General features: G+C 33.3%; 3 protein-coding genes across 3 annotated transcripts; all 3 read right to left on the bottom strand.

Annotated features, from left to right (window-relative positions):
• Positions 1-2,250: 2,250 nt before the first annotated feature.
• LOC123663464 (alpha-tocopherol transfer protein-like) lies at positions 2,251-6,170 on the bottom strand. The gene is made up of 4 exons (XM_045598143.1): positions 6,062-6,170; positions 5,346-5,477; positions 4,873-5,086; positions 2,251-2,535 (listed from the first exon to the last, which is right to left on the bottom strand). Exons 1-4 carry the CDS (start codon positions 6,116-6,118, stop codon positions 2,381-2,383), a joined length of 558 nt encoding a protein of 185 aa, XP_045454099.1. The 5' UTR covers positions 6,119-6,170; the 3' UTR covers positions 2,251-2,380.
• Positions 6,171-13,593: 7,423 nt separating this feature from the next.
• On the bottom strand, positions 13,594-20,705 carry LOC123663471. The gene is made up of 5 exons (XM_045598149.1): positions 20,479-20,705; positions 20,008-20,110; positions 19,799-19,930; positions 17,955-19,708; positions 13,594-14,042 (listed from the first exon to the last, which is right to left on the bottom strand). The coding sequence occupies exons 2-5, from the start codon at positions 20,102-20,104 to the stop codon at positions 13,770-13,772; spliced, it is 2,256 nt and encodes a 751-aa protein (XP_045454105.1). The 5' UTR covers positions 20,105-20,110; positions 20,479-20,705; the 3' UTR covers positions 13,594-13,769.
• Positions 20,706-42,565: 21,860 nt separating this feature from the next.
• On the bottom strand, positions 42,566-44,523 carry LOC123663167 (TWiK family of potassium channels protein 12-like). The gene is made up of 2 exons (XM_045597865.1): positions 43,803-44,523; positions 42,566-43,371 (listed from the first exon to the last, which is right to left on the bottom strand). The coding sequence occupies exons 1-2, from the start codon at positions 44,521-44,523 to the stop codon at positions 42,566-42,568; spliced, it is 1,527 nt and encodes a 508-aa protein (XP_045453821.1).
• Positions 44,524-60,948: the final 16,425 nt, after the last annotated feature.

Here is a 60,948-nt window from a genome sequence, read left to right as displayed (position 1 = left end):
TCGCATTCTGTTTAATTCATTTAGTGCTTCATTATTGCAAGGCCCATCTTAAATATTGAGGTTGTATAGTGCACTGTATTTTTCTTGTCAAGCCCTTTTATTTGATACCCATATTGGTGGGATTGATAAAAAATTGTCATCAGACATTTGGTAGCGGCGGCCAGCTTAGATTTCAATTTTGCATAGTAAATTGTATTCTACTTGTTGAGACCTTTCATTTGATACCCATGTTGATGGGATTGATAAAACCTAAGTTATCCGCCATTTTATAGAGGCCGCCATCTTGGATTTTAATTTTATATAGTACATTGATTATACTGGTTGAGCACTTTCATTTGATACCCATATTGATGGGATCGATAAAACCTACGTTATCCGCCATTTTGTAGCGGCCGCCATCTTGGATTTCAATTTTTTATAGTATATTGTATTCTGCTTGTTGAGCCCTTTCATTTGATACCCATATTGATGGGATTAATAAAACATAAATTATCCGCCATTTTGTAGCGGCAGCCATCTTGAATTTATAATGATAATGAATAAACATAATTGTATTGTCACCAAAATCCAAAGTGTATACAAAATTTCAGATTAATCGGTTGACAGGAAGAGGGTGAAATTTGAATTACTAAATTTGACCCAAGAATAAAAAATAAAACAAACGGGGTGAGCTAAATAAAACCGTTTAAAAAAAGTATCTGTACCTTTTTTTCTAGAAATTACGATATTACTCTGTACATAAAGAGCGGAACGTAAAAATTGTTATTCTTAATATCTTCTAATTCTCTATTAATATATTCTATCTCTTATTATTATTTATTTTTATTATTCTCCTAGATTTAGACATAACTGGAATAGTTTCCGTCGAAACTACTGTTTTGCTTACCTGATTATTGAAATTGAATATAATAAAATGTAATAAGATATTTGTAAAATAATTTATTGACCAGGGTTTTAACTAAATAAAATATAATAATAATAAAAACACTAATTTTGTTATAAATAAGGTAGGTTTAAATTCAGCCTATTTTTATTATGAATTTGTATATAGTCTAGCTAATGGATATTTATATTTATACTAATATCTGTTTCTGGTCTAGCGTTTTTTCTTGCATCGCTCTTTCCTCAAATAAAGCTACTAATTTTGGAAGCGTGTATAAGCATTCTTAATTCTGACGTCTTTACATTCTTGTTAGAGAAACTTAACCATGGTAGGGTAAAAACTTTGAGTTCAAAATTGTTGTAGACTGAACATTGCTATTTTATGAAATAGGGGCTCTATTCTCTACCCAGCAATGGGGTAGCGGTATATTTTCATTTTGAATGTTAAGTTAAAGTAATTTTTTTGGTTTCGGACACAATATTTAAAAAAGGACTATATACCAGGGCAATAAAACGCTAAACTCACAAAAAACATAACGACTATATATATAATGTTTATCTTTATTTGTGTATAACAAATAAATAACATAAATTATAATTACGTTAAGTATTTAATTAAAAAGGTATAATTTACATATATACAATCAACACTAAATGGTACATTGAATTATATCTACCTAGTAATAAATTATTTATTTGGACCAAATACTTTTACAAACTCTTAGCCCGAACAACTGCGTCACAGTCTGCACACACGCAATGTATGGAATAAAAAAAATGTGAATTAAATTCCATTGATATACCATTAAAAAAAATAAGTCTGAATTGTAAATGTGCTCTAGAATAAGTATATATTAGTTAGTAGGTTACTAATCATGTATTACTGCAGATTACTCCTCAATAAACTATTAAAGGCTCGTAGGAAAAAATGTGGGCATTTGAAAAAATCGTGAGAAACAACTGACGCTAACGCTCAGTGACGCTAAGAGTGACGTTTTGAGCTGTTTAAGTGAGATGAGAGCGGGTTTACTCCCCGCATATGACAAACATTTGTATTGGCCATAAAGCTGTTTGCCATGGTCTGGGTGTTTGGGCAGTCCTTGTGGGGAGACCCACAAAGAGTGCCCATCGTGCCCCGGAGGGCACATTAAGCCGTCGGTCCCGGTTGTTATCGTGTACACCTGATAGCGATCGTTACTCACAGTAACGACATATATATGCCAACCCGCATTGGAGCAGCGTGGTGGATTAAGCTCTGATCCTTTTGCTATATGGGGAAAGAGGCATATGCCCAGTAGTGGGATATTACAGGCTGAAGCGTAAGTGAGATGTAGGTGTGAAAGTACTGATACGAATAGAAAACGTTAATTTGTGTTTTGATTTTACAGATTTATTACTTAATTCATCATAATTCGGTTTATTTAATTGAAAACTTTACTTTTCAATACCATGGCAATCGATCTTAAGAGGGTTCATCATTCCACCGTTCCATTTTTCATTAGTCGAAATTTAATTGTTTAAAAGAACCGGGCATACCCATATACTCTTCATTAAACTTAAGGCTACTTCGTTTAGTTTCGTTAGCCACCATCTTACTTGACTGTTCTATTACGCGTCTTCCTGTCTCACTTTTAATGAACTCTTTCAAATGTTCTGTAAATATAATAAATTTATAGATAAATGAGTCGTATTTTAAACATTATTTTTTTATAGTATAAGGAGTTGTGATTTTAATAGTGAGTTTTATTAAAAATAGATATGCTATTGTCACCAAAATAAGAGTTTGTTTACAATATTTAAATAAATTTTCCATTGTTTTTTATTTTTTTTTATTCAACAAGGTCGGCAAACAAGCGTATGGCTCATCTGATGATAAGGGATTACCGCAACTAGATGTCTGCAACTCCAGAAGCATCGCAAACGCGTTGCGGAGGGTCCGCAACGCGTTTGCGATGCCGATTTCCTCTAGGAGCTCTGCTCACCATAGGAACACAACACTACTTAAAAGCGGAAGACCGCTTAAACTGCTACACTTAAATAACAATTTAGCTATGATCTTCTGTAAAGTTAAGGTACTTCCCCAGTCGGGCTACTTCCGATTTTGTGCATTATATTCCCTGCTATGCCCTACATTACCATAGATTTACCATTATTGTACTTTTCTCTATTTCATATTTCTCACTTTGTATAATTATCCGCTCCATTTAATTATTGGTTTTATAGTTAACGTCAATTAATCGAAAACATTTTTTTTGGTTCAATCATTTGTTTTTTCTCTACATCATATTTTAATTTAGATACACATTTTGTATGTTTTTTATTTTATTTTTTTATTTATTAATTCTTAATATACACCAAAATACAGACACATATAAAGGAAGATACAATACAAGATTTACAAAGGCGATCTTATCGCTAAATAACGATTTCTTCCAGATAACCTTTGGGTACTGGACACGATACAGTAGCAGCGGTTAGAAGTGTGCACAGTCATATTAAAGAGGAAAAATCAATGATAAATAACGTATAGTATAACTTAGAAAACTAACTGTTTGTATATATTTCTAATGACGCCGCGTTGGCGCAACGGTCACAGCCATGGATTGTACCTGTTGCGCTGGCGGTTGCGGGTTCGACCCCCACACATGACAAACATTTGTATTGGCAATACATGGTGTTTGCCGTGGTCTGGGTGTTTGTGCAGTCCTTGTGGGTCTCCCCACCGTGCCTCGGAGAGCACGTTAAGCCGTCGGTCCCGGTTGTTATCATATACACCTGATAGCGATCGTTACTCATAGTAGGGAATATATCCGCCAACCCGCATTGGAGCAGCGTGGTGGATTAAGCTCTGATCCTTCTCGTACATGGGGAAAGAGGCCTATGCCCAGTAGTGGGATATTACAGGCTGAAACTTATATATTTCTAATACGATTCTGACAATATTTTGTTGTGTAACTAATAAATAAAAAAAAGTTTAGACAAAAAAATCATAGCATTAAAATGTAGAAATAATAACCTTTTTTTTTAATAATTTTAATAGCATATTTTTCTAATGTTTCTCCAGTCTTCTTATCAACTATAACAACTTCCTTTATTTATACGTTCATAAAAAAATCTTGTCTGTAATTAAAAATATAGGTATTTGGGAGAGTGTTGAGGGTTTGAGGAACAGGGTGCAAAGGTCCTTCATCCCCCATTGAAAAGGGAGGCTCCGACCAGATGGGTGTTGTGTCTGGTGGGCTACTGCCCCCTACGGTTGTTGTCGGGTTCTTGTATATATTTTCAGATTAGGATTACTTTTTAATATCAAGATGTAGGACACGTCAGTTTTTAAATCATATGTGCGAGATAGATGTCGCTACAGGTAATTTTTCAAATTGCATATAGAAATTCCGTAAAAGTTGATTATTTATTTGATCATATATTTTGTATTTATTTGTTCTTATCGTGAAATTATAGATATATTTTTAGCCTACGAAAGTCTATTGAGTTCTTTTTAGTATGTCTCATTCGTGAAAATGAACTGTTTAATTTTATTTATATCTATACTAATAATATGAAACGAAATATTTATAAGATTTTTATTTGTTTGTAAAAGTTAAACTCAAAATTACTGGACCCATTTAAAAATATTCTGCAGGAGAATGGTACATTATTACTCTATATTGTAATAAAAGATAAAACCAACCGAAATCTATTTTTTTTTTTATATTAATTTTGATGATATCGAGATTAAAATTAGTCGAAGGAACATATCTCAAAACATATTTTTTCCGTCATTACACAACAAATAGTAAACCCCTTCAACGTGTCTATCTGGTAGTCCGTCCTCGATAAGCTAAACCACTCTTGAAATAAATTTACCAGAAAGGGTACGACTTATTAAGATTTTGTTGATTTTCTTAAAAATTATAATAACTACTAAAATTACATCTACCGTACTTATAGTACTATAGAAAATACTAAATTAAACGTATGAAGTATACTAACTTGAAATGTCTTGACAACTCATTTCCTCACCACCATAATCTTCAGGGAGGACTTCTTTAGAAATATGTTTATAGAGATCTTCGTAGGTACTATGGACGTGAATCCTTTTTGCAATTTTTTCTTTCAAAACTAAGTTAAATATGGCAATAATCTTATTAATGAATGGTGGAGCATTTATAAAATGTAATCCTTTTACTCTTGCTTTGTAAGAGTCCTGAAAATAAACGACAGTTTTAATTTTTAAAATATATATGTATGTATATTACATTTCATACAATAAAACAAACGGCAAAAGCAGTGTGGGATGTCCTCCGGCCCGCTGGACCAACGATCTACGTAAGATTGCCTGGATGAAAATTGCGGACAACCAGTATGTCTGGCGCGAACTTGGGGAGGCATATGTCCAGCAATCGATTGCAATAGGCTGACTGATTGAAACAATAAAAAGACAAAAATAACATTAAAGTCGTTACCGTGAATACAACTTCAATTTTCCTTAAAACTATAGGGTTGAGTTTTGTTACTGCACTCGCTTTTAGGTGTTTCATATCCCATACGAGATGATGAGCAAACGTGTATTCGTAAAGCATCCTCATTTGAATTAACTAGAAATAATAATAAAACATTAAAATAGAACCGCCGACTATTATCATTTACTATAATTATTGTTATTTCATTTTAATATACGAAGTATAATATAGAAATATATGTAAAAAAAATGTTTTGTATCAATAAATCATAACAAAGTTACAGTATCCTTAACTTACACTATTTTTATGTAATTCATAAACATTCCAATCAACCTAGATAAATTAATACACAAGATAACCTTACGATAATCGCTTACGATAACGCTTAAAAAAATTTAAGTAAATATTTTTTTTACTTATTTATTATGACATACAACAAAGTAAAGTTATCAGCATAATGACTATAAATATATACAAACTATTAATTACAGTTCTAAACTATACTGTACAAAAATATCTCCAAATTTAAATAAAATTCTGGATAGTAAATTAGTTTAATTATTTTTTAGGTTAGTTCACTTAAATAATAGTACATAAAAACTAACAAATGAAAAGGAATTAATAAGTGTAAAAAGGGAAAAGATATATAAAGATTTAGGTGATGAATAATAATAAGAAGTGCCTTCTACCTTCCCTTGATAAATAGAAATATAACTTACAAAACAACAAAACCTGGCGACCTCTACCACATTAATATCCTCAAAGTTTTTATTCATTAATCGTAATACAAAAATCCTGGTACAATCTTTAGGATTGATTTTCGGCAAAGGTGCTAGAATCCTAAAAAGATTTTCTTAAAATTAAACATCAATTTCAATATAAAAAAGATAATAAAATTATCGAGTTATTTCTTTATAATTTTTTTACCAATTTACAACGTGTACCTACATATTATCCAAAAAAGTGTCAAGCTCATTAAAAATTGTATTTGTATCAAATGAAAAAAATTCCGGTAGCATTCCTCTGACAGTTAGTACTTTGTCAATTACGGCTTTTGTCTTTTCAATTGACCCTCTTCCTAAAATATGAAAACGCTCCAACATATCACGTGCTGAAAAAATACTCTATTGTACACACATTTTGAATAGATTTTATTTAAGTTGTAATCTATATATTATGTTAGTCAAAATCAAAATCAAAAACAGCTTTATTCAAATGGGCTCCAAGAGAACTTTCGAATCGTCATTTTACAAATTAAAACTTTAAAAATCAATTATGGTATTTGTAGAAGTAAAGCTACCACCGATTCAGAATGTAGATTCTGCAGAGAAGAATCGGCAAGAAACTCTGCAGTTACTCTTTTGAAAAATAATATATAAACTGTGTTTTAGTACAAAATTAGAAACATGTTGCATAAAATACAGCGTCAATAAGTGTACACATCTTTATCAATTTCGATATATGTAATCTTGCACCGAGTAATAAGCTTTATCTATTAATATATTTTTTTAATAGCACCCTTAAATTTATGTTGAGACAATTCCAAAATCGTTTGTGGTATTTTATTATACATGCGAATACCATGACTTAGAAAGGAAAAGTTTACTTTGCGCAGTCGAAAACTTGGAGTTAAATTTTGTTATTCCTTCTCGTGTATACAAAGCGATTATTACTATTTATTTCAAAACAATGAATATTTTGGTAAATATACATAATATTGTTATAAATATACTGCGACGCGATCGTTAATATGTCTACCTTTTGGAAAACATTCCGTAGGGAGACTCGAGCTTCAAGATCGTAAATGCCGCGAATAGCCCTTTTTTGCAAAATAAATAGAGTCTTAATATCTACAGCATTACCCCACAGTAACAGGCCGTAAGACATAACACTATGGAAATAGTTAAAATATGCTAAGCGTGCAGTTGCAACGTCGGTCAAGTGTCGTACTTTTCTATCTGCGAATGCTGCGAAGCTGAGTCTACCATTCAAGGATGACAAATGGGAATTCTATTTTTTATGCTTATCAAATGAAAGGATTTGCTAAAAATATCAGACTGGGAAACCTCTCTAGTGATGATTAAAAATAAAACATAAACTAAAAGTAAAAACGCTTTTAAAACAATTTTTTATTTTAAATACGTTAAAAAGAACCCAATACACATTTATATGATATTTAAATTAACAAATAACTTATAACACTCAACGAACAAATATTTTTCACTTCAAAACTATAGTTATTCATTCAAAATACGTGTGTATTTATAATATATTTTTACTACATTTAATACGTTATCACACTAATCACTTATACGTCACTTTTCGAGCAGCAAAAGCCGCACAATAATTAAACAATAACTGTTTCTTCACTTTTACAAATTATCGTATTTATAGGACAACAATCCCGCCAATACATGACGACGATGGCGTCTGACCAATCAGAAAATTAACATTAACTATTCGGAATATGGTGTCTCCATCTTTATGCTCTTCCGGTACTTCAACAAAAAATAATCAGAATAAGAAAATTTAAATGATAGCAGTATTTATTGTTTAACTACCCTGCAAAACAGATAACAAAGATAGTGACTGACTAATCGTAAATTAACAGATCTAAACCATTCTGGTCCAACCATTGGCGTCACCACCTTTGTACTATTTCGGTAATAAGCGAATAAACAACAAGAGTAATATCGACATCAAATCCAATATATTAATAATTGTCAGAATTATAAACTTAAATGCTACCAATTAGGAAAGCAACCTAATACATGCGTTTATAGGTAACAGCCGATTCCTATAGCTAAATATCTTTTTGATAAACAGACATGGAAATAATACATATATAAATATACAAATATAAAATCCAGACTCAGGCGGGAAGCAAACCACAACCCGCGGAGCAGAAAGCAGGGCAACTACAAAGTGCACTAACGGGCTAGTCAAAAGCTTGTCACGATATTTACATCACCTTTGCACATAAACAAGGAAATTAATAATAAAAAATAATAAACACCTCACACTCAACGGTCGCCAATAAGATTTCCTACTGTATCGGCGGTCCGGAAACACACACAATTCACAAGCACAAACAACCAGACAACGACAAACATCTATATGGCCAAGACACATGTTTGTCGTGTGCGGGGATCAAACCCACGACCGCCAGCGCAACAGTTAGTGCTGTGACCGCTGCGCCAACAGGTCGTATTTTATTAATTAAGTAACTTGATCTGATTGATTTTAATTTTAATTTTTTTTAAAAGTAAACAATAAATAAATAAATATCTACTTACACACACGGTCGTCTGTTCCTAAAGGAAGCGAGTTAATGCTTGTGTTATAGGTAACAGCCGACTGGTATAGCTACATTTTTTTTTCGATAAACATACTTATAAATAATACACATATAAATATATAAATAAATATTTATATTATACCCAGATTCGGGTTGGAAATCGAACCCACAACCCTCGGAGCAGAAAGCAGGGTCACTATAAACTGCGCCATCGGGCTAGTCAAATAAATATGAAAACTTAAATCTCGCGAAATGTGCGTAAATCTACTCGAGGTAACCATCAAAAAATCTTTTAAAAAAAGAGTAATGTTTTACGACATACTTATATAGGGTAATGCTTCAACCAAATGTTCTTGTTTCTTGAACCACTCTTCAATTATATCCAAATTTTCGTTTATTATCTTAACATCTAGATTATATGATTGTCGAACTGTCTTCATTTCATCTTGAGTCACTTGAAACAAGGGATGATATGATGTGGATTCCATTTTCTGCAATCATGTAAACAATTCGTAATAGTTAGTATCTCACTTTGTAATATCTTCGAATGGGAACACGTTTTATTATAAATTGCTTAAGTTATTGGGTTAACAGCGTTGTAAATATGTTCAAGGTCGGTAAGGCACTTATAATTATAATCAATATATATAAAAATGAATATTGCTAAGCTCATCGACTCGAGAATCTCTCAACCAATTCGGCTAATTTATTTTTTGTATGTTCCTCAAGGCCCACGGAAGTTTTTAGTATTAAAAAAAAATTAAAAAAAAGTAATTTAGTATTTAATATTAACTTATGACAGAACGAAGTCTGTCTGGGCAGCTAGTAAGATATAAAGCAAGATTAAGCGCAAACAACGGACCTGGTTATTATAAATATGTTCGAAATTAATTTAAATATTTAAGTCATTTGAGTATTATAATTTCCATACAAAAGATTTAAACAAACAATGTACAAGAAGATCGTTTTATTAACTACACAATTCGTTAATAATACTACGTAAATTTAAAAGTAACCTGCGACCACTACTCACTTATAAAATTGACCCAGATACATAAACCAGATAGATCTGGTTACCTTGATATGGACACCTTGAACCTTGTCCGTTGTACCTTGGTCATAACGGGTAAAAATCGAAAAAAAAACACTCATAATATTAGTTATAATTACTTAATTATATTAGGATTTGCAAACAATAATAATAAAAGAACGACCGCTCTGACGTAGTGGTGCGAGTAATAGCCTAAAACACCGACGGCTTACGGGTTCATTCTCGCTCGGGATGGATATTTATATTTGTCCTAATATTATTTTCCGATTTGGATTTCTGTGCTTATGGGTCACCCCACTGTACTTTAGAGAGCACGTTAGGCCAACGGACCCAGTTGTTATCATAAATACCTGATAGCAATCGTTACTCATAGTAGGGAATATATCCGCCAACCCATAGTGGAGCAGCATGGTGGCTTGACCTCCAATCGTTTTGAAGTAATATACATGAAAAAAAAAATTGTCGAATTGAGAACCTCCTCCTTTTTTGGAATGTTTCTTAAAGATACTGAATTTAAAAAAATGATTGTTCTAGCTACTGCCCAAGGTACAACAAGTTCCTCTACATACATAAAAGCGGCCGGCCGGCAATTATGTGCTGCAGAAGCGTGTTTTCAATGCACGTTGTTTTCTTCCAAGCGACCAGCTGATATGACCTGTTAATATTGTATAATATATATTAATATTGTTGTATCTGTTGTCGCGACTCCATCTACGTGGTAACCACTCTAACTTGAATTGTACTAGAAAATTCGAATTATATTTGTTTTATTTACCGATGCATAAATAACATCCTGCCGTTTTTTTATTAACAAAAGCTATTGGTTATTTTCCACAACACTTTATGACACAAAATAACATTGTGGATGTTGATAATCAATTTAATTTAAAATCTGGTCGTACTTAAGTCAATATATTATAGACTAGCTGTATCCGCGACTTCGTCCGCGTGGAATTTAACAAACGTTATTGTTCAGTTCACAGAGTAATAAAATAAATAAATTTCTAACATAAAATTATATTAGCTATCTGCCAGTGAAATTCCCGGCAAAATCGGTGCAGCTGTTTGAGATATTAGCTGAAACAAACAGCCAGACAGACAAACAAAAATTGTAAAAAAAAAGGTTTTGGTATACGTATGGTGTATGTATGTGTATATGTTATTTTAATATTATACAAACAGACACTCCAATTTTATTAGTTTGTACAAATAATAGGTAGAGGTATAAGTAATTAGGGCGAGGAAAGCGAGCAGTAACAATATTCTACTTATCATACATCTTTGTAGTACACTTTACGAAAAAACTGTTAAATATTCAGGTTTAAACTTTAACATCTTAATTTCTCCCTCTCTTAAAAAAATTGTGGAAAAAAGTACACATAGCAATGCAGCAAGCAGTACAAATAGCAATGTTATTATACTACAAAACGCCATCTGCTGTTAAGGAAACCCCAACTAGACCTAACTGTACTGTTAATACTACGCAATATGCTACTAAAGTTAAAATTGAATATCGATCGAAATCAAAAGGGTATTTAGATCGACTGTCTAAATAGGCACAAAAAACTTTACTAGTCTAAGAAAAATATTAATACCATATCAAATGGCAAATAAACGAATCAAATAGCGGCATCCATCGGCGAGATGGCGTCGTCTATCAGAACCTTATTGGGTTCCCATAGATGGCGTTATGAGAAAAGTAACGAGGTCATTCGTTCAGTAGATTTTACTTCTCATATTTTTTTCATACCAGGGGCCTTATATGTAAATCCGTACTTAACAAATAAACTCCAAAAATAAATATAAATAAATAATTATTAATCATTAAATTTATTTTAAGGAAAACACATCTACGTTTCCGTATTTTTTTTCTTTCAAGGCAAGGTCGCTTGCTGGCAGATTTGTGTATTGTTTTGGAGAAATTAATCAGTTGCCATCTAGAAATGATGATAAATGATGTGAAAATGGCCTAACAATGACAAAAGTAAAATAAAATTGTTTGTTATGAATGTTATCAAAAAATGTTTTCTTTCTTTTGCCATAATTAAAATAAAACAAACCTCAGCGAGTTTTTTTTTAAATATACTTTAATTATACTGTTTCCAAACAGTGTCGTGTTCCTGGTGGTGAGTAAGTTGACTAAAGCTCTGAGGAAATTGGCGACAGGGTCGCCAAAACACTTGTGATACTTCTGGTGTTACAGACATCTATAAGCTATAGTAATCGCTTACCATCCGGTAAGCCGTACGCTTGTTTCCCGATATAGTTATATATTAAAAAACGTTACAACGAGATAATGCTTCAATATGTTCAAACTAAAATATTTAATCCATCCACATAACAAGAATATAAACTATGCGCGTAGATTTAAGAGGCAAAAAAACTGCCTATGACTTACCCCCGTGTATTACATAATTTTAGCAGATCCCTTTTCCCGTTAAAATGTATCCTATCACTCACTCACTACTACTATTACTACTGCCTACTAGTCTTTAAGTGATGACGTAGTAGTCTTTTAGTAGTAAAGGGATTTTTGAAATCCCTCTTATATTGTTTTAGTTTCAGCAGTACAAAACGAGTATAAATACACAAAAAATAAAAAATTTCCTCTTTGTAATATTAGTATAAATAATATTGTAAGATATTTATGATGAAACCGACTGACCTGTCTACACGGCTAACAAATTCGACGGCTCGAGCGCAACTAATCTTTGCAAATTGTTTATTCATTCTATATTATTTTTATTATTAATCCTATAATTATCTTGTTGTTAGAATAAATTTAATTAGCGCATAAATCATTTACAAAACTGGCAATAAAAAAAATTTAAAGTATTCGTGTATGTGTGTGTTTGTATATAATTATGTAAGTATATGTGTGATGCCTATTGGCGCAACGGTCGCAGAACTGGTTTGTGGCTGTTGCGCTGGCAACCCCGCACGTGACAAACATTTGTATTGGCCACACAGATGTTTGCTGTGGTCTGAGTGTTTGTGCAGTCCTTGTGGGTCTCCCTGCCGTGTCTCGGAGAGCACGTTAAGCCGTCGGTCCCGATTGTTATCATGTAAGCCTGATAGCGATCGTTACTCATAGTAGGGAATATATCCACCAACCCGCATTAGAGCAGCGTGGTGGATTAAGCTCTGACCCTTCTCCTACATGAGGAAAAAGGCCTATGCCCAGCAGTAGTATATTAGGGCTGAAGCGAAGCGTAAATTTTATTTCTATTAGAAACAAATATCCTACAAATATCCCTCAAATAGCCTTACGATCTCAGTGACTTTTTTTCATACCAAATAAATTTAGCTAAATAAACTAAGTCCTAATTTTTTACTATTTACAGTCTTTCAGAAAAACACGTTTTCTAACTTACTATTTCAGACATCTTTCCAGTACACAGGTGATTTTAATTTTATCTAAATAGTAAATACGGTTAATTAGTACGTACGCTTATTATATTTCCACACCAAGAAAAATATTAAGATTTTCTGTACGATTAGTCAACATTAATTTGTTTTTAGCCGACTTCAAAAAAAGGAGGTTACTCGATTCGGCCGTATATCGCTCATTTGCAACAAGGACGACATTTCTTAAAAAACATCATTTTACAGGAGAGCAATTTTATAGTTTCAAGTTAAAATTATACCTTAATTATTGATTTTTTATGTTACTTATTTAGACAAAAATGTAGTGTGGTTAGTATAGTTTTTTGTTAAAATATTTAATCTTACGTAGAAAGCGCACAAAACATACTGTGCTATTTTTTCCGCAGCAGGGTAATACTTATGTCGTTGTTGCTGATAAATATATAAATATTTTTGTAATATTTAGACTTATGACATTACACTCAAAAATAACTTTAAATTTGAGGTAAACTTAAAGTAATATTAACAAAATAATATGATATTGAAAAAACTTTATTAATATATTAATCAAAAGTGAACTACAACACAGTCATATTAAAATCTTTATAAAAAGAAACAGTGGTTATCATAAAATAAGTATTAACAATTATAATTAGAAATAATTCAAAACAACTATTAAAATACTGTTAGAATCATAATATTGCCCTAAACTCTACAAAGAATTGTAAAACCGGGCATAGAACTGTGGAATTAAGTTTTTATTTAATAAATCTAACAAATCTGCTTTTTTTCTGTCCGATATGCCTGGTTTACAATCATAAGCTTTCTTGACGTTTACGTCAATCCTTTTCTTCTTTCTGATAATTTCTGCTTTTTTAAATTCTTCTTCTCCGTAAGAGTTCTTGTAAAATAATATGCGTGGGTTATCCTTTTCAATCTTCAAAATTTTTATATTTCCAATCTTAACTGAATTTCCTTCTTCGTCCTTTACTTTTACCTTTAAACTCAAGTTACCCTCTTTTCAACTACTGCTGTTATTACTTTTCTACGATTACCCTCTTTTGTGTTAAGTTCATTAAATAGTGTCAGTGTCGGATGTCTATGTTAGTGTTACTTTATTTAAATAATAAAAACAATTTAAGTTTATGTCACATTTTTCAATAGACTAAATTTCATATTCTAAGCGGAATTTTTTTTAATTTACCTTTTTATGTTTTATGTTATTTCTTGGTATTTTTTTTTTCTTTTATTTTTTTTTTAAACGTTTTGCTTCTGTTTATAATTTTAACAAACATCCGACTTAAATGTGTGTAAACTAGCATTATTGTTGTATATTTTATTTAGATCTCACTTTCCTTATTGCTGGCGAGTGGGGGGGACATGATATAAGAACAATTATCAATATTTTATAGGCGATTTACTTATTTTATTTTAATTTATTTTTTTTGCTGTTTTTTTTTAAAATATACTATTTATACTTTATTATTTATATTATACAATATGTCATTAGACGACAGCTTCGATGACTCTTTTCAGTCCATTTCTTCTGACGAATTGAATAGTGACGGTAGCTTTCATAGTATTCCTCCTTCTCTGAGTGATTCCCTCGAATGCTACCTCAATGACGTTGGGTGTAATTTAAATATTATTCATATTAACGCTCAGAGTATTCCAGCCCATTTTCCTGACATGTTATCCTCTTTCCAGAATAAACATTTACACGCTATTCTAGTGTCTGAAACGTGGTTGAAACCTTGTCTGCCTTCAATGTCCTATTCTCTTCCTGGTTTCCACTTGATTCGTAATGATCGTATTTATCGACCAGGCGGTGGTGTTGCCATCTACCTTAGATCCCATATTCCATTTTCTATTGTAAGTTTTTCTCAAAATCATAATGATGGTGAACCAGAGCACCTTCTCATTGAGGTTACCCTTTCTCACACAAAGTTACTTTTGGGTGTGTATTATAGTCCTACAAAAAACGTTGACTACTTCCTATCTTTTGAAAATTTACTCGACTCTTTTACTCCACTTTATGGTCATACTGTGATAATGGGTGACTTCAATACGTGCCTGCTGAAAAACGATGCGCGATCTTTGCGTTTGACTGCAGCTGTCAATGGTTCAAACCTAAATATACTTCCTCTTTCTGCAACTCACTGTTTTCCAAATTGCATTCCTTCTTTGCTCGACCTAATTATTGTCTCTTCTACTGATCATGTTGTGAAACATGGTCAATGCCCTGCACTTGCTTTCTCATATCACGATCTTCTATTTCTCTCTTATAAAATCAAACCTCCAAAGGCAAAACCAAGTATTCTTCTTCAGCGCAACTTTAGTGGAATGAACTTGGATCGCTTGCGGGAAGACGCTGCTAAGATCGACTGGTTGGCAGCGGTGAATGGTAGACCAGTTGATGAACAAATCGACATACTTAACTCCTTAATAACTCAACTGTACGATATTCATGCACCAATCAGACGAATCCGAATAAAACATTTACCAGCACCTTGGATTACTCCTGAAATAAAAACTTTACAACAGAGGAAAAACTTGGCAAAAGCAAAATATAGGTCGAATCCAACTGAAGAAAACAATTCAATTTATAAAAAGTATCGGAATCGATGCAACAAGTTGTGTAGAGATACACATCGACGGCATATTCACAAATCTATAGTGGAAGATAGTAACACATCCAGAGTCTGGAAATTTTTAAAATCTCTTGGAGTTGGCAAAATACTCAATGCAAACATACAATCTAATGCTATCGATCTCAATCAACTAAACAATCACTTTTGCTCTTCTGATGCTATTGATTATGCAACTAAGTTAAATACTATTAACCTTCTTTCAGCTAGTTTAGCTCCGACATCATCCTCATTTTCCTTTCTTCAACTAACCGAATGTGATATTAGGAAAAATATTTTAGCTATAAAATCTGATGCTGTTGGCTGTGATAGTATTAGCCGTAAAATGATTATTCCTATTATTGATTATCTGACTCCAATTTTAACTTCAATTTTCAATAACTCCATTGTGACCAGTACATTCCCCTCTTCCTGGAAAGATGCCCAAATCATTCCTCTCCCGAAAAAAAGCAATGCTTCTTCACTTGGTGATTATCGTCCTATCTCCATTCTCCCATTCCTATCTAAAGTTCTAGAACGTCTTTTATATCATCAGCTTGAATTTTTTCTTTGTTCAAACAACCTTTTGAATCCATTCCAATCGGGTTTTAGAACTGGTCACAGTACAACTACTGCTTTGGTTAAGATTACTGATGACATCAGATTGGCTATGGATAACCAGGAACTTACTGTATTGACATTGCTTGACTTCAGTAATGCTTTCAATACGGTAGATTACGACATATTACTGGCTGTTCTTAAATCTCTCAATTTATCTCCATCAGTGATTAAGTGGTTTCATAGTTATTTAAATGGTCGTCGTCAGCGTATTAAAGTCCAAGACTCGTGCTCTGAATGGCTAACCGTGAATGCCGGTGTACCTCAAGGCGGCGTTTTATCGCCTCTACTATTTTCAATATTTATCAATAATATAACTTCTCGTATAACTTCTCGCTACCATTTGTACGCTGACGATCTCCAGATTTATGCTCACTCCAAACTAACTGATATTCCTTCTACAATTAGTTCATTGAATTCAGACTTAAATGAAATTGTTAACTGGAGTAATTCTTTTGGATTGAAAGTAAACCCTGTGAAAAGTCAGGCTATTATTATTGGTAGCTCTCGTTTGGTTCGTCGCTTAGATGAATCACTTCTGCCACCTATTATTTTTAACAACAATATCATTCCTTACAGTACAGAAGTAAAAAATTTAGGCATCATTTTTGACCGAAATTTAGCTTGGAATTCACAAGTAAAGGAACTAAGCCGTAAGATGTTTTGTGCGATCAGTTCTTTGCGCAGGTTACGAAATATTTTATCTATCCCCACAAAGATTGTGTTAGCAAAAACGATCCTTCTACCTATCCTTGATTACGCCGACACCTGCTATCTTGACCTAAGGGAAGACCAACTTAATAAACTCGAGCGGATTCAAAATCTCTCTATTCGGTTTATTTTTGGGTTAAGGAAATATGACCACATCTCTGATTTTCGAAAGCAACTCGGGTGGCTCCCAATTAAGTTCCGCCGAAATACTCACTCTCTATCGCTTCTCTACTGTTCACTGTTCAATCCGAAGACGCCTTGCTACTTAAAAGAACGCTTTGAATTATTATCGAATTCTCACGATCGGTCTCTCCGCTCTGATAGTAACCTCCTTCTTAAAATTCCATCTCATTCTTCTTCATTTTACTCTAACTCATTCTCTGTCCAAGCGGCCCGACTATGGAATTCTTTACCCGTAAGTATACGGCGTGCACAATCATTAGAGTCATTTAAGAGCCATTTGAAAGACCATTACTTAAAGTTGCTATAATATCGTTACTGATTTGGTGCTATATTTCTCTTGTACTCTGTCGTTTATATTTATAATATCTATTAGTTGTTTATATTGTATGTATGTATGTATGTATGAATCTATGTATGTATGTATGTATGTATGTATATGTATGTTTATGTACGTACTCTTATGTATATGTAGTTTCATGCCTGTAATTATATCTATTCAAGTGTATGTATAGTTATATAATTATATGTGTTTACATATATTATTTTAAAGTACACCTCTATGCCGCTTTATTCTTATTCATGTCCTTTTTCTAAAGGTTGTCTGGAAGAGATCGCTCTTTAGCGATAAGACCGCCTTTTGTACATTCCTTTTTTGTTATTACTATTATTATTTCTCACTTGTTTCCTTTCCTTTTATGTTATTTGTATTGTTTTTGGTTGTACAATAAAGTATATTTGTATTTGTATTTGTATTTGTCCTTCGTCAAATTGACTCCCATTTGGGTGCATGCATCTTTCCAATCAACAAAATCTTCTGTGCACATCTCATTCACATGAAATGGTTCAGGGTTTTTTCTAGCCATTTTTATAGCACCGATAAAGGCTTCTGGTGTGTACATTGGTCCAGCTTTTAGCAGTTTTTTTACTTGTCTTTCTATTAGTGAATGAGCTGCATCACCCTCGTTTTGGGTATGCCCTTTTATAAGATATTTATGTGTAATCGTTTGGAGGTTAGGGAACTTTTGTAATGCGAATAAATATATTGCAATAATTGTCTTGTTTTTTTGCTGGCCTGCGCAATTGTCTGAGTAAAAGACAATGTCAAGACTCTTATCACTATTGAGTAACGAAATCTGTTCTAGATACTTGTATACGCAAGTTCCTAAGTCATTCACACCTCTATTAGCACTGGACTCGTCCCAAACAAAACATTCTACTTTGTTTGTTTTTAAATCGCAAATTGTAAAATTAAATACATTTAACTTACATTTATAATAAAAGACTGATACATCACCTTTGGGGCATTGAAATACAGCCTGAAGATCATAGACCGCTGTTACAATATTTTCATTTAATTTGTCTTTTGCCTTCTCTGCGCGACATAGTTCTTTTTCCTTCAGATGTTTATCATGTTCTTCTTTTAGGTTTTCTTTATTATCAGAGTTTTCAAAGGCAGCACACACATCACACATATCCTTTTTTGGGCTAAAAAAAGATATATTAAATTCTTGAGTAAATATTTTGTAAAAAAGGACATAATTGCCGAAAGGTAAATTTTTTTTTTGTTGAATTGCCACATAGTCTTTGTGAATGTCGGCTATATTTTTACTTCCATCTATGAAAACTCTGCTTGTATTGGATCTTGTATAGTGAGACTCGATTTTTGGTATCGCATCTATGTATTCACGAATGCCATTTTTGATTGCTTCGTCAACCCGCGGATGTTTGTCGTGTTTACCGCGCTTGTCATCAGCCAATAGACAATTTGCCACTTGATCTTCTTTTTCTAAAACGGTGCGAATTGGCCGGTCATTAATACCTAAGGTGTTCTTAAAGAATATTTTACAAACTCTCACTGATTTATCGGGTAACTTAAAATGAAATGCGTGATTCTTATTACGAGGTTTTCTTATTCCTCCTTCACGAATGTAACGATATTTTGGTGTAATGATTGACATACTCTTTGAAATGTATTCCCATTGTTTTTTGTTATCACCTAACGCCCAGTAGTTCTTAAATAATAACATCCTTTCATCTTCAGATAGTTTAGATTTACATTGTAAACGACATTTATCTCCGCACGGTTCTTTAATTTTTCTTTCTTCTTTTATTTTATTGCTAGCACTTTTATAAGCTTTACCAGTATTTCGCAGCATTTTGTTTACATTTCTCTTCCAATTTTCTTCATTCCTTTTGCGTTTTCTTCCTTTTTTTGCCTTCGGACTTGCAGGAGATGAAGCTTTGATACTATTTTCTATTGAAGTTGATGACAATGGGTTTACGCTATCGAAATTAGTTGCAGTGTAATTCTTATTTCTCTGTTCAACTAGCGACTCAGGACTACGCTGGTAAGGGAGAGGAGGGGGTTCAGAAAGAGTTATGAGTCTATCTGCCGTTGAAGTAGATGGTAATGGAGTTGAACACTCAATTGTCTCTATGAACTCAGCACGTTTCTGCTGAAAAAGTTGCTCAGGTGGAATATACATCGGATCTTTGACAGAATCATCACTATCTGCAAAATAAATGTAAACATAATAAGTATTTAATTTTAGATCTTCGTAAGCAAATGCAATTCACTACAGTAACATAACAAAACACTAACCTTCAATAAACGTTTCATCTGATGAGTCTGAATCAGCTGATGAATTTGAATTAGGTGACGAGCTGCAAGAAGAACTACTCTCATTAGGTAAACTTTTCACCTCGTATGATGTTTGGTTAGCTTTTTCATCGCCTGAAAAGTAATAGGTTAGTTTTATAATAGATACGCGAAGAACAAATATAATTACAAAAGAAACCAAAAGCACATACTGGTATCATTAGGCGTAACCTCTTCAATGGGTGAATTATTATGCTTGTCAATCAATGCCAAAATTCTTTTGCCTCTTGAGGTATGTGGAAACACCATTGTCGACTAAAAAATATGCAAGAAAAGTGCTATAAAATTAATACATAAATAAGAAAACGTGTCTCGAATTATCTTCTAAAACGTTTTATTACAAAATGTTGCTAAGTTTTACCATAAATAATGCAAATTATTTTAAATTGTAATGGCATAAGTGTAGATATATTTTTTTGAAATATTAATTAATTTTTTTCTTTGTTAACAAAAACGTCATAACTCGTTATAATACTCCAATGGTTGTTAATTTTCTCAGCGATATCGTCATAACACGAAATATGCGTATACTGAATTATTGAAATATAATCAGCACTAACGACTTATTTATACTAAACACATTATTCTTGTAAATTGTATTAAAATCATTTTCATTAACTTACCGGCAATAACGTTATTACGTAAAAAATGACGTTCTTCAAGAGCACAAGTACAACCTGCCGCTCGCACTGTTACAACACCACTAAAATAATGTCGATGTTGTCCCAAGTCGCCGAAACGAAAGGGACAATACTATAACGGCACAAACGCGAATATCTGCGCTCTCTGTCTTACTGGACAGCTTAGAGAAATGACGTTCTTACAGTAAATTGAGCGCATTTATTCCTACACAACTGTATTGTTAACTAAAAAATCATAAATTTTGAGAAATGTCTATCTTGTCGCAAATGAGCGATATTTTTTTATGTATGTTCGGGGATAACTCCGTCGTTTATGAACCGATTTTGATAATTTTTTTTTTGTTTGAAAGGAAATATCCCTAGTTTGGTATCGTGATAAGGGGACCAGGATCTGATGATAAGATCTCAAGGAAATCGAGGGAAACTCTCGAAAATCCGCATAACTTTTTACTGGATGTAATGATTTTAATGATTTTTAATTTAATCGAAATCCAATGCTTATCATGTGGTTACATTAAAATTTCATCGAGATTTGATTACAACTTTTGGAGTAATCTTTGATAATGCGTATTTACTTGACTATTTTTTCGTCTACCTACGTTGTATTACTTGTCGATATAATTGAAGTCGATTTTTCTTCGTTTGCCTGCAAACACGATTATAAAGAGCCAAGTAGACCTGTAGAAACGAGCTAACTGGATATTTGCTCATGCAAATTTTTGTCCAATACTCTGTAAGCAAAATTAATAAATATATTTTAATTTTAAACGAAACTCTCTTGTTTTACATACGCTGAAATTTGTATGTTATTCTTCAATAATTAATTTCTTAATAAAGATAATTTTAATTATATAGCATGCTTAATTGTAGTTTTGTTTACATTAATTTTAAAATATAAAATGTCGTCATACGAACGTTTTCACCACGGTTCATTATGACATATTCATTTCTGACGCTTTCATAATGAATTAATATGAAAATATTAATTAGGTATGATCGGCCGGCCCCAGCTCCGCTTAAGTTTTTTCCGGGTCCCTAATAAAAAAATAAAAAAAGTTATAACCTATGTTCATCGCGGATAATGTAGAAGCCTAATGGTGAAAGAATTTTTCAAATCAGTCCAATAGTTTCGGAGCCTATTTAATTAATGTAAAGAAACCTGACCTCTTGATAATATTAGTGAATACACAAAAAAACAACAAACGAATTTCGTGCAGTCATTTGGAAGCTATGCGTGTGCATATTATTTAGCTATTCATGTTTACATACGGTTACTTTTCCATTAAAAACGTTTTATGTCGATAAAGGTTTAAACTTATTTTTTTTTGTATTTTGATTGGGACCTAAGTTCGCTGACTAAGTTTCATTAAAGTTTTCAGCTAGTCTTTTATTAATTTCACACTTGGTAAGTTGCCTGTCTCGGCTCGACATCGAGCAAGAAATGAAAATTAAATGCGCCGAGCGCCGCATAGTAATGGAGTGGCAATTTTGGTAATAAATTGTGTTACCGCAGCGAAATTGCTAGCGTTCATTGAAAGATAGTTGAAAGCTACGTTTATGTGGACGGATTTCTTGTGAATTTTGTTGCAGTAATGTGTTATGTATTTTAGAATCCATCGAATAGCCATATTATACAAAGTGTTACTGTTGCCCGTAGACGCTTGCAACACCCAAATCATCGCGAACGCTTGCCAACCTTCCTCTGACCTTTCCAGAAGCTCTGGCTACTTTAATTAACATAGGAACACAATACTGCATGGGAGCAGTGCTTTAGCTATGATATTTGGTAAAATTGAGGTAATTTCCCAGTCGAGCTGCTCCAGATTTGGAGCAGGAAATTTTCTATTGTGACGTACTTCAATGAAAGTCATGTATCACTTTATGAGGCCACGTTGTCGCAATGGAAACTGCACTGACTGTTGCGGTTCCGCCGCTGGTTCGATACCCGCTCATGATAGACATTTGTACTGGCCATATAGATGTTTGCCGTGGTCTGAGCGTTTGTGGTTGTTTATTGTGTGTGAGTCTTTATGTGTATGTGTTTCTAGTACTTGGTTAATGAGACCTTGAAAATGGGAACAAAATCAGTGCCACGTGGTTGCTTTGCCGATAAGGTTTCAATAAACATTTTAGTAGACTCGTCGAATAGGCTTGAGGCAGTGTGTATGGTAGTACGAGACGTATACTCATCACGAGACTACAGAATAGCAATCTGTTAAGATTTTGTAAAAAGCTTTGTTCAAGAACAATTAAAAGGACTAGATATCTTTTTTTTTTTTTTATTTGTTCAAAAACACATACTTAACACTTATTCATAAGCCTGTTGCGATAGCTCACAAGCCTTACTTATCTTATCATGACAAGCCGCGTCGCATGGCATATATTTATACCGTACCGTACCCATATTATACCAATAATTACGATAATTACTAAGTTTTGTTACTATTTAAATCTTCAAGATTTTAAGCAATGGAAAATTAAATTTACAATCTCAGTATGAATCAGTATTCAAGGAATGTTTTTGATTCAATCGTATGTCTCAGCTGTTTTCGACATCATTCTGCAGAATATTCGAACTGTCTACAGGTAGAAGTTTTATTAAATAAGCGGTAACTTTAGAAGCTTCGTGGATTGAAATTTCAAGTCTGACTAAAATAGTTTTTGTTAAAATAGGTACGAAATGTTGATTTATTGAAATTTATCGTTTTTAACATAGTGTCAGCGTTAGTTGTTTTACACGATTTCACTTTCCATATATTTCTCATAATACGGGCACTATATCGTTCGTTTCTTAAGGATTAAACTAGCTTGTTGTTGATTGTTCGCTTGAACCGAATATAAAAATCATCATATCAAAAATTTCGCTCTAGCGGGTACATCGTTGCATAGCTTAATTGGCTAGAGCGCCGACACGTTCAGTCGGAGACGCGGGCTCGAACCCCGCTGGAGCGGTCAATTTTTGATATGATATTCAAAAATGATTAAACTAGCTACTAATTCACAAAATTTTCATACGCTTACTTTGATACCGTTTTAACATGGATGAAATTACTAACATTAAGGAAAAGGTAAATAAATGAATATATACAATTTTGTAGAAATTATTAACTTTTATGAGTGTAAAATATGATAGAATACGAGAGAAAAAGGCATTGTGAATTTTATATCGTTCGAATTTCTTTAATATCGTTGACGAAATAAAATATATCAAAAACTCCCTTACCGTTTGATCATAGGTGTGTCAAAGTTATAAGAAAATATAATAATAATAAGAACCTTGTTGTGTGGTTGAGATTTAACATCGGTGATGAATAATCATGAAGATTTTTTGGTGTTTTATTCTTATTGCTCAAATGTCATGATTGTGCTTTTACATTTTTTTATAATATGGACGTTTTCATAATAACTCAAAAATAATTGTTACTTAATCAATATCAAGTTCTCCGTGGTATGTTTTAGGTGTAATGAGACCCGTATTAATAAAGTTTTAATGGTGATCATGAAATTATAACAGATCCATTATATACAGAAATTTCTGTCAGCGTATTTAAATTGGCAATTTAATTTGTCAACTTTACTGCACAATAAATTTATATAATTATTATCGACTAGTTAAGGTTTCAACAGGAGTCAACTATCTATATTTTTAAAATAATATCATATATTAATACGCTAAGGTTAAGATGTTTGCCTCCCTTTTTAGAAAAAAACCTCACACTTACTCCACATAAATTATACATCATTTTATGGATAATTGCTTCCGCTACCGATATCTATAACTAAAAATTTTATTAGCGGTTTTGTTTCTATAAATTAATTAATTTTTAAAATTATATATATATATATATATATATATATAATTTTAAAAATTATATTATATTTTTAAATTATAATTTTAAATATATATATATAATTTTAAAAATATATATATATATATACATTCAGACACAATACATAATTGCTGCTATCTGACGGCTTTAATTTTGAAACAACGTCAATATGATTGATGATTGGTAAATTTTTGTTCAATTTCAAATACTTCTTTGTAATTTTGTAAAGTGATGAAGATAATTATTATACTTATTTAGTGCGAATTATTTGCATGAGTATAGCTAGTTTTCCTCTAATTAATTATCTGGTAACGATTCTATATTAAAATGTATTCATTCTTTTCATCGTATGATACATAAACTTTTATCGTAATCAACAGAAGTTGCGGTCAAGCTTCTTAAAGGTATTCACTGACTTACGCATTGTAACATTTTCACAAAAAAATATTATTTCTCTTCAAGCAAATGAGTAATTTATTACCATGTAATACGGATGATTTTGGCTGTATAGCATTAGGATAATTGAACCTTCTGCGTTCTCATCTAAGACGGCGAAGTAAGATTAATCGTGTGAATGATGTAACACTATCAAGGATAGACAACCGAAACGGCAGTCTTCTTGTAGATAGGACGGTTTCTTGTAATTTAATATAAAAAGCTGTAAGGTGATGTTTTTGGATTAAATTGCCTTTACACGGTTTCATTATATTTTAATGAAATTGTAATTATTATATATTATTAGTAGGTACTAGCTGACCCCGCAAACGTTGTTTTGCCATATATGTTATTAACTCCCTTAATCCCCCGTCTTCTTATAACTTAGAGGTATGAAAAATAGATGGTGGCTGATTCTTGTACTTACGCGATATGCACGCAAAATTTCATAAAAATCAGTCTAACCGTTTCGGAGGTGTACGTTAACTAACATTGTGACACGAGAATTTTATGTATAAGATGATATAAATATTATTTGACTAGTTTTCCGCTCGCTACTCCATCGGCATGGATGACACCACGTAATCAAATTATTCGTTCTGTTTTCTCTTATATTACTTAGCACTAATGTCCAATTCTCCTGTGTCCAATTTTTGAAATTGTTTTATGGCCAGTTTCAATACTCTATCTATCTCTAAATTTGCTTACTAGCGATAGATTTTTGACACAATTTATATGGAGTTAACGTCAAAATTCTATCTCTAGTAAGCAAATTTAGAGATAGATAGAGTATTGAAACTGGCCATTAATAGTTTTTGATTTGATCACTTATAAACATTCAAAAATACAAAATTTAACATCTTTGTAATTATAGTATCAGGATTAATTAATAAATGTTATCACCGTTTCTCTTAAATAATAACATACTTTTAAAATATACACTTTATAATGTTCTGAGAAAAACATTTTTTTTTTTTTGTTAATATTGTTGGCTCACAGAAAATAAATCTATAAATTTCAATAACTTACTTGTATTATATAACTTAACTTATTATAATAAATCTTCAACAGAGTATAAAATATCTGAGTTTGAAACGTCTTACAGTTCTAATGTAAACAATAAAATTTTGACTTTACTACCTGATTAAGTTGACAAGTAACATTTGGCCCCTTTTTTTCAGGCAAGGTCAACTATACCACTTACATAATAATGGAACTCAGCTTCAGTTTAAATATGTTTCCAGGATACGGCAATTTTTATGGTGATTCGTTGTTGCTGTGTTGCGGTATGGTAATATGGCCGTGACATTTTAAGAGTTATCTTTTAAAAATAAAAATCTTAACTAAAATTATGTGTAATATTATCTTTTACAGAAGGAATACTTTTTGTGTCGATACAAAAAAAGGAAAAAAGTCTAATAATGTGTGTTAATTTTTAGGGAAGAAGTATGATAGCAACTTTGTGTCGTTTAAATAAATTATAGATGAATTACTTCGTAACTTTTTACAACGTTACTAGGCCATACCGTGGAAGTTAAAGCTTTAAGTGACATGGAAAAGTCATAAAAATTTTATCTGCTTACTCTTTTGTAATTCGTATTGATCACGATTCAGCCTGTAATATACCACTGCTGGGCGTTAGCCTCTTTTTTCATGTAGGAGAAGGATTGGAGCTTTATCCACCTCCCTGCTCTACCCACCTGGGTTGGTGGAATATACTTATGTTGTATAAATCAGTCTTCACAAAGTTAAGATAATTGTATTTGATCTCAAACAAAAAAGGATATCTCTTTATATCTATCAGCTAATAAAACGTAGGTGTCAAATAGTCCGTTAAATACGCTATTTATGTTATGGAAAACTCAAAAGGTACTCTTCAAGTCCCGTCTAAATTTCAATAGGACAACATAACAAGCATCAGTAATAATTGTGATTGCTTGCGAAAAAAAAACAGACTTCAATTTCATCGACAAGTAATACAACGTATATAGACGAGAAATAGTCAAGTAAATACACGTTATCAAAGATTATAGTACATTAAAGTAGTTGTCAGATCTCTATCAATTTGAATGAGCGGATAGGGTCAGCAACGCGGGTGATAGACCGGAGGATCTATCTATCATCCGTATTGCACGGTTTCGAGAGGTGGAGGGTGACCTTAATGTTCGAGGGACCATCTCGGGATTTGCTTATGGTGATTGGCTCTAGTTTGGGCAACGCCGGCGGGATCGCGGAAGTGCTTAGCGTCCCCGTGATCCCGCCTCAGGCTAGTAAAGGAACACCACATAAGTTTTAGTCTGTGCGAATCGGACATACTCTTCGGCACCCCCGGGCTGGTGGCATCCGTTAGGGATTTTATCTGATTAAAAAAATAAATAAAGGTTCGACAACGTGCTTGCATGCTGTTGTGGTTTTGCAGGCATCTATAAGTTGCGGTAACTAAGTTGTGTAAAAAAAAAAACAGGTAAATTAATTTGGTAAAAAATGAATGAATTGGTACGGGAGGCAAATTGTCGATGGGTCCGGGATTTCAAATTTTCAGTAGGCCCCAGGCGGCGAAAACCACACTATGCCACTGATCGCATACCAACTTTAACGTATTCAGAGACTTATTTTAGGAAAATAAAAATAAAATCAGAAAGAAGGAACTAATTTGTTACACGTTTACGTGAATACTTCAATGGGTAAAAATGAACAAATTCGCAGATAATAAATTCTTACCTTCTACAACGAACAACCATGAACAATAAAATAAAAACAATTTCCTACTGTACATATTCAAGTTTCATGAAAGACTTAGAGCTAAGCTTATATATAAGCTTAGCTCGGTTTATTTTGGTAAATCGTGTTTTTTGGAAATTTTATTTCAATTTGTAGTACATACTGATGGAATAAAAAATAGGAACTGGTTATTTAAATAAAAAATCACGAGTGAAATTAGAAAAAAAAAAATATATATATATATATATATATATATATATATATATATATATATATATATATATATATATATATATATATATATATATATATATATATATATATATATATATATATATATATATATATATATATATATCGATCAGGAGACCGAACCGGTGTCTCCTCGTATCGGAATCGGTTGATTTTTCACCTGAGCTATTATAACCTCGTAGACACTGGCGAAATTTACCTTCGTATTTTAATGATATTGTAGCCATTTTTTAATTGCCTTAAAACAGGGATAAAATGACATTTTCCAAAAACGAATCTTAGCTAGATCGATTTATCGCCCTTGAAATCCACTGCATACTAAATTTCATGAAAATCGTTGCAGCCGTTTCCGAAATTCAGATTATATATTATTATATTATATAAGTACAAGAAATGCTTGTTTAAAGAAATTAAATTAGTGATAAATCAATAATGAACACGTGCCATTTTGTGTACATAGATTTGTTTCATAAAAATAAACCATAAGTCTGTTACGTGTGTAATATGACTTCTGTAGCTGTTTGTTAAAAATGTGTCTATTTCGATATTGTCTATATTTGTGCTGACATTTCAATATATTTGTATTATGCCTTTAGACAATTGTATTATCAAGTATCTCCGTACGACGGTCGGATGTTTTTATGTTGCAATATGTTCTTTTATTGAAAGTTTTTTTTCTTCTTATATTCGCTATTGGTACGATTTCACTGATCTAGTAAAATAGACTTGGTAGCACGATTTCGGAGATCGATAGGAAAGGGATTTTTTATATGTATATTGGAACAATGAAAATCAGAATAACTTTAGGTTGTATTTGCTTATGTTTAGAAGGAATTTTATTAAGGCAGTATACGATGTGTATGAGAACAATAATGATTGTATGTGTTAGTGGTATTTATTATCACACTAGCTGTCCCCGCGACTTCGTTCGCGTAGAATAGTGACTTTGGACAGAATTTTTTTGGATATATCTTTTGGTTTATTTTGGATTATAAACACCATCGTTTGGGTACCTACATGCCTAACGTGATTCTTTAAATTGGCATAACTTTTTTATTTATGAACCGATTGACATGAAACAAACACTAAATGTTAAGTGTAACTTATCAAAATATATAAGTTAAAACCACATCTTAATCGGATAAGCCGTTTCTAAGATAAGCGTGCACAAACGCACAGACAAACAGACAAAAACATTTTTATTATATTTATTGATGAAAATCAGTATCATACCAATCAATTCCTATAACATACTGTGTAATGGATTAATAAAATTATTAATCTACCATCAAAACTTGTAAACTTATTTGTGTTGTAGACGGCCGACTTGATAATAATTGTGTTTGCTCGTAAACTAAAAAAAAAAAACTGACTTCAATTACATCCAAGTAAGTGTGTAGATGAAAAAATAGTCAAGTAAATATATTGCATTATAAGATATAACTCGAAAATCACTTGCTAGATTGCAATTAAATTTAAATGGGACCGCATGATACCACCTTTCGATTAAAAAAATAATCAAGATTTCTGAAGTAACATACATAAAAAATGCACACGAATTGAGAACCTCCTCTTTTTTGGAAGTCGGTTAGTGAGTTAATCAGAGATATCTCGAAGTGATGTGAAAATAATATTACGTATATTGATATGATATTCAAAAATGTTTAATATTACGTATAATTTACGTACTATTTGCTAATGTTTCTGAAGAAAAATAAATTAAACTCATTCTACATCACTTGTTTTGAAATGTTTTGAGTTCTTCATAATATTATTGAAAACAAAATGACGATTAATTTTATATTTACGGTGTCTCGAAATACGAATAAATAAATACTCGAATTTAATTGAAATCTTTATTTGTATTCTAAACGAAAATGACTCTCAAAAGACATTGTTTTTAACAATAAAAGCAGACAAGAGACCCAATAATGCCTGTTTAGATTCGTTTTATATTTCATAGTAATTAATATACAATTTAGACATCATCTTTGTCGTGTTTTTACAAAGAAAATTAAGTGAAAATTTTAGCTGAGTGACATGATCAATATTGACTATAACTACAAAAAAGACTTTGCCTGTCACGTTTACATCGGATCTTAGGAATATGAGTTTAGTGATCATAACTTACTTCAATTCAGATTCAGTCAGTTATACCCGCTGGGTAAGGTCCTCATCCTTCATATACGAGAAGGATTGAAACTTAATTTACCAAGCTACTCTACTGCAAGTAGGTATTATATTTCACTACTATTAGTTACTGTTGCTAATAGTTTTACTATAGTAGGTGTGCCGTGTGGCTACGGCACTAAATAATTTAGCCACTCCTTCTCTCCCCGTGGGTGTCGTAAGAGGCTACTAAGGGATAACAAGGTTCCACAACCACCTTGGAACTTAAGAAGCCGACCGATGGCGGGATAACCATCCAACTGCTGGCTTTGAAATACACAGGCCGAAGACGGGCAACAGCGTCTTCGGTGCGACAAAGCCAGTACTGCGGTCACCAACCCGCCTGCCCAGCGTGGTGACTATGGGCAAAACACATGAGTTCACGTTATTTTTGGCGTAAACTTGTGGAGGCCTATGTCCAGCAGTGGACTGTATAGGCTGTAATGTATGTAATGTGTATGTAGGTGTACTAATACTTTACGCACTCTTCAAGGCATGGTGAGGAAACTCTCACTAATTATCGACCACAAGAGACCACCAGACAAGTATTAAAAGTAATCAAAACTATTATTAAAGCCTCATTCGAAGAAAATAAGGTGTATATATACTCTTACTTTAATGTATTCAAATCTTTCTGTACACTTAATACAGTTTTTGGCTTACTTGAATACAAAAGTTAATCATAGATATAGAAAGAGTTTTTAAGATTTGAATGTATAAAAATGTCTAACAAAATATTTATCAAAGTTGTAATAAATAAAGTTAGTAATAAGTTTCAGTGGAGAGAAGAACTTGAATGAATTCGTAAGAAACTTGTTTCTCAATATTACCTTCAGAAAAAGATAAATTTATCTAAAGCTAGCAAAAAAGTTGTTTAAAAGATACCATTATTGAAATTTGAATTCGTACGAAACCTATGATCTTCTTTCGTATGCATTGTTTCTTTCGCTAAGTGACAGTAATACATTGCTATATTTTCTTATCACGAAGGGTTAAAGTTTAATACGCTGTGTTGCTTTATGGCAAATTTTTTGATACATACATATCAAATCTCCTTAAGAAGTTTTTTTTTTCACAAGATAGAATGAGGGTTTATTGAATAAAAAATTTTCTATATAATAAATTATACATATACTAAGGTTTCCAAATAATTGTAAATATCTTTAAAAAATTTGCGTTAATTTTTTATTTTTTCATTATAAGGGCAATGTGGAGAGATTTTCAATCATACTGCAATGAAAAGGCTAAACAATATTTAGGAGTATCTAAAGGTGCCAACAATAATAACAAGGATACTAGCTGGTGGAATGATGAAATAAGAGAAAAATTAGAGACTAAGAAAACACTCTTCAAATTATGGCAACAGACAACAGACGTTGCTGATCACCAGGCTTACAAAATTGCTAAGAAAATCGCAAAACGAGCTGTCGCACAGGCCAAGGCAACCACCAGGGATGATTTCTACGCTAAACTTGAAACTGCCTTAAATGATAAAGAAATTTTTAAGTTGGCAAAACGCAAACACCAAAGTAGTAGGGATATTACCACAAACAGATTTATTAAAAATAAACAAGGTAAACTACTAACATCAAATAAAGACATCAGAGACCGCTGGACAGAATACTACACGAAGTTGCTAAATGAGGTATCCCCCAGTGAGGCACCACAAGATATTCCTGCTACAGAAGGCCCTATCCCTTGTATAAAGCCGGAAGAGATAACTCTGGCAACCAAACGAATGACAAATAATAAAGCCTGTGGTCCTGACGATATCCCTGTTGAATTCTGGAAGCGAATGGGAGATACTGGCGTACTGTTTCTGACTAAACTTTTCAACAAGTTCCTAGCTGATGAAATTCCCGACGAATGGCGGAAAAGCTTTCTCATCCCTTTTTATAAACATAAAGGTGATATAAGACTCTGCGACAACTACAGAGCTATAAAGCTGATCTCACATTCCTTCAAAATATGGGAAAGAGTCATCAATCAAAGGCTACTTGAAATAACTAGCGTCACTGAAAACCAATGCGGATTCACTGCCGGTAAGTCCACAATTGATGCTATACACTCGGTCAGAACCTTGATGGAAAAGTACAGAGACAACAAAACGGACTTGCACATGATATTCATCGACCTAGAAAAAGCTTTCGATCGGGTACCGAGAGAACTAATCTGGCGTGCTTTAATGGCTCAGAGTGTGCCCGAGCATTACATAATGCTTATAAAAGATATGTACCACCAAGTATCAGCCAAAGTGCGAACTCCAGCGGGAACCGGCGATGAGTTTAGTGTGAAGGTTGGTGTGCATCAGGGTTCCGCACTCAGCCCTCTGCTATTTAATATTGTAATGGACCATCTCACCTCACATCTGCAACGAGCGCCACCATGGGACATTCTATATACGGACGACGTCGTCCTCATCAGTGAAGATGCAAATAGCCTGCAGCAGATTTTGGAAAAGTGGAGGGAAGCTCTGGAAACATCAGGCCTGCGAATAAGCAGAGAGAAGACCGAGTAAATGCATTGTAACTTTAGCGGCTTCAACAGCAAACACACCATCTTTCTTCAGCATACCCAGCTAAAAGAAGTGGACCATTTCAAGTACCTTGGATCAATCATCAGTAGTGATGGGTCAATAGACACCGATGTCACCCACCGTATAAATACTGGGTGGATGAAATGGAGAGAACTGTCCGGTGTGCTATGTGACAGCCGGATGCCCGTTCGCATAAAGGGACGAGTATACAAAACAGCCGTCAGACCAGCCATGACATACGGAGCTGAATGCTGGCCTCTCAAAAAGCAGCACGAAAACCAACTGCACTGCGCAGAGATGAAGATGCTCAGGTGGGCAGGTGGGGTGACTAGGCTGGACCATGTCAGAAACACACATATACGAGGAACCTTCAAAGTAAGACCTATCCCAGAAAAACTACAGGAGAGCCGCCTGCGGTGGTACGGACACATTATGAGGCGACCATCTAACCACATGACCAGAAAAGTGCTGGATATTAAAACTAAGCCCCGAGGACGAGGAAGACCCCGAATCACATGGATCGCTGTAGTAAATAAGAACCTCAAACAAGCCCAAGTCACCAAAGAGAAGACCCAGGACCGTGTTGTCTGGAGGCACATGATACGGAGGGCCGACCCCAAATGAAATGGGAAAGAGCCAGGCAAAGAAGAAGATAGTAAGGGTCATATTAATACTCTGTGGTATTTTTGACTACTGGGAAGTCAAATATACTACTCGCATGGATGGATAGATAGACCAAAGGGCAACGCTACGTTCATTATTGCTATAATACGCTAAATATACGGGTAAGAAATAAAACAAAGACTTTACAAGACAGCGACCTGTTGCCCAAATTTGAAATTAGAACAATACAGTCAAAGATACTCGTCTCGTAATTAGGGTTATTCTAAAGCGCAGTAATTTTATGAATCGCAAATTAATTGACCCCAGTTCTGTCTAACAATAAATCTCTTCCGAGAATAATGGGAACATCAATTTCATCAAGCCCCATTTTAATAAAAGCCGGCTACGATTTATCATGGCAGATTATAGTAATGATTCCTCTTATTATTTTATTGTTTCTCTTATAATTTTTTATACATAAATATTCCTTGATTTATAAACTTTCTTTTATTACGCTCGAAATAAGTTTGAAAACATTAAGTCTAAATGGTTTTTTACACTATAAATTAATAATTCCTTTTTCTATCTAAGAAACACTCGCGTACAAAGATAATTTCAGTTTTTTATTACATATAACACGATGGCACATGGACATTTAAAAATCGTTAGAATGGCTAGCTAGATCTCATGTGACATATTATAACACTGCAGATAAACCAAATGAAAAAATTTCATCCAGTCGTGAACAAAAATATAAAGTTCGAGATTGATTGTTAATCATTTTAGTGTTACATTTCAAGAAAATAGCAATTAAGATTTTCATTCCTACTGAAGAATGTAGAAGTAATGTGTAACTAGTAGCCCGTTACATCCCACGGCTGGGCCTAAGCCTCTTTCTCCATGTCAGATAAGGATCGGAGCTTAATCCATCACGCTGCTCTGCTGTGGGTTGGCGTAAGGAATGCTGATCACTTAAACAAGGTGATTGAAATCTTTATTTATACTACAATGGCATCATTCTTTTTTCAAGTTGTAGCCCGGAATTATACGTCTTTCAATAACAGGTTACTTACTATCTATACAAATAAATAAAATTGGAGTGTCGGTTTGTAATATTAAAATAACCGCTTTTTACTAAATGCATATGGATTTATGTACGGTACATATACCAAAATGATATTTTTTTTACGATTTTCTGTCTGTCTGTCTGTTTGTTCCGGCTAATCTCTGTAACGGGTGGGCTGATTTTGATGGGATTTTCACTGGCAGATAGTTGCTGTAATAAGGAGTAACTTAGGCTACTAGTAATATTTTTATTTTATAGCTCTGCTGTCTGTACAGTAACTTTTTTGTTAATTTCACGCTGATGAAGTCGCGGATACAGCTAGTTATAGTATAAATAATGATTACCATATCCGAAAAGATAAGCAATATTTGACGCAAACGTACAACGTAAAACGTAGTATATTACGTACTAGATAGTTCTAATAAAATTATAGAAACAACAAAAACACATTACACTTCTTTTTATTGCGCAGACAGATAAAAAATAAATAATCTTCGTTCAGTAAAACAAAATGATTGGCCGATACAACATTGCGGATGTTTAACAGAGTAACCACGTGGCTCTATATCCACGATTTCGAATTTGCTTTTATAAAATGAATATCAGAGGTCATAAAGTTTGATTACAAACTTTGTTCGGTACTGTTATCAATTTATGAAGGGTCTACACTGGGCACCTTGGTTGAGATATCATTATTTATTGGTTGCCTTTTTATCGGCCACAATTTACGCTCGCTGGCTTCTTATTATATTTTTAGGTTCATAAGCCTTGAAAATTGTTTATAACGATAATATTTTTTCGAAATATCTTAGCAGATATAAATGATAAATTTTAAAATTGTATTCCAGTTGCTATTAAACTTTATTTTGCATTTATTATTTCAGCCTATTGCAGTCCACTGCTGGACATAGGCCTCCACAAGTTCGCGTCAAAAATGGCGTGAACTCATGTGTGTTGCCCATAGTCACCACGCTGGGCAGGCGGGTTATTGACCGGGTGTATTTTGCATGTAAGCTACATATTTATCAGTGCTACCACTGATGATCACAGTTCAAAGCGGAGTTTAACGGTGGAACAAAACAATTACTTTTTCTGTTTTATAACTTTATATTCCAGAAAAGTAGCCAAAGCTTAATCACTAATCAATGTTACTGATCGTAAATAATAATTATTAAAATAAAGTGTTTGTTTATGGTGTATAATTTCACAAACAACTGATATAATTTGTTGCATAAAGATTAATTCTGTTAGACATTAAGCCTTTAAAAATTAATATATAATTTATGTCTCTCACTCATTAGAGAATTTTTTTGAAAAATTGAACTAAATAAAAAAGTACAAAAACTGGCAAATAGTGAATAAAAAAAAAAAAATTTATTTGACCCTTAAAAGTACCTCGAAGCGCCATAGTGTTGTTTAGTGGCATGTAAATTGTATTCTTCTCTCTTCAGTACGTACACACAGTTGTGATGAGCCACATAAGTGCAAAGGTATTGTATGTAATTAAATTATATGTATATTGGGTTTTATAATTATTTGAACCTAATAATGAGTTATGCTGTTATTTTTAACTGCCAGACAAAACGATCTTTTCCAACAATATAACAATAAAATCAGGCTACCCGTCGATAACTTATAACTATGTACGTATATTGACTTTCGTCCCCTGTCCTAAGATAACTGTGATGAAATTCAAAGAAGTAAAAAAAAAAAACAAGAATGTACCCATTGGTACCCGACGTCCTATATTGATTAAAATCTTGTCCAGTTATATTTAAACGCACGTCCGCGGTGATACATACGACACGTACGGCATAATGACTGACTGGCAAATCAGTATTAACTAAAGAGCGCTCTCCAAAAGTATTTCAATAACTTTCAGTGTATCAGATTAAACCCGTTGAAGTTTCGTTTAAAGGACATAATTATGAAACTTTTTAAGTTCCTTAAAAGTATCCTTGCTGTACTGTGTGGCTACGGTACTAAAGAATATAGCCACCCCCTCTCTTATCGTGGGTGTCGTAAGAGGCGACTAAGGGATAACACAGTTCCGCTAGCACCTTGGAACTTAAAAAGCCGACCGGTGGCGGGATAACCATCCAAATGTTAGCTTTGAAATACACAGGCTGAAGACGGGCAGCAGTGTCTTCAGTGCAACAAAGCCAGCCCTGCGGTCACCAACCCGCCTGCCCAGCGTGGTGACTATGGGCAAAGCAGATGAGTTCACGTTATTTTTGGCGTAAACTTGTAGAGTGTGTATAATGATGATGATCCTTGCGTCGCTTATCATTATTTCCAAACTCAGTGGCAAAATAAAACCAATGAATGCAAAAACTTGGAATACAGTTAAATGCTGAATTTAATGCTGAATTATCTTAGTAGATATCAGGATCGTGAATCAATATGAAAATCATTTTTTTATATATAATAAGTAGTAAGCTGTGTGACTACGGCAGTAAAAAATATAGGCACCCCCTCTCTTCCCGTTGCTGTCGTAAGAGGCGACTACGGGATAGTACAGTTCCATTACCACCGTGGAACTTAAAAAGCCGACCGATGGCGGGATAACATCCAACTGCTGGTTTTGAAATACACAGATCGAAGACGGGCGGCAGCGTTTTCGGTGCGACAAAGCCAGCCCTGCGGTGACCAACCCGCCTGCCCAGCGTAGTGATTATGGGCAACACACATGAGTTCGCGCCATTTTCAGCGCAAATTTGTAGACGCCTATGTCCAGCAGTGGACTGCGATAGGCTGAAGTGATGATGATGAAGTAAATTTAACGTTTATTTTATTTAACACTTTACAAAGCACTACACAGAAACATACACAGAAAACAACATACATTACAACATGCAACGTACATTACATAGTGAGAAAGTAAAGTAAGAAGTAGTAAGCTATCAAAAACAACCTAGCTAAAACTTTACAGCTATCTAGACAGTGCGAAATAAAGATACTGAAATAATAATTGTACACAAATAAAAAAGAAATCCTCGTATTATGAGTATCATTTCAAGTCATTTAAAAACCATCAAGAGAGTTTCGCTTAAAAATAATGAGAACGATTTGCAATTCTTACTGTATGTTCGAGCATCGTACGACGGTAAAAATACTAGATAAGTGTTCACGGGAATGTTAAAACGGGAACTACTCATTAGATTTTATGTATGCTTCCGTACGAATGTATTAACTATAAACAATTAAAGTTGTTAGCATATTTAATAAGATTTTTAAAGAATAGAAAAGTGTAAGTTGTCTATACTAATAAGTTTTTTATTTTTAAATAACAAATTTTCAATTTAGCGAAGTTTAATTGAACCCAAATAAGTGATTATATTTTTACACTGACACATAAGGGGCGTAATAATGTGTCTCAAATTTAAACGACGAAAAGTGATAATAGTAGATTATCAAAAATTCATTTTAACATATTTTATAATTTACAAAAATATGTAAATAATATAAACGTGTAAAACAATAACCGCGTAGAAATGGCATATTTTACTGAATAAACAAGCTATTACATAAATAAATCAAATCAATATAAATTATCACCAAAATCATAGGATACACCTTCGCATAGAATTCAAGAAGCAAATATACAAGTTTAAAAAGAAGGAAGAATAAGAGTAAAGTTATGATAAGAAAACGACTAATTAAGATACACTCGAAAATACAAAACTCGAAAAAAACAACTAAAACAAAAAAAAAGACAAGAAAAAAACTCGAAAATACAAACTACAAAATCATATCACTCTATTCGGTACTTATATATTTGACACTTATTATTAGGTATATAATATTATGATAATTTGACTCTTGCTATTTTTGTACTATAAAATAAAATATACGCTTAAATGTAATTGAAATTCACTTCAACATTTCGGTGATATGACAAATGAATAAAATTTAAATTTAAGAAAAAAAATTACGAAATAGAGACATTTGCTCAGAGAATTTTGCTCATTTTGCTACATAGCAATTTTCGTAAAGTTACTGCTGCCTTAAAAATGAAAAGGTTATTTATATAATTTTGTTATTTATATAATCTCGTAGTCATATATTTTTTTATATGACCGCCGACTGTTCAAAACACTTTAGTGTCATAGACTATGATTATCCAACTGTTTGTAAAAACCTCCTGTGATATTCAAAAAACGATAGACTACGTAGATATTTAACTTGTATCAGATTGCTTATCAAAATATACAAGCTTCCTAACAAAATTTTTCTTTTATGCTTTTTTCTAGAAGACGATCGATATTTCAATGACTGAAAAAATGATGTAATCGTCGGATTTGCCATTTTGCGCTTGATACCGTTTCATGATTTGATTGAAACACAGACAATTTCTTTGACTATAAAAATTAAGTAATTTTTATGCGCGATTTTTGTGCATTTGATAATTTTATAATTTAAATTTATAGTCATAGACTAGCCCTGTGGCGCAGTTTGTAGTGCTTTCTGTTCCGCGGGTTTGGGTTCGATTCCTTCCTAAGTCTGGTTGTCATGTGTGTATTTATATAAACATATTTATTTCTATGTATATTTATGAAAAAAAAATATCTATAACAGTCATCTGTTACCTGTAACACAAGCATTAAGTTGCTTAACATAGGAACAGATGACCGTGTGTGTATGTTATAAGATATTTATAAAAGATTTAAGACAAAAACTAATTAACTATTAACCATATTTTTATGACAAGAAAATTTACGTTTATGTCACTCTAGATGTCTAAGAGAAAATTCTTTTTAATGAAGAGAATTTTCGTGTCACCTTATAGCATAAATATTTGTCGTAGAGGTTAGAGGCACTTTATTATTTTTTTATTGACTTTTTGTTATCTGCAAGTAGTTACTATATAAGAATTAAGCTATTTACAAAATAATAAATACGATACGAACTACATTAGCCTGTATTACTTTTATCCTTATGAAACAAAGCAGGAGAAACTTTTCTTTTTTTAACCTTGTGTTACTCAATAATGACGTAGTATTCTAGTGATCTAATTTGTTAATCAGTCCATAGTTTTTAACATCATCCGTTACAAACAACTTTTAAAAAAAATTATAAATTGAAAATCTTGTTTACAATATTAGTATAAGAATTAAACTGAGAAAAAAATCTAAAAGAAAAGTTAACAAAATCAGAAAAAAGCACTTTTTTATGTGGTGATATAGAAAAAAATCTAGTGATATAAAAAAAAGTGGTATCGTGAGACACCAGATAGGAACGAAGTTTCTTATTATTAAATATTAATTTCAAGTTCTATTCGAGGTATAAAGATAATAATTATTCGGGTATACATTTTTATTATGATTTTTTTAATGATAAAAATCAAAAAAACTACATTACAAAATTATCTAAATATCTTTATTTTATTTACAATGATTTATAAAAATATACAATAAAATTATCGAATTATATAATAGTAATAGCAAGATATATATCATAATGTTAGCATGATAGATAATAATAACAGTCATTACGTAGACTCTTACGTTACTCTTACGAGGCTCTTTACGGGGTGTTGCGGAGCGTTTGCCCTAGCTGGCAAAAATGTAATGTATATTAGACACTGTATAGTCATCATACATAGACTATATATAAAAAAATGTTACGCTTTTTTTAACGTTACGGACGTTTTTTGCCAGCTAGAGCAAACGCTCCGCAACAGCCCGTAAAGAGCGTCGTTCCAAAAATCCAGTCCACGTAAGAAATTTCGCTCTCCACTATTTAAGTAATTATTATTTTATTATTATAAAATCTCCATTCATTTCACATATCTGATGATAAACTATCTTTTTATTAAAAAAAGATCTCTCGTTCTCCAAAGATAGCCCTTAATGCTGGATTTGATTCCGCAAACGGTCTAAAATAATGGATAAAATTTCGATTTGTATGATACTTTCGATGCTTAATAGGTCTTTTTATTATTTTCACAAGCTGTTTCACTTAAACCGAATGGATATTGGCTGCAAGGGTAAGATTATTAAAGTTAAGATATATATATATTCTTTATTGCACTTTAAAAAAAAAATCATAATTACAAGTTTACAAAAAATGTTGGCAAGGGCGAACTTATCTCTGTAAGAGATCTCTACCAGTCTACCCATGGTGGTGAGAGAAAATGTTATCGCGGGACTCATAAGCGCATTTGTGATATAAAATACATATATACTTAAATACTTACACAGTTACATGCACATATGCATGCGTACATGCCCACATACATATCTACACATATACATACATAAATACATACATACACATATACATACATAAATACATACACATATACATACATACACATACATAAATACATACATACATACATACATACATACATACATACATACATACATATATTGAGAGTACAACAATTATGAGAGATTCATAGCTTCGGAGAGAAGATGTTTCCTTAGCCTGTCCTTGAAAACATAAATTGAAGTGCTGTCTTGGATCACTCTCGGTAGATGGTTCCAAAGTTTTGCAGCGCGTATTGTGAATGAATTGAGGAGGAAGTTGGTGTTATGTCTGGGGACTTCGAGCATCGATGTGATGCAAGACCTTCTAGATCGTGTTGGGGTAGGAGAAAGAAGGAAACGGGACCGAAGGTAGGAGGGAGCATTTTGGTCATGGAGTATGTTATAGAGAAAAGAAAGTATATTGTAAAATAAAAGATAAAGTAGAAGTTTCTTAATGTCTTACGGCTTACTACTAATTTTTACAATATCACGATCGATCACGATTCAGCCTGTAATATCCCACTGCTGGGCTTAGGCCTCTTTCTCTATGTAGGAGAAGGATCAGAGCTTAATCCACCACGCTGCTCCGATGCGGGTTGGCGGATATATCCATACTATGAGTAACGATCGCTATCAGGTGTATATAATAATAAGCAAGATCAACGGCCTAACGTACTCTCCTAGGCATGGCGGGTTGACTCACAAGGACTGTACAAACACCCAGACTACGGCAAACATCTGTACAGCCAAAACACATGTTTGTCATGTGCGGGGATCGAACCCACAACGCTGCTCCATTGCAGGTTAGCGGATAGTAACGACAGCTATCCAGTATAGTATAGTAGTGTGATAACAACCGGGACCGACAGCTTAACGTGCTCTCCGAGGCAGGGTGGACCCACAAGGGCAGACAACAAACCAAAAAGAAATATATAGTGCGGAAATCAAACCCGCCGGTGCTTAGTCGCGCACATGGCAGACGCACCACTACGCCAGACCAGTCGTTTGTTTTCTTTTTTTAGAACACACCATTGGTTAATTTTCAGTATTTTATTTCATGACCGAACACAATTAATAAAATATCAAATAAAAAAGACACTCCCAACAAAATTAAATAAGACCCAATTTTTTTTTATAGACAACTCATTACCAGTGTTTTTTAAACCGTGACAGTACAAATATCATAAGTTTCTAAAATAAAATTAATAAAATAGACTACCGATGATGAAGGCTATAGTACCTCGACCTTATATCATTATATCGCTAAATAACACATTTTTCAAGCAGTGTTGTGTTCCTGTTGATAAGTAAGGTGACCAGAGCTCCTGGGATTAATGTGGGATGGGATCGGCAAGACGCTTGCAATGCTTTTGGTGTTGCAATCGCTTACCATCAGGTAAACCGTACGCTTGTTTGCCAATCTAGTTATATATAAAAAAAACGCAGACACCCTCTCCAGGACCGGTTATATAAAAAATGCAGGAGTCACTAGTTCTGGATGTGTTAATCTATGATCATTGAAACCCATGAAAGAGTAAAAATCACCTTTCTCGTCAATTCTTATAATACGTTTAAATTAAACACAAAATTATTTTTAGATCATTTATTTTTTTTTTAATAAATTGATATTTTTACAAATATACTATTCACATAGAAAGTGTTACGTCTAAATCTTTGATATTAACAGTTGACAATCAGATTTCAGTAAAAGATGTCACACATCATATAAGAATTATTACAGACAATATTTACAATAATGTACACGTATTTTTTATAGACATTACAACATTCTGAAAGTAAATTCGATAGGTTGTGTTTATACTAAATGATAAGTAATAATATAATTGATGGTAATTAAATCACAGCCAGTAAATTAAACGACAAAGAGAAATTGTAAAAATATAATTATAATTTACAAATATAAAGATATTTAATTACTAACATGATCAAGCATTTCTGGTAGAGCATTATATGCCACCATATTTCCTATAGCCACTTTAGGTTCTTTCTTTGTGACTATAGCAACTATCTCTTCAGCAGGAGGAGGAGGAGGTGGAAAGTCTGTGCTTGCATCTATTGGTACTGTTATTTCATCTACACTTAATACTACTGCCCTATTGTCAATTTCAACTCTATTACGTTCTACTATAGAACTATCTTCCATTATACTATATAAATTTTCGGACTTGCCCTTATACATTTGTCAGGAACTCATATAAAAAGATTCGTTTAAGTTAATCTCATCGTTAACCATGTTATGTTTTTGCGACCATTCTTTCTGTTGATGTTTTATACGATATATTATTTCATCATGTATTACACCAAAACACATAGCAGTTAACGCTAGGCCAATCAAAGTATAAGCTGAACAAAACCACAAAACATTGGAATTTACTGTATAATATCTAACACCATTAATTGTCGTGTAACTCATTCCTGGAATGATATTACCGAAACCAATTGTGCTCAAAGTCATAAAGCAAAAGTAAAATCCATCTATAATACCCATATTATCTAAATTAAGTAATACAATGGCTCCTATCGATATATAGATAAAAATTGCTCCAAGACATAGAAAAACAGGAGCTAAAATACTAAGTCCGTGCATTGATAGTTTAGAATCAGTATCGGGCCAACTAATGACGTCATCTTTAGCTGTACTTGTGGTAGGTCTTTCTGATAAGGAGTCCTTTTGACTATCGGTTTTTAACACGTAACATTCTTCTGTTGGTGTTTTACTCGTATTTTGACTATTAAGCATTTCTTCTTGTTGTCTCTTTAATTTCATTCTTTTTTCTTTTTCTGCCATTCTTCGTTCATCATAGCAACAGTAGCCACAATTCGAACAGAGACAACAACATAGTGCTCTACTGAAGACACTTCTTGCCATCTTAGATAATAAAGATCCGACACTTGATAAGTAGACAAGTGTCAAAGGAATTCCAACAAGAGCATATGCAATCGTGACACCTTTGCCTATCATGGTTCTTGGAGCGATGTTACCATACCCTATAACAACAAATATTTCATTATTATTTTTTAATCACAACAGTATAAGACGTTTTTTTATTTATTATTGTATTTTATTACATTCCATCCCAATAAAAACGTTATTAAATTACCTAGTAAATAGTATAATACTATATTGTCTTTTATAGCACATAAAAATGTTTGATATAAAATAAAAAAACTGTACTACATTTTTAAATTAAGGGTTATATCCATATTTTTTTAAGTAAAGTTATACAAAAACAAGACTAATGTAATAGAAATATAAGCTTTTTGCTGCAGCTAGCTAGTTTTAGTAAGTAAATACAACAAATAAAAATAAAGATTAACGTATTCTCAATAATGTTAAAATACTCATTATAGTTTAAATAAAACATATTAGTACATTTTTCTGAATATTCGAAAATACGAACAAAGTCCTTTTTACTCACCAATCGTCGTTAAAACAGTTAACGAGTAGAAAAATGCAAGTGCCAAATTCCATTCATGCTCTTCGTAATGGTTGCTAATTTCATTACCGGTAAATTCACCCAACGCCATTTCTCTGTAACTTACGCCATATTGCGAGGCCATTTCTGTCGTGACTCTTTGCATCAACTCATTTTGAAACTTCAGAATTTCCTGTGCAGCTAACCGCGTCCAATTTTCTCTGTATAAAATGTTTAACGACACTGTTATTTCCCAGATATTTTCAACAGTTTTACTTCTCGCATCCCAAAAATAGTTAGCAGATAGCGTTAAATTCCTATTATCGCTACCGTCTTCTATTTCCTTTTTATTTACATTGTTATCTGTGTGTATTATATTTTGTTTATCTGGAAGTATCCTAGGTCGAGCGGGTACTTCAGCACCACCCTCTATCGATAAAAATATAACTGAACCAAGGAACGTGTAAGCCAATAAAACTGAAAATATTACACCATTTGTTAGGCAACCGATAATGAATTGTTTTCTTCGGTACTTTGTTGTTTTAAAACAAAAGCAGCATAAAACTTTCTGTCGAGAACTTTGAGCTCTCTTTTTACTATTAGAGGCCATTGAATCGGCGTCCTGGCACCTGTCCAAGGGGATCGCTCCATTGGGTTTAGCCAACGTATACTGTTCGAATCGGTTGATTGTTTCTTTATCCAATACTACATGGTTAATATCCATTTTTGTGGTCTATTATTTTCCAACTTTGGATCGCGTTGACATTATCTCTTCTCGGTGGCATTCATCTGAAACAATAATTTATTTTAAATTAGAATAACTATTAGAGATTTGTATTTTTTTGCGTTGGTTAGTTATTGTTGAAAGTCTGACAAAAGAAAGTATTTTTGAGAATATGACTAAACATTGTAGAATGTACTAATGAATGATGTTTTGTACAGGCATTACGTTTCAAAAAGAAAAAAAAATCTATTTAGCGGCATGTACTTGATATCATTATAACATAAACTTAAATATTAAAATTCTTTTTGTGGAAGTGGTTTAAAAATTAAAGTTTTAATATGTAAATATGGAGTGAATTTTCTACAAAACAAAATTTACATACAGACGTATATTTGTTGTAATAGTTCACAAAGATACACTACGAATTTGTTTTCGGAACACGTCCTGCCGGTTCGATTTCAAGCCAAGAACCTAAAAAGGGAACTCTGATAACGCGTCATGAATAAAAAAAAATATTTTATATTTTTTTACATAAACCTCATTCTCACATCTTATGAACGAAAGCTGAGAAAATTGATATTTTGATGGATTGATTTTTATTTACAACTCTTCGAGGATAGGAAAACGGTATCATTGATTAAGTTGTATCATTAAATGATAAATCATCTTTTTCCGTAAAGATACAAAAATAGAGATAAACTAATTATGTTTTTTTTTTGTTTTTTCGTACAAGCTAGTCTCCTTTTTCTTTTCTCACTTTGTAACTATTAAAAAGCGTAACTTAAGTGAAAGTGATCATTTATATTTCAATACAAAAACGTACATATTCAAGTAACAAATGACTTAAGAGTTGAGAGACGTACAGTATCGGGCGATATTATAAAAGTTGAAAAAAAAAATTCTTCATGTAATATTTAAAAAATATTCATAAACTCGTTAAGTAAGAGAGAAATAACGCACCGTATAATCCAGAGGTTTCAGACACGTGTAATTTTCTAAAGGAGTTATAACAAGTAATACATAATCAAAAGCGTGGGCGGGCGCTAAGAAATTACATTAGAATATAAAGATATTTGACTGGAATTCATATTTTTCGATAAACTAGATCTTATCGCAGTAATATAATAATAATAATAGGTATAATCATTTATTTTACCTTTACTTATTATCTTATCTTATACTATTAAACGAGCAATTCTTGTATATATATATATAATCTGAATCTCGGAAACGGCTCCAACGATTTCCATAAAATTTAGTATATAGGAGGTTTCGGGGGAGATAAATCCATCTAACTAGGATTCATTTTTAGAAAATGACGTTTTATCCCTGTTTTTAGGGAGTGAAAAAACAGCTACAATATCGTTAGAATACGAAGGTAAATTTCGCAACTGTCATTAAAGTTGTAATAGCTCGGTGGGAAATCGGCCGGTCGGGATCAACCGAGGAGATCATGGTTCAAATCCCAATGATCCCTGATCAATTATTTTTTTCCTTTTTTTTAATTGCACTCGTTATTTTAAAAAAAATATTATTCATATTTTATAAATATGTAATTCGAATTTAAATATGAATTCCAAAAAACACGATTTACTAAAAATACCGAGCTAGGCTCGGTCACCCAGGTACTTTATTTTTATCTGACGTTACATACTTGCATGCATTGTAGGCAAAACCTCACTAAATACCACACGTTCATTGACAGTCAGTGAAGTTTTTCAAGCGGCCTTTTGTCCTTTACCAAACAATAAACACAGAGTTATTGTTATCTACGAGTATATAACGCTGAATGCAGTCTACACTCAAAATAAGTAACAATACTCGTGTAAACAATACTCAACAAAACATATGAGCAACTCAATTTAAGTATTATCATCTCATAAATCAGAACAAAGTTTACAAAGCAATGCATGCATTACAAAAATATTTTCGTGCATTCGTGCGTGCATAGATGGTAACTGTTGGTACCACGTGTAACATTTTACTAGGTTACAGGACTATTAATTTAGTATGATCAAATCAAACAAAATCATCAAATCAAATCAAAATAGAATAAACATTATCTATGCATGGTATTTTAAAAAGGCACCGGCAATTAAGAACCCTTAGATGTCATTTATTGAAAATAGATAAAAAAAGAAAAACGAAAAAAAAAAGTTAGCAAAACATGAATCTCTAGCCACTTATTTTCCAATGGTCTGAATGCTGATGAAGCTATAAGATAGAGGGGAGTGTTAAAAGTGAGAGCTCACAGTAATTTCTTCAAATACACGATTTAAATTTCGCCAAGTGTAAAATAAATTTGAAAATATTTGAGAAAAAATCTAGTCTAAAACTCATTATACTAGTACTACTATTCAAAACTCTTTTGAATCGTCGTTCGACCAAATATTACTTAATTATTTTATTACAAGGTGGAGACGGTAACTCAGGACAAACCACAGTGGAGATTATTAGAGGAGGCCTATGCCAAGAGGCACATTGTGATTTGAGACATTATATAAGGTATAACTGATGCAAACGCGTACATTATCTTTAATCTCAGAATAAAGGGCTTTATTATTATTTGATTACAAGCTTTGTTTCTCACTTTCAGACGCATTAATTTGAGGGAATACAAAAACCATCTCTGAAACATTCTATATCTTATGGTGTATTATTCCGATCGGTTCAGTAGTTTTCGCAGTACAACCGAACAAAAATACCAACATAGAAAAACTATGAAACCATATGTAATAAAATATTGTATAACAGTCGGCTGTTACCTAAAACGTAAGTTCTAAGTTGCCTATAGAAACAAACGAGCGCATCTGTATGTTAAACAAATTATTAAAGGAAACACATCATAGTCGTACTTAGTATAATTTACTTTGACGTACTTTTATACAAAGTTCCAAATATAACTTGAAATATCTATGATCGTTTCAGAATAGTTTTCGGAAGATGTATCTTTTTCTTGCCGCACTTTAGTAAATAACTTGAACCCTCTTCAAAATACTTCGACAGTGGAGAGAAAACAATCTAAATGAAATATAAACCTTCTTTCTTCATTTTTCGGTATTTGTCACATAATATTTAAGTTACATTAAGAAGTTGGGCATATACCTTGTTCGTAAGTAATACGAATAAAAATTATAATGAAACAGCTTTTACAAATTTTATCTCGGTTAATTTTTTTTTTAAATGCCCGACGTCTCAGATACTTTACACCAACTGGGAGGATTCTAGTACTAGTAATACCAATGCTATACTTGGGAAAGAAATTCTGAATTAGAAAGATGATATAATTAGATACTAAACAGGCCTTTACTTACTTTTATAATAGCTAATATATATCTGTACTCATAAGTAGTAACGTGATATTTACACAGCCTATGTCTGTTAAAAACCAAGAACAAAATATATCATAGCGGTTAAAGATTTATTTCTATAGTTTTAGAGGGATTCACACAAAGTCGATGTTACATTTTACATGTGTATTTAATAATCTCTGTAAATATTTGACATATTTATTTTTCATTTAAGTACAGTTTTACTCATCATCATTACAGCCTATACAGTCCACTGCTGGACATAGGCCTCCACAAGTTTACGCCGAAAATAACGTGAACTCATGTGTTTTGCCCATAGTCACCACGCTGGGCAGGCGGGTTAGTGACCGCAGTACTGGCTTTGTCGCACCGAAGACGCTGCTGCCCGTCTTCAGCCTGTGTATTTCAAAGCCAGCAGTTGGATGGTTATCCCGCCATCGGTCGGCTTCTTAAGTTCCAAGGTGGTTGTGGAACCTTGTTATCCATTAGTTGCCTCTTACGACACCCACGGGAAGAGAGGGGGTGGCTAAATTCTTTAGTGCCGTAGCCACACAGCACAGTTTTACTCATAGAAAATTCTCTTTCAGCTGTGTTGCGATTCCTTTGTAACTAAAACCTAGATTGTAAAATAGTGTATGTAGTATTCAAAACATATCTAGTAACAAATATTTAAGGTTGGAATTTTAATTATTCGATAAAGGATCCGTTTACCTTTTGAGTTGATCCGATAACAAAAGCGACTAACACCATTAGGTAAATTGATCAAGAATTAAACTAATATTAGACAGCCAGAATGAGCAAAGTGCCATGGCATGTCAATCAGAAAGAACCATGTACAAAATCTTTAGCAACGATTAATTATTCTACCCCTCCCCCTCCCCTTTCGTGAGACTGACGCTGAATATAATAGAGATTGACGGGAAATAAAACTGTTCAAGTATATTATAATTAATTTATTAAAATTAAATAAAATTCAAAGCAAAAACCAAATTATTTTAATAGCTATGAGATTTCTTTTAGCCGGCAAAATTAATTTTTTTTTATATCTGTAATATTTTATATATTTTTTAAGTTGATGTGAGATTTTCGATTAATCCTTCCTCAGCTTAAATGAGATTTGGTAAGATTTCATTGCCCCCCCCCCATTCTGAGCTCACTTAATTAACGGATATCCCCTTATTTCAGGCGTTTACATGTCAAAATTATATTTTCGAAGTTATAAAATATGTGGCCAAAAATCAATGAAAGTAAATTCATAATAGCTTACTCTCAATTATCGTTTTATGTTAATTGGCAGCTTATTAATTTAGATTATTAGAAGATTAAAATAGAAAAAGATTTAAATAGAAATAAATATTTGGAAGTATACTGTGTTGTCTTAAAAAGTTACATCAGCTCAAACCTAACGGTCACCGTTTTTTATTTATTTATTTATTTATTTATTCTTATAAAGGTACTTCAATGACTTATTCACTATTAACAATACAGGATATAATATTCGTAAAAATAAGTTTATGGTGAACTTGTCACTTACAGAAGTACACAACACTTACAAAAAAGAACTTTGTTCTATCGTTACATTAATAAAATATTAACAAACAAATCCAACACCAAAGAAACAGCAAAACTACTTAATTAGAATAACTTAAGAATGTAGTTAACGAGTGCATTGCAAAAGTTTGATTAAAAAATAAAAACAAAATACCAAAGATAAAAAAATTAAAATTAAAAACAATAAAATGAGACATACGCAGAATTAACAATTACAATTGTTCTTCAGAACCAGTCAATGACTTTTTGGCAAATTGGACTAAAGTGTTTAAAGTGTGTTGTAAGTTTTATACGCCAGGAGAGCTAAAATAGTCTCCTTCAAACCACCTCGTTTGCATTTTGCTTTGCATTGGCGTTTTGTTTTGCATTGGCGTTTTGTTTTGCATTGGCGTTTTGTTTTGCATTGGTGTTTTGTTTTAAAAATATTTTTTTCTTCGTTTCGGTATACTTTTTTGAACATATTCTAAGAATTATCATTTTTTTAACGTGATAGTAAACCTAGATATGTGACGGCACGCATCACCCCTACACACGGCATTTTGATTCGTTCACATTCTTGATTTTGATTGTTAACTGGATACAATTAGGTTGTCACACTATTTAAAAACAGCTCTTAACGATTATCTAATTCGAGATTCTCTACATAAAACCTTGGAAGGTGCTTTTGCTGCAACCAGCGTAGTTTGTACCCTGGTTGCAGTGTGTAGTTTTTACTCCATATAGTTTTTTTTTTGTTTATATAAATTCGTCTTGCCGCTATTTATATTGCGACAATTTTTAAGTCATTATCATTATTTGATTTTGTATATCGCCTTTCATATCATTTTTTTATTATCATTGTTATTTGGTATCTGTAATATTAGGACAACCCTAAGAGGAAGTTGTGTATGGCTTTTGAATTTATTATTTTGAAGTGTTTTCTTGGTTAAAATTCTTTTCGTGTTGAGAATGAAATCCGGTTTCATTCATATTAACAAGACGTGCGAACAATAGAAAGTTAAGAAATCCAATTTATTTCTCTAAGCTTAAGAAATAACTTTTCGATTATTATGTCAAAATTAATCTCACATGACTCTTCATACCTAATCGGAACAATATTTCATAAACAGCATGGCACTTCTAGATTAAAAACACATATGCAATAATAAAAAAAATGAAAAACCATTCAAAAGCATGAAACATGGATATTTTAATTTATCAATATCAACCTTTCAACGCAATGTTTACACTATATGCTTTTGAATAAATATGCTCGCTATTTCTCTATGAATGTAATATGATTTACCGCTAACGAACCGCATTGAGCTTTGCAATTGTACATTGGTTTCATGTATGATAATACCAGTTATGAGTCATATCATTGAGGAAGATTACAATAGTAAGAGCATATAATACCTTACAGTAGGACTGCCTTTAAGCGGTTTTATTTGAAACTTTTTCGGAGCATACAATACTCCTGTAAATAGATGGGTGGGTAGATTAGATAGTAGTTCGTCTAATATTATTTTTACACATTTTTAGTCTTTAATAAATATCGTGATATGTTTAAGTCATAAAAAAATGATTATAGATTAAAACAATAATTTTTTATACTCTCGTGTTTAAAAGTGTGTTATTTTCTTGCCGTGGAATCTCATTGTCAGTCAGTCAGTCAGTATATCCTGTTGCAGTCCACTGCTGAACATAGGCCTTCTTAAGTTCACACCTGACATCCCGGTTTTCCGCAATACTCTTACAGCCCAAACTGCCAATCTTCTTCTTCGATCTTGAATCTTATTGATTATAAACCAATTACCCGTAAAATTAATTTTTGATACAATAAACAAGCGACGAAATCACGAATATCAGTAAGTTTATTACATAAATAAAAAATGTATGTCTATTAAATTAAAATTTTAAAATAATACAATAAATAAATAACTGAGGTAGAGCACAGCAGCAAATTTCCTGCTCCAAATATGGAGCAGCCCGACTGGGGTAGTACCTTGACCTTACAGAATATCACAGCATAATACTGCTTTTAAGCAGTATTGTGTTTCTGTTGGTAAATAAGGTGACAAGACCTCCTGGTCACCTTATTTACCAACCTATCTCACTGCGAGGAATAAGGCCGCACTGCGGTCGGCGCAGAAGATCATCGCGGTGAGGGTGATTTGGGGGTATCGTACGGTATCGTGGGCTGCAGCTACTGCTCTAGCTGGCGACCCCCCGTGGGAGCTCGTGGCGGAGGTCCTTGCCGAGACCTACTCATACGTCTCGGGTAGGAGGGCTCTCGGTGAGAACCCCACGTTGGACGGGATCCTACGGGTGTGCCGAATGGGGCAAGAAGCATTAATGCGGAGGGGGGGGAGGACCTGGCGGAGCAGCCGTAAGGCACTCGCGTAACGGCTGCGTTGCGCCCAGTCCTTGAGCGGTGGATGCGCCGTAAGCGCAAGTCCTTCACCTTCCGTCTGACGCAAGTTCTCACCGGGAACGGCTGCTTTGGTGAATACTTGTGTCGGACGGCCCAAAAGGAGCCGACGACTGGATGTCACGATTGTAGCGCGGCGGTGGACTCTGCCCAGCATACTCTCGAGGTGTGCCTGAGATGGGCGGCGCTGCGTCGCGATCTGACGACAGTCCTCGGAGGAGACTTGTCACTGCCGAGCATCATCACCGCAATGCTCGGCGACGACGAGTCCTGGACGGCGATGGTCTCCTTCTGCGAGACAGTAATGTTCCAGAAGGAGAACGACGAGCGGATGAGAGAGGAGGCCACCGACGAGGCCTCCGTCCGCAGGCGACGAACAGGGGTGCGTACGTTGCGCTACTTAATGCACCTCCAGTAACGCCCCTGTGCTCGTGTCGGGCCGGGATGGGAACCCGGTCCTGCTAGACATGGCGTCGTCGGGATTGTTCAGAGTGAGCCGGAAAGTCCCCATGGAAGTCTGGCCTTTTCGCCGAGGCCAGCCGGTCGCTGAAGGGATCCTGTTGCCTGCAGATCCGGGACCCTCCAATTAAAGCGGCTAAAGGCTCCCGCAGGGGTTTGGTCGGTAGTGCACCCCCAAGTGTTGAAGCCGACATACGGTCTAGGACTGCCTACCCGGGCGTCCTGGATATCACCCATAAATGGGTTCCCCTGCGATAACAAAAAAAAAATTACCAACCTATGGGAATAGAGTCAACAAAGCGCTAGCAATGCTTCTGGTGTTACAGACATCTATAAGGTACGCTAATCGCTTACCATCAAGTGAGCCGTATGCTTGCTTGCGACCTAGTTATATAAAAAAAAAAATACATTTGTCATAAAATCTTATCTTAGAGTAATAATTTATTAAGAAACTTAAAAGTAAGACTCAAAAACAGTATCGAATATAAAAATTCACTAAGTTCACAACCAAGCTATTTTAACAATTATATTTTACAATTAAAAATAAATTAATAAATTACGTTTAACGCAAAAACGTAACGAATGTAATTGGTATTTACTAAATCTGTTTAGTTGATTAACTGCTATTAGCCTTTCATTCGATCGTGTTGTTCCGCTAATAATCAAACTATTTATTATTAAAATCCACGCATTCTCTTCAATTTTTAAACTTAAAAATTATGTATTTAGTATTATTTAGCTGTTATCGGTCGATGGTACCCTTCTCGAAGTTGTTCAGGATCATATTTACCTAGGCCATACTATCCAATTAGGCCGCAACAACTTCGAGAAGGAGGCCGAAAGGAGGATTCGGTTGGGCTGGGCATCGTTTGGCAGGCTTCGTCGAGTCTTCACTTCAAAGATTCCGCAATGCGTGAAGACAAAAGTCTTCGAGCAATGCGTCCTGCCTGTGTTAACATACGGAGCCGAGACGTGGACACTGACGAAGGGACTGGTCCACAAAGGGGTTGTTTCAAATTTATATGGAGCCTGGGCTAGGTATTTGTACAGTATTTTAAAATGTTCAGGTTCATGAAATAGTAATTATTTCTTCATTATTTCTCATTAAAAGGCCTTTTTTACGCGGTAGTTTTTATTTTAAGAATTAAAATCGCAACCACTTGGCATCCTTTTGACAATGACATGTACACAAATGTCATGATGACATTTTACATAATTATAATATATATATATATATATATATATATATATTATAATTATGTAAAATGTCATTATATAACTAAAACAATTGGTACCTACGCATCCAACAACAAGTCGATTCTGAGGAGACCTGTGTCTAGTAATGGGTTGTGAAAAGGGACTGAGACGGATATTTCAATGTCTTATTTATTTAAATAGTGACATTTCATCTAACATAGATAACAAAAATACATAGATAGATGGGGTGGATGCACTTCGAGAGTTACCATTCTACGTATGTACCCAATTATCAATTTTATAAACTACCTCTAAATCACTGTAAAACTACTTAAATGCATATTTTATTTTAATTTCTATGATTTTATACTATTTTTTCGAATACTGTACAAAGACCTGGCCCAAAATGAAACAACCCCTTTAAAGTCGCGCAACGTGTAATGGAACGGGCTATGCTTGGGGTTTCTCTCAAAGATAGGATTAGAAATAAGACTATCCGCGAGAGAACGAAAGTAACTGACATAGCCCACAGAATTAGCAAGTTGAAGTGGCAGTAGGCTGGTCATCTGTGTGGCAGGACCGGTGGCCGTTGGACTAGACGAGTCCTGGAGTGGAGACCGCGTCTTGGCAAACGCAGTGTGGGACGTCCTCCGGCCCGTTGGACCGACGATCTACGTAAGATTGCCAGTGTAGGCTGAATGAGAATTGCGGAAAACCGGGATGCCTGGCGCGAACTTGGGGAGGCCTATGTCCAGCAGTGGACTGCTATAGGCTGTAGTGATGAAGATGAGTGAGTGATGAGCTGTTATCCTCTGTAAGGTTGAGATACTTGCCTAGTCGAGTTGTTCCAGATTTCGTATAAAATATTTTCTGCTGTAACCTACCCCAATAAAATAATATCAATCTTATATGTCATGATGATAACATAACACGCATTTCTATCAATGATTATACTAGTGATAAGTACTATGTGGCGTATAATTACAGCGGTTTTTGCGGTCAGATAAATAATAGCTATTTCAAACCATTGTAATACAGGTTAATTTGCGGTTATCACTCGATTCTAATCCATTAAAACCGCTTTGAACATGTTCCTAGTATTATTTTAATTTGCAATTATACTAATATTATAGGACATTTTTTTGTTGACCCAGAGGAAATCCCTAACGGATGCCTCCAGCCCGTGGGGGGCTCGAGGGTATGTCCGATTCGCACGGACTAAAACCTCTGGAGTGTTCCTTCGCTCGCCTGGGGTGAGATCATATATTATAGGACTAAAGAGTTTGTTTTTTTGCTTGAACGCGTTAATCTCGGGAACTACTGGTCCGATTTTAGAACCTCTTTTTTTTCAAATTAGCGTCGGTGAAAACGCGGGGCATATCTAGTTGAGTATATTTTGAAATCTCTATGTTAACTGTGTGAGTTTGTGGACAATTCAGAATGTATTAGAAATATATAATTATACGACATGTTAATATAAGTACTTATCTTTACATGTCCAGGACATTTTAATGTTGTTCTACAAAAACTAGATTTTTTAGCAAATGATTTTTTGATAAATGATTTGCTAAGCATTTGCTACGGTTAAAAGTGCTTGAATTTTGTTTGACCACGTTATATAGTAACTAGCTGAATTACCTTAATCCTGCTCCCTTATAACTTAGGGGTTTTAAAATATAAATGTTGGCCGATGCTCAGACCTACTCGATATGCACACAAAATTTGATAAAAATCGATCCAGCCGTTTCGGAGGAGTATGCTAACTAACATTGTGACACGAGAATTTTACATGTACATACATAGTAATCTTCAGGATGTGTAATTAATACTTTTGTTTCATTTATTTGTATTCGTGGCTTAAACATATGTAGCTTGAAGATATGATAATCTTTCATAAGCATGGAGTGAAGTTTACCTCGATTATGATTTCAAATGTTCTGTCTTGGCATTCAAAATACAAACCACAACTGTGGTATATTTTGCACAACTAATACAACAAAGACCTTTGTATAAAATACTTAATCTACATAAAATCAAGAAACGCTTTACAAATATAATTAACTGTTATGATAAAATTGTTTTACAGTATTTATATTAACAGGTACCTTAAAATTCGTTATTTAAAAAGTTATTTTATATTTTGGTATAATAATAATTAATCTATAATAATAGTTTCTTAAATGATACTTTCAAAAACTTCTACGCTCTACATATTGAATAACATTAGGGACAGGTGATTTTACTCTGACCTATCCATTCTGTCTTAGAAATTATATTTACTTTCGAGCGACATATTTTGGGTCTGTGGATAAGCGTCTAGAACAGCATCCTATTTTCTTTTTAACTCTTATATTTCATGACTTTTTTTGTCAAACACAGATTGTATCGTTCCAACTCTTATAAACAAAAAAAAAATCGTAATATCCTCCTAAGTGTACCGTAACACTATTAACACCTTTTTTTTGTAAACTAAATTAAGAATAATTTTAGTTGCGTGGGCTTCCTAAAAAAAAATCGAAATTCAAGTATTTAAGTTTGACACATTTTAATTATTTTAAAATAATTTGTCTTTTGTATCCTGCTAGAATTTTAGCTTTTATACTGCAAGGAAGATATACGTATATCCCAAGCAGCAATAATGTCACTACATGTTTTGAAACTCAAGGCAGTGACATGGAATACGCTTTATCTGGAAGTAGCTACACCATGTACAGCGTCCAGAGTATGTCACATATGATAGGAACATTTGGAGTTTGAAAACGTGGTCATTGTTATTATAAGTGACAAAGTATTTTATAGAGCTATTTATGAAGTAGCAATACTTTTATGATTTTCCATTTATATCATATTTGAATGAAATAGAGTGAGAGGAAGTTTTAAATTTGACATTAATAATGAAAGATACATTTTTAGTACTATGTAGGGTTGAAAATAAACGTACAGTCCACCTGACGGTGAGCAGTCTATGGATACCGGCAAAAGCGTCGCCAGCGCATTGATCCTACTTCCACTTTCACAAAACTTTTCTTTACGAATTGTAGCTACCTTGTTCATCACAGAAACATAATACTATTTGAATGTAGAATTATTTGCCTTCGATCTTTAAGGGCAAGGTACTGAGGTACACACACACAGACACAGACACACACACACAAGCCTATCGAAGTCCACTGCTGGACATAGACCTCCACAAGTTCGCGCCGCGTTTCAGTTTTGATAAAAAAAAGAAAAACGTAATGAAATTAAAAAAATGTTACTGTTAGTTAAAATGTAAAGAATCAAATTACTGCAGTTTATTCGGCTAAAATTAAACTCGATTTTGTTCCGATATTTTAAAGCATTTATCATATCGACGCTGCCGATGTGCTTAATTAGATAAATTATACGTTCCCTTTCACATCTGACTAATGAAATATGAATCATCGACCTGTTTTATATTTCATTAAGAGCGTGAAATGATTATTAAGCGTAAAACATTTTTAATTGGTTCAAATACTCTTTTTAACCGACTTCCAAAAAAGGAGGAGGTTCTCAATTCGACTGTATGTTTTTTTATGTATGTTACATCAGAACTTTTGATCGTGTGGACCGATTTCGACAAATTTTATTTTAATCGAAAGGTGGTGTGTGCCAATTAGTCCCATTTAAATTTATTTGAGATCTAACAACTACTTTTCGAGTTATATCTAATAATGCGTTTTTACTTGACGCTTTTTTCGTCGACCTACGTTGTATTATACCGCATAACTTTCTACTGGATGTACCGATTTTGATAATTCTTTTTTTGTTGGAAAGGAGGAGGTATCCCAAATTTAGTACCATGATAAGGAAACCAGGATCTGATGATGGGATCCCAGAGAAATCGAGGGAAACTCTTGAAAATCCGCAATCACTTTTTACTGGGTGTACCGATTTTGATAATTCTTTTTTTGTTGGAAAGAAGATATCCCTAGTTTAGTACCATGATAAGGAAACCAGGATCTGATGATGGGATCCCAGAGAAATCGAGGGAACTTCTTGAAAATCCGCAATAACTTTTTACTGGGTATACCGATTTTGATAATTTTTAATTTAATCGATAGCTGATGTTTTTCATGTGGTCACACATAAATTTTATTGAGATCTGATAACTACTTTTTGAGTAATCTTTGATAAAGCGTAGTTACTTGACTATTTTTGCGTCGATCTACGTTGTATTACTCGTCGATGTAATTGAAGTCGGTTCTTTTTTCGTTTGCGAGCAAACACAATTATGTTTATTTATTTTTTAACCGATTTCAAAAAAGGAGGAGGTTACTCAATTAGACCATATATATATATATTAATGTGTGTTCGGGGATAATTTAGTCGTTTATGAAACGATTTTGACTATTCTTTTTTGTTGGAAAGAAAATATCCCAAGGATGGTGCCATGATAAGAAAACAACGATCTGATGATGGTATTCCTCAGAAATCGAGTGAAACTATAGAATATCGTAGTGCGTTTGTTAATTTTTTTCGTCTACCTATGTTGTATTACTTGTTGATGTAATTGAAATCGTTTTTTTTCGTTTGCCAGCAAATACAATTATCAGCTTTTTTTAATTAGAATATTTTAATAAATGCATTAAAAATATTTCAAACGTTCAGCTAATAAGAATGAGCATTAAAATGAACATTTTTAATAGGTATATATATGTACGATACTATATAGTATGTCGTTATAATTTTGTTATTAATTTAAAACTTCTGATCATTATCATCATCATTCCAGCCCATTGCAGTCCACTGCTGGACATAGGCCTCTACAAGTTCGCGCCAAAAATGCGTGAACTCATGTGTGTTGCCCATAGTCACCACGCAGGGTAGACGGGTTGGTGACCGCAGGGCTGGCTTTGTCGCACCTAAGACGCTGCTGCCCGTCTTCGGCCTGTGTGTTTCAAAGCCAGCGGTTAGATGGTTATCCCGCCATCGTTCGGCTTCTTAATTTCCAAGGTGGTAGTGGAACCTTGTTATCCCATAGTCGCCTCTTACGACACCCACGGGAAGAAAGGGGGTGGCTGTATTATTTGGTGCCGTAGCCACACAGTACACACAAAATTTCTAACGTACTAAAATAGACACAACGATATAAATTATCAATGTTCAATTACTAACAGAGCTATGCTTGTCCACCACTTTTCTAGAATTTTGACAATCTTAATATTATAGCGATTAAGAAAAGTTCTAGAAATACATTATTCTACAATTTGCACGTGCGCTGCAGGAAGAATATTAACACAGGAACGTTTTACTAACTTGACCACGTACTATAGTTTAATGCCAAGCACAGTGTGAAAGAAATTTACTCTTAAAACAAAGTTTGCGATGGCGAAAATGTGACGTTTATATAAAATTAAACAGTCACATTATACAGTATATAGGGAGAGCTGTTGCTTTTTTGAACGTTCAGAAAGCTTAGAACATTTTTATGTGTTTAACGTCTGTTTTAATTTCTCATATAGATCGAAGAATATATATATATATATGTTTGTCTATATATATAGGGCATGGTAATTGGATGGACTCAAATCTCAAATGTTTGAATGACGAAAATCAAGAATAGGGATGAAAAGAAAATAATTAAAGTAACTAATAAGTTATCTTACCTTTATTTTTGCGTAGATGGCAACCTTTAATGAAGTATCATGTTGATCTGTAACAAAAAAATATAGCAATTAGTTTATAAGAAACAATAAATATCAAAAACTGAGAGTAAAATGTTTTATATATATATATAACTAGGCGGTAAACAAACGTGCGGCTAATCTAAGTGATTACCATCACTTATCCGTTAACGTCTGCAACACCAGAAGCATTGGAAGAACGTTGCCAATCTCATCCCCAATTGCCCCCAAGAACTCTGGTCACCTTACTCACCAACAGGAACACAACACTACTTGAAAGTAGTATTATTTAGCTGTGATCTTCTGTAAGGTCGAGGTAGTACCCCAGTCGGGCTGCTCTATACTTTGAGCAGGAAATTCCCTGCTGTGTCTTAACTCAGTTAAACCTCATACATCAAAATCAAATGTCAAACATCTGATTAAAAAACTTTGGTTTCTTCGATTCAAATTTCGATTTTATTGTTATATTCGCATATCGCAGAGTATGATTTTGTAAAACTACATTTGCACCAAAATACTTTTACATTTCACGTGATGATTTGATGATCTAACATACCGCTCATCATGAATTTGGCACCTCCTGTGAACTAATATAGCATACATACAGACAATTCAATATTTCTAACTTGTTTTAACTTTGATATAAAGATAAGCTTTCTCTATAAATGTACAAACTAAACCATACTTTCTTCGATTGTTGCAATTCTTAGAGGTCATAAAATACGCTTTGTAGCGATATCTACGGACTCTGAAATTTATGCTCCTGTTCCGAGTGATAAATACTGAATTTATAGCAGTCTTTAAATATAAATTTTACTTTGTTTTGCACAAGCTTTATACGCATGATAATTTGTACTATACTATACTAAAATTATGTTCTTTATTTGCATCTAATCGTATATCAAGCGCCAATACATTTTAAACTAAACTAAAATGTAGGAAGTTTACAATTTTCTGGCTTTCTTTCTTCCAAAACTCTGGGAATAAACCATATTAGAAGCCATCCAAATTCCAAGTGATGATATTAATATTCTTACTGGGGTAAGGCACAGTTAGATAAATAATACTCAAAATCTTCAGAAGCCCGTCTTGTAAAGTACCTCAACCTTACAGAAGATTACAGCTAAATAATATTACTCTCAAGTTGATGGGAGGGGGGGTGTTTAGGGTCAGCAATGTGCTTGCTATGCTTTTGGTCTTCCAGGCGTCTATAAACTATGGTAAACGCTTAGTCGTATAAAAAAAAAGAAAAATAAAGTACATTTTCAGCCATTGTCAATCAAGTACGATATATATCATGTAGGTATTAGTTTTTCAGTAACATCGACGATTATAAGCCTAATTTGAAAAATCCTATAGTTATGATATGATTTGATGCTTAATACTTAAGTTATTTGGTTGTACTAAAAAATATTGTAATTGACAGTGAATTGATTCTGAGATATGAGAACTGCAAAATTAGGCTCTACTTTTTTTTTAATAAAGAAGAGATCTTTATCTAGCAGTTAGGTATATACGGCCTGGTTTATTTATCTTAGAGTTTCATTATTGAGGTTCCGTAATTTATAAGAAAATCATGTACATGCAGAAGACTATTACTGAGTGTATCCATAGCGCAATATACTGAACGGAAATCAGCACTATAAATCTCTTCTTGTTGCAAGCTCGCGGGTTTATTGCCACTAAACCAGTTTGCGATAACCGAGGTACGTGAAAAATGAATTTGCCGATGTATAACAACATTGTAAACTTATAAACCGTTTTATGTGAAAAATATATTCACGACATGCTTGTTGAATATTGTAAGAATATTGAAGAACATATAAAATAGCAACATAATATTTTGAAACAA

The sequence above is a fragment of the Melitaea cinxia genome, chromosome 20, assembly GCF_905220565.1.
Source record: "Melitaea cinxia chromosome 20, ilMelCinx1.1, whole genome shotgun sequence".
Lineage (NCBI taxonomy): Eukaryota > Metazoa > Arthropoda > Insecta > Lepidoptera > Nymphalidae > Melitaea > Melitaea cinxia.
The sequence above is the reverse complement of the archived record's forward strand: the minus strand, read 5'-3'. Positions and strand labels throughout refer to the sequence as shown.

What these genes read in the sequence shown, in the direction of transcription:
- LOC123663464 (XM_045598143.1), bottom strand. Translation starts at nt 6,118, where the DNA reads ATGAATAAAAACTTTGAGGATATTAATGTGGTAGAGGTCGCCAGGTTT. An exon ending in TCGCCAGGTTTTGTTGTTTT is followed by an intron (nt 5,478 to 6,061) that starts GTAAGTTATATT and finishes TATTATTTCTAG; the next exon opens with TTAATTCAAATGAGGATGCT. An exon ending in GAGTTGTCAAGACATTTCAA is followed by an intron (nt 2,536 to 4,872) that starts GTTAGTATACTT and finishes TTATATTTACAG; the next exon opens with AACATTTGAAAGAGTTCATT.
- LOC123663471 (XM_045598149.1), bottom strand. Translation starts at nt 20,104, where the DNA reads ATGGTGTTTCCACATACCTCAAGAGGCAAAAGAATTTTGGCATTGATT. An exon ending in GGTTACGCCTAATGATACCA is followed by an intron (nt 19,931 to 20,007) that starts GTATGTGCTTTT and finishes ATTACTTTTCAG; the next exon opens with GCGATGAAAAAGCTAACCAA. An exon ending in AGATGAAACGTTTATTGAAG is followed by an intron (nt 19,709 to 19,798) that starts GTTAGTGTTTTG and finishes TTTATTTTGCAG; the next exon opens with ATAGTGATGATTCTGTCAAA.
- LOC123663167 (XM_045597865.1), bottom strand. Translation starts at nt 44,523, where the DNA reads ATGGATATTAACCATGTAGTATTGGATAAAGAAACAATCAACCGATTC. An exon ending in AACTGTTTTAACGACGATTG is followed by an intron (nt 43,372 to 43,802) that starts GTGAGTAAAAAG and finishes TTGTTGTTATAG; the next exon opens with GGTATGGTAACATCGCTCCA.